Here is a 72,089-nt window from a genome sequence, read left to right as displayed (position 1 = left end):
GAACCAGCAAGTCAAATATTGCTGCCTTGACGAAGGCAGCAGAATTTCTCCCATTCATGCCAATATAAGAGGAGCAAGCGGTTCTGGCTTGCGTCCCCCGCCCAGGCACAGGCCAGCTCTGGGATGTGCAGGATGGGACAAGGTGTCCCAGAGGATTCCCCGTGCGCTGACCAGTGCGGCACATGCTGCATTGCCAGCTGGGGTGCAGGAACAGGCACTGGACTGCGGTGAGCAGGGCAACAGCACGTGGCCACAGCTCCTGTGGGTGATGTGGGCTGCAGAGCCCCTAATGAACAGCTCTACTCAGAAGACAAGATGTGGGGAAGTGGCAAACCACCACCTTTGCTCTGTCTCTCCTTCAGTTCTGCCTTATTTGCTGCTTCTACCAGGAAGCAGCTCGCAAGAGAGGCTGGCCTAGCAACTGAGCAAAAAGCAGGTTTAGAAGAGAAAAGCCAGCAATAGCTCTGAGCTCAAGCAGACAATGGAAATTCCATTTTGTCCCCATTTTAAAAATGGAGGCGTGCAAATTTCTCTGAAGAACAGTACTTGCTTATAAACTCAGAGACTATTTATAATTTCAGAGCTCACCCTCACAAACAGCCCACTTAATTCAATGTGCACCATTATGCTTTAGAAGCTGGGCCCTTAGAAGTGAAAACAAAAGAAAAAGGAAGTTCTGATGGAAGAAAAGGAATGATCCAGTTATCTAATTGGCACTAGCAATGTTTTTTTTCTTTAAGCAAATACCAAGCTTAAGTGGATTCAGAAGAAAAGACGGGCAAACCTCCTGCAGCCACTGGCTCTATGTATGAAGAGCTGCACAGTGCCAAAACTGGTTCAATGCATCAGAGAGAAACCAGGGTCTGACTCTGCTCTTGCTTACGCTGATATAGAACTGAAAAAAAAAACCAAACCAGAGACCAAGGTGGAGTCACTCTGAACTGGCACTGATGCACCTGAAAGAAAACGAGACCAGATTAAAACAACTGGTAGAAAGTGATCTCATTTCCAGCAATCATAGCAGTGTGGGTTAGGTTTGCGTGAGCTGAAAGCTGAGGTGACTTAGGTTGCTTATATCGGAGCATTTAAAAGGCCTTTTACTGCAACTGGCTAGCGTTTTGTCTCTAACAAATATGGGCACACAGCTTGAAAATGTTTAATGAATTGGTACATTAATTTAAGCTCAATAACACATTTCCATCCCTAACTGTAATACTGCTCGGTGAACACAAGTACATCGTTTATTTGCTGAATATGGTTAACTTCAGGATGGTGAGTGTGGATGTGAGAACAGGGTAGATGTTAAAATACATCTACACAACAAATGGTCCATAGATTAGAAAGATGTCAGAAGTTATCCGTTAAATAAAGCTCCACAAACATTGCAAGCTGAGGGAAAGAATGACTTTATTGACATTGAAAAAAATCTCATCACTCACTTCATTTTCTTTAAAATGAGCAGCAAGAAAAACAGATATCTTTTTTCACCCTGTTGCTTTGTCAAGATGAGTTTGAACCACCATCTTAAGGTCTCTGGACCTTTAGCTTGTGACAATAGTGATGGAAGATGCAAGTTTCCTAAAATGTCTTAACAACCACAACAGCACCTGTCCATGTAGATATTAAAGACATGGTGAAAGCAACACAAATCCACAATGAGATCACAGTCTAAACAGCTGGGAAACAACTGCCATGTTCAATCATTCAGGTGAAATCATTGCTGGCCTCTGGACTACCCATTACATTTTTTCCCTAGTTGTTTCTTTCTTATAATTAACATGTAGTATTAAGTACAAGATTGAATTCTTTTTTTTTTTTTACAAAAAGCAGTCTTCCATATGGATTGCAATTATCTTTGAAATATTTTAATATTAAGAAAACAGAAAAAAATAAAGAGTAGTTTCATTTTTAATGTTCCAGTTTAATTAAGAAAGTGTTCAAGTAATTTAAAAATGTAAGCATTAAAATACCAATTAAGCTTAAGGCAAGCTTTCCTATTAATTTTGATGACATCAATATAGGGGTGTCACATAGAGGTGACCCTTCAGAAACAGGTTATTTTGAGTATTACATTTGGCTATGCTGAGAGAAAATAAATTAATTTATGAAGAAATTCCACCTATTTGGCTAATCCCACCAGGCCGAGCATGGAGAACCACGATGCCGTTCTCACAAGGAACTTAGGAAACATAACCTCCTTTCATGGTTTTAATTACAATTTTTATTTCTCAGATGTCCACTTTGGGTGGCCATCTTGCTGAAAAGTAAAAATATTTAAACATAGTTTTAACTGTGCAGTATGGACACAACTGAAATCTATAGCTTGAAATGAAGGCTATTCTAAAGTGCAGTAATTATTTTTTAAATAGTTTACTGTTCTAATTCTGTGTTGGCAGCTAAATGATAAATGTACCATTTTAACACCTTAAAACTCATTTATTGCCTGCAACTCTAATACAGGAATACTACAAGTTTTCATGGGTGGCAGTAACATTAAGAAAGCAGAAGTCCATATATGTGATCTGAGTATTTACAATTAAAATTTTGTGTGTAGCTGGGCCCATTAAAAAGCTCAGAATAGATCACCTAGCAGAAACAGCTACTGGAAGTATCCTTACGGACCCAGAAAAACTAATTCTTAAAGCCAGCCTGGTTATGATGGATTTAAGTTTAAATTTATCTAATTTCATTTTATATCTTAAATTGGTTAATGAGGCTGAAATATGCTTTATTTCAGGGAAGTCGTACTGATCTGGACGAGGAACAGAATTTATGCTGACGTTCGAGTCAAGTGCAAATACCACCATCACTTCTTCATTACTGCGTTAACTGGTGTGATCTGTTCTGCTCAGCAGAACTCGAACAAAATGTCAGGTTCCTAAATGAAGAAGCTCCCAGCTCTCGGCGAGAAACCAGCTGATTGGTTAAAAGTACTTCAACCTTTATTTAATTCATGCCTTATAAGTGCTCTTTGGCAGGAGCTCTTGGGATCTGATCTTATGTCACACCTACTGAAACTCATTTAATTATTTGCAGCTGAAGAAGGCAGGGAGATGGTTATCGCACAGGGAAAATCTAATCCTCTTCTTTATCAACTTAAAGCCCAAACCAAGGAAGTCGGTGAGGATTCCTGTACGTACCTCAGTCCCGTCCCCTGGTAACTCGTCTGTCCGTACACGATCCGTTCCTTTTGGTAGTGGTTTTTTAGGGGAGTGACTTCTTCCAGAGATTTAGAGGGGTTTTGCAAGAACATGTCCACAGACTCTGTCCTGGAAATCTCTGGAACCCCTGGAATCTTGGAAATCCCTGCCAAACCAGGGATCATGCATTCACACTGCCACAACGGTGCAAACCAGCTGTGGCCCCGGCACGTCTGGAGCACAGGTTAATATCAAGTTTTAATCAAGACCAAACTCCTGTCATAGATTTCTATGTCTTTTTCATGGATCCTTGGTGAAAAAAAAAATAGTATGCTTTGTACTAAAGGGTGGGAAAAGGCAAAACCACACATACTCTGCCCTTGTGAGTAGAATATGAAATGGTGTTGATGGAAAGCACATGCAGAATATGGGATTCAGCCTAAGGCTAAAGATAGAGTATCAGTGACTTTTATAGCTTTAAAAATTTGCTTTACAACTATCATTAAATTAAAGCATCTCTCCTCGTGTGGGACTTTTGTTTCATCAGGGGTTGCATATCTCTTAGCACAATTAGTCACCTCCAAAGTGCTCTCATCATAAAACTTATTATTTTAAATCATAACTTAAGAAAATCAGAAACCCCCCCCCCCCCATTTTGAATGAGGATGTTCAGTAGCAGCGAGTCTTAGACCAGGCTGGTTAGATTTATGATAAATTCTTATCTATGTGATTCTTTTTTTATAAATTCCAACTCCAGCAACATATAAAATATATGGTGTAAATGTTTCCTTTGAAAACTTTTGTATGCTTCACGATTACATAGCTTAAGAAGTTTAGAAGCCTTGGGCAAGCAAGCTAACGTACAAGAGGAATGCTTAAGAATTGTTTGTATGCTTCATTTGTTTTACAGTGCATTTGGTCTTTAGTTTTGATTGGATTGTCTTACTGAAACATGAAGGGCATTTAGAAAGTAAGAAAGTGAATAGGATACATTTGCAACTCTATGCCCAAAAGCAAGATCTTAATGTCAGAAGTAAATTATAACAACTAACATTACTGATGACATACATTATAATTCAAAGCTTGGCAAACCACATCAAGGTTGTTCTTACCATGATCTGACAAAAACGTCTTTAAAGCCTTGCGTTTTTCTGGTTTACAGTAACCAAACCTTATTTATGCTAGGAATTTCATCAATAAAAAGCAAGCATTACCAAAGATAAACTTTTTTTTTTCTAAGTGCTGCTGAATCTTTGTAAAAATTAAAACATTTATGCCAATGATGGTAAGAGTAGGACGATCCCAGCCGGTAAGACATCATCTTTTACTACGGCATCTTTGGATGACCTTGAAATGTTTTTTAGGGATGGAGCTATGAAAGGATTTAGACAGTTAAGTCTAAACTTGTTCCCTATAGCTGAAGGTATCCCAAGCCTGTAATCCCTTCTGTGGGTGACATGGGATGTGCAAGCGTGTGAAGTTTTGCCTGTGAACAGCAGGGAAGCACATGAGCTTTTCACTCCCTGAGCACATGGCAACTCTCTCCCATGTGTATCTTGGAGGATTTTCCGGCTCAGCATTGCCCCACAGGAACACAATCTTGCAGGAGGACTTAGCCCAAGCTCAGGATTCACGGGGAGGTGAGCAGGACATGAAACCCTCCCTGATCCCTTATCCATGCAAAACCAGCCGTAGTGCTCTGGCAAACAGTGCATTATCGCTCACTGCCCTGCCTCTGGCAGCAACCCTGGGAAACGGCAGGAACAGAGCAGTTCTTTCCATGCAGCTCGTTACACTGGCAGGAGTATCCATACCCTCCCCTTGAACACGACTGCAGCCTCCCACAGCCTGCAGTTCCTGCACTTCCTATGCAAAGTGTGATTTCTCCATATTTCCTAATCCTTAAAGAATTTCTCTTCCATGGATTTGTTTAGTCTTCCCCAAACCCACTTAAACCTTCAACATCCACAGCCTCTTTTGGCATGGAGCTCCAAAGTTAAATCACATGTTTGGAGAGGAAAAAAAAAAAAAAAGAAAAAAAAGAGAAGAAAACAAAAATCTCCTTTTGTTTGTTCTAAACCTGCTCTTGTTTTGGAAGAGGGACTGGAAAGTCCCTGCTCACCCTCTCCCTGCCATTCATGATTTTATACATTTTTGTCATATCCCTCATCACGCTTTCTCCAAGCTGAAGAGTCCCAGCTTGCCCCCTTTGTAAAGGAAAGCCTTTCCAGCAGCTCACCTCATTCATCCCACAGGTATCTGATTCAATGCCTGATCTCTCCAGTGGGATTAAACCCCAAATCTGCCATTATGGTGGCTTGGCACCAAGTTTGTCTCCTGGGTAAAGTGAATCTCTTCCCCTGCTTCAGTTTTTATATAAACAGAAGAAAGAGAAAGCAAGAAGTGACAGCAGCCACTTTCTGCAGGCTCCTGTTGAGGCACTTACGGGAACAATGGACTTGTGTTTCAGTCCCCGCTCTGCTAAATGCTCCACTGTGTTACAGTGATCATTCAAGGCTCAGGGACCTTTCACTTTGAGGAACAAGAGTCTGGTTTAACCGCAGGGTGAATGACGACAAGGAGCAAGGTGATTGCTCCCAATTTACTCTGGTGGAAATGGCTACCACTTTAGAATCAGGCCCACTGAAAAACCAAAAATAAAAATATTCACAACCCTTAAACATAATAAGCCTGATTTGTCTTCATTTCAGCTGCAATCAGCGAGTGACAACTGCGCTGAAGTAAGCCTGAATGAAACATGTGATGGCATATTTAGGTTAACAATGGCTGAATTACTCCAGGTTTAGATTCTAGGGTAGGATTTTAGTGAAAATTGATGCATGCTGTCACTGTGTCCGGACGCTGGAACTGCGCGAGTGCCACAGCGTCGTCACACCAGCCCCCAGCAGACAGGGGTTGCGCTGGGGCTGGCTGGAGGATGGCCCCTCTGATGGGCTGGAGACACCCTGCTCTGATCGCCCACTGTCAGGGCTGCTGCTGGTTGGAATCTGCCTGCTTCCAAGCATTTCCTAACTCCTGAACTTTTCATCAAGCCCAAATTTTACCCAGTGTATAACTAAACTCCATGGGGGTTTTATTTATTCCAGAAGTATACACGTACCAAACTATGTCTATTGTCTCAGCAGAGCACAAGAGATTTTTTGTTTTAAGATCCACACAATATTATAATTTGTTTTCTGGAAATCCTAAATATCCCTGAAGAAACTCCACTAAAAGTAAATAAAGTTTAGCAAACTGAAATCTGTTAAAAATCTAACTATCTACCTTTGAAAAGAATATCGTTTTTTGTATGCCATTGTTTGCCAATTGTGTTGACTGTGAGGTAGTGTTCTGCTTCCACTCTGGTTTGTACAAACAGAATTAGGCTTGTGTGTGTGGAGCTTGTTCACAGCATAGGCACAATAACTCTGCACTGGACTCTGCTAGTCTGAATAAGAAATTGAAAGGGAGTTGTCGTATGAAAGATTAAAAAGCGGCAACAGTTAAAAAAAAAAATCTATTTAATTCATGCTGCTTATAACACCCTGAAAAGAAACTAATGAAAATGTCTGAGGAATCTTAAAACAATTCTGAACACTCATCGGTGCTATCACGATTTGCTGTGCTATTTACATGTGCTTCAACTTCTAGAAGCAGAGCCTGGACACAGTATTTCAAGGCACTAAGCTCTTAGCAACTAAGGCAAAATGTTGTTATCACTCCCTAAATTGCTTCTTTTTCTGTTTTTTTTTTTTTTTAATTGCTTCCTTTATTATGATAGTGGCAATTCATCAGTCCTGTGCTGCATGGACCAGGATCTAGTAGTCTTGCTTAAATCTGGAGCCTCAGGATACAGCCTTGAAGCTGAGGATACCAAGACAAATCTTTGTGTCACTAGAACTGTGCCCGTCTCCTTCTAGATCCACTAAGGCATCAACAAAGTAACGGGAAGGGCTGCAATGATGGGAAGAAACTCTCCAAGTATGCAGCTTGAAAATCCTGTCTGAGTTCTCCTTTTTTATTATTGCATCTGGATATATCAAGTGCACGTTTCTTAATCCAGACATTGTCCTTACATATCCTGTGAGACCGTGCTTGACCTTTTATCACGGAAAAGTCTTAATAAATAACTTAATGGAGAGCTACACTTCTCTCAGGGAAACACATTGAACATCACCATGCTTTTTTTTCAAGGAACCTAAGCAGACTATCATCCTAGGTTTGTTTTTTTTTTTTAATTCTGATCCTTAGACCAAGAATCAAGATTTTCTGGTAAATCTCTGTTAATACCTAGTTTAGCAGGTAAATACAAACAGAAAAGTATTTCTTCAATATACTATTTAAGCAGCCAAAAAACTCCTAAACCATGGATATCCCAATGATGTGATAAGCATCAACTATCTTCTCAAACAGGTTCCCATAAATCCAAGAATTAACCTGTGTGGCATGTGACAAACTTGTGATTAGAAGAAAATTAACATATTCAAACTCTATTATGCAGACATGATCTGGATCCAAAATGCTTAGTGCTCCCTCTTTAATAACGAGTCGAACTGGATACGAGTGCTTCCCTAGTTTAAGGGGTCCCAAATTCAGACAAATTTGTGCTGATAACTGAGGGTGATAACTACCAACCTTGAAAGCCAACGCATAGCAGCTCTGCACATTGGGGCTTTTGCTTCTGGAGACTCTTGGTGTCAACCTATATGGAAGTTCATTGGGAAATCTGCCTTGCCACTTGTGGATGTACACCCAAATTCAACGACGGCTCGCAATTTGCGCAGCAGGCAGCATCTCAGTCAGAGGCCCAGAACCACAGCAATAACATCTGCAGGTCAAGGACAGCTCTGCAGGCAGCTGAAATCCCACCCACCAGCACCATGCCTGGGCTGGGCACCTTTATTTTGGGAAAAAAGCACCAAATTCCTACAACAACAGAATTAAAGGGGGAAGAGCAGGCCTGGAAGTAGACTTGCAACAAGACAAGGCTTTGCATGCAGACAGGCTGTTGAAAAGAGCATGTCACAGCTTTTACTCCTCCATGGTAACAGCAAAGAGTTAATTCATTTAAATGATCCTCAGTCCCTAGGTGTCCTAGCCTGGGGATTTCGGGTGACTGGCACCCATGGCTGCTATTCAGCCAGTCAGTCTGGAAGGACCAGCTCAGCAGGAACAATCAACAGTTTTTTTCCCTCTCTACACTTCTAATTTCTTCAAAGGGGAATGCTGATTTTAAGAGACTAGGTTAGCAGCACACAGTGCCTGCAAATACCAGGAATCTCCCTTGATTGCAATTTATAGAAGAAAGCATCCAGCTCATAGAGATTACCTTTACTTGTCTATATTAGGACAGAGTTGCACAATAAACATAAGCATCTGCAAAGACCTAGTGATGACAAGAAGGTCCATTTCTGTTGGGGGTGATGAATATCAGAAGCCCTGGGATTGAAAAATTAGGGGCTTTCTAAGAGAAGCAAAATCGAGGACACCTGGTGGTGTGACAAAGATAAGGGACACCTGGTGGTGATTAGAGGAACTATGGGTATAAAAGAATGGAAACGGTAACAGTAGTTGGTTCTCTGTCCAGTAGGGTCTGAGACTATGCTCTAGCAACTGGACTACACTCTAAACAACTATGCACCAACACATTTGTAAGAGACTATGCCTATGTCCATTCTGTTCGATACCAGCATTTTCCTCAGAACCCTAAACATCTCTGCTGTCATCACACAAGGAAGAAACTTGCAAAATGCTCAGTTCCCAAATCACTTTACATAAACATTTATTTCTTAGGATGAGAATGTCTAAGTAATGCCCATTTAAAATGGAGAAACCACAGAAGCTAGTGGGTGTGAAAGTGAATGAAATGGTATAACATCAGAGCTTGGCCAACTAGGATCTGTCAAAATGTTTGCAGTAACACCTGACTGTTTAAGAGATAATTTCAGTTCAACCTGGACTGGTGACGGAGAACCCCTTGGAGTATTGTCATTTTTATTTCTGGAAAAGTTTTACATCAGTATATCAGTAGTACAGATAGGTTTAATTAAGTGCATTTAAAAACAAGTCAAAACACAGTTACATGCTCTGACTATTCCTCTAAATACACCCTACTCACAGGAAAAGTGGAAGCCATGAAGGTTCTGTGGATTTAAACAAAACTAACTGAAACCAGACTAACAAGTTTGTTGCAGAGAATCCAAATTGACAAAACTCACAGATTAAACTCTCCAAGAGCCCAAAAATGTAACAAACACTGAACTTACTAAATCAGACTAACCAGTCATTTACTACGTCGTACATTGATTAGATTATAAGCCTCAGGGTTCATTGATTCAGCAGCATTCAACAGACACTCAGAGTAGCGGTTACTTGCATGTTCATGTAATTAAACAGAATTATGGAAGGAAGAGGAGATGCCAGATGGAAATACATCATTCAACCTGTGCTTTCACTGCCAGAACTCGGGCCAACCCAAACTTTCCTCCACAGAAGATCTAGATTTGATGCCTGCCTTACCTGTCACAGGTGTGACAGCTTCCAAATCTCAAGACCTGGGATTCCAAACATCCTCTACAGCAAACATTGAAAATATATCGTCTGTCTTCTAAAGAGCAAAGGCTGTTCTAGAAAAAGCAATAGTTTTCCCACTCAACATCTGTTGATACCTGAGGAAACTATGGTTACTTGCCTCTTCCAAATGCTAAAAATACTGCAGTGTTTCAGAAAGCCCAGTGATGGGATCAAGGGCAACTACAGCTTTGTAAGCACTGCCACCTTGTCTGTTGCACAGCTGATAGTATTTATGAGCATCAGCTAATTGGGGAAAAGTAAAATGCAGTTTTGTGGCTGCTCTAAAGCAACAATGTTTTTATTTGATTTTTTTAAAAAGAAAAGAAACCTATTTCCACATTATGTTAAATCTAAAGTAAAGTTCTACTCATTCAGTGAAAATTGAAAGTCAAAAGAAAGGGAACTAATCTGGCTATCTTACTGTGGGAGAACCTGCAGCGTGAACTCAACCAAGCTATTAGACACTAGAGAAACCACATGGGAGGGAACTGCAGGAAACAAAGCTTCATAACTTCCACTGGTCACAGAATAGCTCGTTTCTTTCTTAGTTAGGATTAGCCCTTATACGAGCAAATGGAAAAGCTGTGAGAAACTCCAGCAGGTAACTAATTACACAATGCAAAATTAAACACAGCCCATCAGATATGTTCTTTACCCCTCTTTGAGTATGAAACTGTACTCCAGGGCCAAAAAACAAGACAGAAAAATTTCAAGGAATCTCAATTTTTCTATTTAGTTGCTAAAATTATTCCTTTTAAAATAATGTGGCAAGAACTGACCTTTTTTTTGTGAATATTTTAATTCTTTTTTCCAAATTGCAAACGCCACTTGCATAGAGAGGAGAGGAAGCATGAGCCAGATGCAGAAAATTGTTTCATTTGCTGGTACTGCAACTATTTATACGTTGACAAACAGTTGTGCCAAGAGCAGATGGATATTTTCTAGGATTGAAGAACTGCTAATTGTTTGCTGCTGTTCCTTTCAAGTTCATGGGGGAAAGCCACTGCAGAGCAAGGCATGAAGAAACCAGTTCAAGCCACGCATTTGGCAAAGCGGCCTAGCACCTCCTATGATGGCATGGAGGATGTCCTGGAGCACAAAGACGCTCAACCAGATGGCAGCGTAACAACTCTCAGTAAAGCATGACCACAAGGAGCAGCACTTTCCTAATCTTCTGCAAGTCCTTCATCAAGCCGTACAGCTAACACAGAAGTGTTCAGCACACAGTCTGATAACCATCATAGGCATATAAAGATCTGACAGAGCCATTTTGGCTTTGTCTCACCCACATTTTAATTATGTGGAAATATAAATGGACTTATCCTAAAATGCTGGAATGATATCTATTTAATCTGACAAGGAAAAAGCATCGTTCCTTAAATCTGTATATAAATTATCTCACCACTGCTTATTTATGTATGAGGCTGAGGTATGCACTACCCGCTTATTGACATATCGAATCACAGTAGAGTGAAATGTAAAAAAAAGTGAAGGCAGATAAACAGCAGGAAATATTTTTTTTTTTGCAAAGTGAAGTGCTCTTATCCCACTTTTGTAAAAAAAAAAAAAAAAAACAAAAACACACCAAAAAAGAAATTCAGTACCATGTGTCTTGATACTCTCATATATATCGGTACCAAAGTACAATTTTGTTAGCTTAAAAAAGTCTCAAAGCTGATTTATCTATGAGACACACTTCACAACACAAACCAATTTTGCTGTAGTAATACCATGTCAATATTTCTTGACAGAAGACAAATGTTGTTATTATTTTGCCATTTCTTACCTTTGTAAAATTTTAGAATTTTACAAACTGACTCTTCTTTACATGTCAAAATGGTAAGTTGTTGGAAAGAAAAAAATAATTGGAGTCATTCTTGTATCTATTGACAGTGATGGATTCTACAGTTAGGTTAAAAATGATTCTGGCACAATATTGATGTTTAAAAAAAGAAAAAGTAAATCATATTTTTAATGGATATGTGCATTTTTCCTATATAAACTGAGGAAGAAAAAGGAGGAAAAACATAGCTGAACTATTTTTTTTGTGCCTTGTGGTATTAAAAATGATTTATCTGTATGCTGTCTGCTGGAGCTATTCGTGCAAATCTGTGCAGACACACATTCCTCTCCATAGTGGTGATCTTCAAAAAAAAAGTAGCCTTCCTTACCTTTGTATTCATCCTTTCCTTGCCCCTTCACTTTGTTATGAGGAAGAAATGTAAAATATAATCTCTGCTTTACATTCTGTTTTAGAGATTTCTTTTAAAACTACTAAAATGGAAAGTAAAATATTTCAAGATTTTTGCTCTGTCATATTTTAAAAAGCTCTATGATGCTTAGCAAATATATTTTTGAGGAAGCATGTCTTGCACTTTCATATGGATCTCCCTCTTGTGCTAATTATACCTTGTGCTAACATAAAAGTGTTAAAAGACACGAATCAATCTTTTATCTCTGCTTTAAACGGAGAAAGAGAAAGGGGCCAACTCTGGTGTTCAGCTATGGGATTATCTAGGTGTAATTTGTACAGAGGGGAGCAGACTTTCCCAGCTGACGTCCAGAGAGGCAAGAAGCACAGCACCTAGCCCAGAAAAGAGCAGGTGAGCTTGTACAGCAGGGAAAATGCTTATTTTGATACAAACTGGTGTTAGGGTTCTAAAGTTGGTCCAATAAACCAGACTGTATAGATGAGGGTCTGAAATTTTGTTCTGCAGCACCTCTGCATGCTACTGCTCACCACAAAATGTCACATAACATAACAGTACAATAGTCATGGAGTACTTGCAGAGAGAAAAACAAATTACTTTATCCACCAAGTTAGCCACTAGTCAATCGGTACGTTACTCTGCAATAATATGTGGTAAATTTTGACCTTTGCATGAATCAATCCAATTACTTGTTAATCTAGCCAAGTTTCAAAAATATTCGTCCCGATATCAAGAATGAGCAAGTGGCAGTTTATAGATTACTTATGAACAGACCGACACTGGGGTTTGATATTTAAGCCTGAAGAGTGCTAAGCCAAGTTACTAGTGAGCTGAATGCAAAGATGCAACTTCAAATATGGATGCTGAATAACAAATATAAATATGCAGCTATATGATATCTATATTTGACTGAATTATGCAGGCCAGCTTCAAAAAGCTTTGAGTTTGTGGAACAGAAAGACCTCAAAAGCCATTATGATCAAATTTAACCAAAGTTACAGTACTTATATAAATATTCACACAGTTGTTTTCTTTTAGCACTGTAATGATTCATTTTTAATTATAAAAATCAAAGGCAAGAAAAACAGTGCACATTTTATTTCAAACTAAAGACCACAGAATGAAAGTCTAAACATTTTCACTTCTCTAAGGACCAGCTGCACTGAAATCAGTGAAATTATTTTTGTGGTTTTATTTATATTGCAATAGCTATACTGGCCTAAAAGTGACACAAAGGAAGAATTAGGCCGCATATTTAAGTTCAACACATTTTATGGTTCACTTTCATGCCGATTATTTTGATATGTTTCCAAACTCCATGCCGTGTAAGCAATTGTGGATTATTATTTTACATTGCAGCAGCTATACGAATGGTCTATCAATTCTTGTATAAAAGTAAATGTAACCTGTATTCTGAACTCTAAGAACAGTCTTTACCTTAATCCTATGCTCCACATAAGCAGAACACAAAAAATATTACCTTAAAAATAAAGTACCTGAACCTTAATCTGAAAATTGTACAATAATACAATTATAGTATTTCAAAGAATTTAGAATTTTTTTTTTTTTTGTTTCCCATCTTTGTTTCCTTCCCAGCATTTGCAGAGTGTCCCACAGAGTGCATTGCATACATTCCAAGGTATGAGCTGGGATACAGCAGGGTCAGTGAAAAGCAGGGCATATTTCAGTGCATATTCCTGTAAAATTACCATGCTTCTTTCTTTCTTTATCTTCCACCAGAGATGCTAAGCAGATGATTTTGCAAAGACTTATGGATCCATTTAGTTTGAACCATGCCACATGTTCCTCCAACTTCAACAGAATTGCTCACAAACTGAATTTAAGCACATACATAATTATTTTCTGTATTAACTCACTGTATTCTGTATTGAATTAACTGGCAGTTTTCCCTGCATCCTTGTAAGTTTTAAAAATAACCACTGAGAACTGAAACACTCATTTTTATACTAAATAAAATAAAATAAAATAAAATAAAATAAAATAAAATAAAATAAAATCTGGCAAGGAGGCTTATGTGCTACTGTAATACATGAGATATTTCTCTTTTCCTGAAGTGAACTCGATTAGATTTTGGAGCAGGGGGAGCACACTAGGAGTATGTATTGTACCTCTAAGCCTTTCCTGTATCTTTACAACTATTTTCCCACATTATTTAGAAGTACATAGAGCCATGCTATAAGATAATTTTTCTTGGGACTTTTAAAAGATATCTAATGTTCATTTTCCAAAAACTTTTCAATTATCTAGATATGAAAATATTGTTTTCTGGGCACGTAGCATGTTACTTCCATCCCTGGAAACATTCAAGGCCAGGTTGGACGGGGCTCTGAGCATCCTGATCTGGTTGGAGATGTCCCTGCTCCTTGCAGGGGGGTTGGACTGGATGGCCTTTGAAGGTCCCTTCCAACCCAAACCATTCTGTGATTCTATGACTCGGAATCAATGCTATGTGTCTGATTCCCTTCTCAGACCTGTACAAAATCACATAGAGAAATTAATTTGTGCTGCAACCTCTTGGACTGAAAATAAAGATTTGTGCACAGCAAACTGTACAGCAATTAGGCAGATGCATTTATTTGATACATAATGATTATAAGTAATTTTTGAGACAAGCATATGACATGTATGACAATTTTCCTATTGTTATGATTCCTACCAATTACTCCTCATAAAATATAACTGTGATTTTGTTTCCCTGTTCTATTTATTTGCAAAACACTTTTTGAAAAACTAAGAAGAAATGTAATTAAACTTGCATCTTCAGAACAGAAATGTAGTTGTGCTCCCCATTTGTTTTACTAGCAATCACAAACCCACGCAATCAAATAATTAAAAGTTTTCTAGAATTTGATTTCTGCATATACATAATATCATTTAATTCCTCACCATAAAAATTCCATACAATACAAACCTTCCCATGTATTTTGAATTTCAGTAAACTAATATGTATTTCTAAACCCCCCAAGTTAATGTTCTTCACTCCCCACCGATCTTAGCCTGTTGCTACATAGAAATCAGTTCTGCCTGACACAGGGAGCAATTAATTCACACTGCCAAACACAAGAGGAATGTAATGCTTTTTCAAATATCAAATCAGTCCAATTTCATTTAGACTTAAATGATTTTTCTGGTCCCTCTTCATGTAGATACCTCTGCAGTCAATTAGCATTGTCACTTTTAATCTGTAATACTCAGATACTGGTCATTTCCCATTAGAGTCCCATTAAATAGATTCTTATGGTCAGATAGAACCTTCTGCAATGTAATATCTGAGGAGAGAAAACTGACAGTCATTATGCAGCTGGCATTTACTAAAAGGTTAGATATTGCAGATAACCTTAATCACAAATCGTGCTGCACGTCAGTGAATTAGCTCACAACTTTAAAATTCTGCCTAAACAGCTACATTTCCCACCCAGACACTCTTAGACTATTACTCAGTTAAATTTAATCATCTGTATGTTTCCTAATTAAAATGTTTTTTAAGCTTTAGACCATCAGACTTTACACCAGACTTTCACATTAGCCAGAGAAACCTGTGTTGAGAGCTTTGGATTCCGCTCCCCGTAAAACCATATTCCCTAAAGCTGCAGGCACCTGCCCTGTGCTGGATCCAGCCGTGCTGCCCCACCTGCCTGATGAGAACCTGTTATCATTCAAGCTGCCCACGTTAAATGATTAATTTGGAGAAATCCCACAAGCAGCTCAGCCAGCAGGTTGAAGAGGAGAGAACTTCTGGCAGCAAGAGCCGTTACAAGCAGCTGGACAGTGACTTCTTCAGATGTGCAACTCTTTCACGGTATGAAGCTCGAAAGGAATCACTGCTTCTCAGAATGATTTTTCCTATATGCAAAGATGACTGAGCATTGGAGTCCAGTTTCACAGGGTTTTTCTAGAAAGGAACCCTCCCTGTCTTTTTAAAAAGACACTCAGTACACTCACATGTAAAGGATAAGCATAACTTTTTAATAAAATCTTGATATTTGGTGAGATTTTTTTTTTGTGACAGATGAGTTTAAAAAAGAAAGATTCTGTAAAGCATCTGAAAACTCCTTTGAGCATAAATAAATCCAAAGGAAATGGTGTGTTGGCTAAGATGTAGGTAAATGCAGAAATCAATATATCCAGCACTTGGCCTTAGATAGTGACAGTAAAAGCAGGATGCAGCAAAACCAGGTGATAAAATGCCTGATTTGATTACCTGATGTCCTTCAAACTCAATAGAAACCCATTGACTTAATGAACAACAGAGCAGGTTTGATTGACCAAAGTGTTTGAGTCACTACTGGCTAAATGGTATGAGATCATGACAAAGACTATAAAACAGCAATCCAGATATCACTGGGAATACTTGAATCATTTCCTAGGCATATGAGTAAGCATCTACTAACTATTTTGTTGTGGTATGATGCCAAGCATGGGTAGGATTGCTTAGTGGCAGGTGTAGGGAGGATATAGGTTGTGTTTTGCGGTGTGTCTTCTAAGACTGTTTACTACATGGACACCATTGTCCTCTGAAAATCTTATATGCTACATAACCAGCTAATGCGTGTCACATAACCACAACGATCTGTCTGCTGACTCTTGCTCACATCTGCACCTTGCCACACTCACAGATGTCCAGCCTTGAAGGAGATGGCCAGCACCATAGCTGCCTGCCCTGTGTTTCTCACAGAAGTGCCTAACTTGCTCCCTCCCTTGGGAGGTCTACGTTCTACCATTATTTTTATTTCTATAACGGAGGAGTGGAGCTGCTATACAGAGGAGAAACTAAATGACTCAAGGCTAAATTTGTGGCAAAATGGGGAAACTGACCATGGATCTCCATATTCTGATCCCTAGACCTTCCTCCCATTGTAACTCCAGAAAATAAATAATTTATGCAAAAGTTAACTTCTATTAATTAGTTACTGCCAATCACTGTATTCACACATCACATATTTTCATTATGCAACTTTATCAAAATATCTATTTCATCCTGAGCAGTGCATGTGCAATTTTTTTTTCTACTCTGATTTGTTTAACTGATTGCCTGCCTGATCAGTCCTACTGATTGTTTATCTCTGGTGGCATAACAGCATGCACGGAGCCGTGCTGCAAACTGACAGGCATCTCACCGTACAGAATAATTCAATGCCTCATTAAAAAAGAGAATTAGACATGGCTTCAGATATTAGTGCCAAGAGAGTTTTGCCATTTTACATTCTTGTTGATGCAAACTGTAGAGACATGTAGCGTTGATCATCAGGATATGATTCAAAAGACACCACAGAGGTCAATGCAAGCTAGGCTATGCAGGCTTTCCCATGGGCTATGGAAATATGTGTGGGTTTGTTTATTGCGGAAATCCCTTCCAAAATATCCCTGTTTACATAGTATTAAGGTGACCCAAGAGAGAAAAAATGGAACAAAAGTTGAAAGCTCAGCAGTAATGCTGCTCCTTGTGCTTACGCATCAGAATAATTTCTGTCAAGCTTTAAGACATTGTACCATCTATAGCACACGCAGTTTGGTATAGTCTTTCTTCTGTATGCTGTACAGATAAGTGTAATATACTTGAAATTTGGTTTGATTTTACGTTCCAGTCGGATCTACAAAATAAATCAAGGGCAAAAACTTTAAGCAACCTCCAGTTATCTTCCTCTCTGTCATGTAGTTTTCCTATAACTTCCTATGGATGAATAATAGCAGTTCATCTGCACACTGAAAAGTCATTGGACTAGCATGTTCACCTTTTGAGCCTATCAGGGAAAATGTTATGATAAAATATTTTCCCTGCATCCTTTCAAAGTCTCTGCTTGGACCTTGAATTGAAAGGGATCAAACTGCCTAATATCCTGCCAGCTTTCCCTTCTGGGAAGGGATATACTAAGGCAGCCTAACTTTTCCAGCTGTGGGGACTGACTCAAGTCTCTGGGAGGGACCTCTTTCTATTAGCATGTCTGCAAATACAGGACTTGAGGATGGAGATGCACTGAGAAACCCAGCTGTGTCCTTGCAGACCTCGTGGACAGCAGCCAGTCAAACCGTACAGCTCTACTCACGTAAAGCCCATTGCAGCAGAGAAAGGCCACATGCATCACCCTGTGAAACAACCCAGGACCTCTGCCTCATTGTTCTATGGAAGCTGGAGAATCTCTGCCTGACTCTCTCCAGCCTACGTGCTCATGATAACCAGAAGGCATCCCTCTGTGTGCAAGTCACGCAAATATTACACAGCTCACTACAGGGAATGAGAATAAGAGACTGAGCTCTAATACCCATTAACAAATAACCACTGTTTCATTAAGTTGTGCGGCAAGGACTGTGCAGAACAGAAAACCACAGTGATTTAATACAGATTTCTAGTTGTATCGTTATGATACCTGTAGAATACTTTAGTAAATTACTGATGTCAGTTGTATTTCTCTTTGAGACTAGGGAAATAGGTTATTGGCACAATAAAACATCTAGAGGCATTTAAAATGTCAGTCTAATAGCAAGAACCAGTAAGGCTTTTAATTACCTTCTGTGCAATTTTTTTAATTGCTTCAGTGGCTGCAGTGCTTAGTGAATTCCTGACAGAGCAGCTGCAACTGACTTAATTTAAAACGTTTTTGAAGCTCTTGGAGGAAGTATTAGAAATGCAACAGAAATCCAGGGTACACGAGAAATTTTACATGGTGCATGTGAGGAAATCTTGGGCTCAGTTTGCGATACGGGTAAGAATGTTTTGAACAGCTTGAATGGATATCCACACCAGCGTTCCCCTGGTCTGGGTAGAAGATGGTGTTGGCTGCCTTTTGTGGGATACATGCTATGGCACTTCAGTTTAAAGAAAGCAAAACCTATCCTTCTTGGCCCTGTGGCAGCTGTGGGGAAAAGGGCAGAGGCTCAATCAAAAGGCTAAGAGCCAGCAATAGTCCCAGAACCCTGGCAGATCAAAGAGAACTCACCTTTAGCTGCACTTGCAGCTCTTGAGATCAAACTCTGTTTTTTTCTTCAAGAGAGAAAACCATTCTATTAATAGGGAAGAAAGTGCATGAAAGTTTTCCCTTAATAAAAATTAATTTAGAAATAACTGGCACACTCCACCCAAGGACTATCCACAGTGATCACCAAGGTGAATTTGAAGAACACCAAATAACAAGTGAGCTCTTTTTTTTTTCCAGCAGAGACAGGAAATGGCCACTCGATCTGGAAACGCTGCCTAAAAACCAACTGCCTCAGCTGCAGCTACATGCTGCCCATGGCACGGAAGTGGCACATGGGCAATGTCATTTCTTTTTGCCTACAGGCATAGAAGGTCATGCCTGGCCAGCCCTTTGGTAGCAGATGCAGGATCAAATTGTCCTTGCTGGGAAGCAGGGTGACTCCAGCAGCATGGCAGGGTGCCCATGCACAGCCTGGGGTGGGCTGTTGCCACGAAGACCATATGCACCACCTTCCATCCTGCCCTCACACCACAACCTAGGGGACATTCCCTTGCCAGTCTGCAAAGACTCAGGTCCACTCAAAACCGTGTGCCACCTCCAGTGGAGCACTCCCACCCTCACCCTCTCCAGACTTGGATAATCAGCTTGGCTCAGTCACTTTTTCACCACCATGCCATCCAACTCATTGCTACTGCTGTAGCCTCCAAACAACAGGACCAGTGAGGTCCAGCTGTGGGTCCAACACTTCCTGGCAGAAGGAGATTGGAACTGGGAAAATCACAGCAGAACTTCAACCTATGGCTCTCCGGCAGGGCAAAACCATATGCTTTCAGGTTTATTTCATACTACACTGCACTCTGTTAATAAAATGGACTTTTAATCCATTTGAAAAACCGCACGGGGCACAGATCCATCTCACAAACTTCTCTTTCCCTCCTGGGGTTTATCTTGATTAGGCTGTAAAAATGCATCATTGAAAAGGATTAGCTAACACGTTCTAGAATTTTTTCAAAGGATGTTTCTACCCTACAAAAGCACAGCAGCAGCATATTCTGACTAGAATATGGTTAAAGAAAACTTTTTTTCCTAAAAAAAATTTCAGGGAAGGTATTCTAAACCAGCACACACAAGAAGATGTGGACCTCAGCCACACCATTGGTACACAAACTAACAGTATCTAATACTTCAATAAATGCAGTCAGGACAAATTCTGAGAGACATGATGATTACGAGGACAGATCATGGAAACTGGAAAGAATAAAATATTGCCTAATTCAGCACATTGATTCTAGTGGACATTTAGAGTAATGAAATAAGACTATTCATCAAAAATTATTGGACTTCTTGGTGTCAATTCTAACTGGAAAAGATGTGTATTTTCTAGCTATTATTTTTCTTTTCCATTGAAACTGGGAGGAAAACATAGATACTAAGTAGAAATGTACTGGCAACCTTTCTAAACTGAGGTTTTAGTTAAATACACAGAGCAGTCCTTAGAGTGAATATTTAATAGCAATTTTGAAGGTCAGCTATATCAGTAAACAGTTCTATAAATTATGTTGAAAAATTCTTTCGATGAGTCCTTGCAATAAATCCTTTTTGTGTAAACTACAACATATTCTACTGGGTCCTTTCTGATTTCATTCATGCTCACATAAATCAACAGAAAATCCATGAAGTCAATGGAGTTACACTGAAAACAGAAAATTTCCATCTGATTTTTCTAAGAAGTGTAAATTCATTGCATTAGCTTTTCAGGATTAACGTCATTTTAGGAGAACATGTGTTGGTGACAAAATCTACCAAAAGATCTAATGCTCCAGTAGTCTAAAAATTCATCTTTACCAAATATTTGTCATAATTTAAAATAATCTATTTAAAGGGGAGGGGTTGTCAGATTTGACAGAAGCTAGAGGAACTGGATCAGTATCTTTAATTTAAAGCAAAGTGAGATGACTTGATTTTAAAAGGGTTTTTTGTTGTTGTTCTAACTCAAAATATGGAAAACAAATTTTAGTTTATGACTCTGTCTTTATCCTGCCTAGCACAACACAATGAGTTTTTTGTTTGTTTAACTGCAAAGATTGTATGTTGTTAGATGTGCATACAGATAAATGCAAAGGAAAAGCCAATGTAATAATCTATGCACATCATTGTCATCAGAACCGGCTATATGTGGATTCTTATTTTGGAATTACTCAGAAAGTCTTCTTGTAACTGGGACAGTTATATGATCCTGTGTAAGCATTTCAATGTCCTATAGACAAATACCTTTTCAGAATGGTTTAGCGTCTCTTCTTTAATCAGCCGCCTATTTTCACAAAACATCTAGGAGTAACCACTGATTTCTTCGCCAGCTGTGGTTGGACAACATGTTCAAAAGTTGTTAGCAGGTGTGCACTGAAACTGTGTGACTGCATCAGCCTTTTTCTGCCAGAGAATCAGACTGAAGTATTCTTGTCTCATAGCAAACAGGGAGACACAAGGAAAGCCACCTAGATAGAAGCTTAAGGAAACACACACTTCTAGCACAGTAACATCCAAACCTGCTACACAGCTTGACAACATGCACTTAGCATCAGTGTTTTTCTGAAAAAAAAAAAAAATGCAAATCAGATACTAGTTTTATGTGTTTTAAAGCATTCTGTTTTGGTTTTTTTTTTTTGCAATTCCCTTTTCATTAAAACTTGAAGCAGTTTAGGCAAATCAAATAGTTTGGCAAATCACTCCCCAAAAATCAAACACTCCTATGAACAACTTATGAGTTTATCTATCTGGAATGAAAATACATAAGAATAGGCGTCAAAATCAAGTGAGCAAGGTACATGAGACGAAGTAGAAGAGGACAGCAACAACTTTACAATGAGCAATAACGTTTAATATTATAATTAGGGTTATGTTGTGCTGCAAAAGGATCTGTAGAATCTTTAAGAAAGGTGGGGAAAAACTCATATACTTCTCCCAGCTTTATGGTGTATTGCTTTAATTAGAGGCTCCCCTTCATGTCAGGAAAAAAGTATAGAATCATTAAATATTTAAGTACTACGCTATAAATTTATATGGTAAGAGCTCAGAGAACCCTTAAAGATAGGATAGGTTAGAATAGTTTTCCTGACTTAAATCCTGAAACTCATTCAAACACCGTAATCAGTGTATTGGAAGGCTACGTTTTTTATCTGATATCACTGCTCTCATTCATCTATCAATTTTTATTCATTACTAGCTTCATATTACACAATTTTATTGGATCATTGAATAATGTTTTCTATTTTTCTCTTTCTGATTAATGTGTTTATTCATGCAAAAAAAAACCCCCAGATATTACTTTTGGGAATAAGAAGCAATACACTGAATTGAGCTTTAATGTTGGTTTCTTTACCAAAGTGTCTAAAAATAAGGAATTAAAATATCTGCTTCCATTTATCATTTCACCTACACAAGTTCCAGTATCATATTATATGCAAGAGGTTCTGCACTTGTGGCAAGGTTTTAATTGTCATTTTGCTGCTAGGATTGTGATATATTCTCAGGCAGCTGTATTACCTGCGATCTCCTAACAGCATTTCAATGTTTTAATTTTAACCAACAATGAGACACTTCATTTTACATCTCCAGAACATTGTTAAATACACAGAACAAGAATATTTTTTTTTATTGATCTTAATGGAGGTGTGCAATGTTAACTTTCTTTCACTCTGACACTGCTTTTAATAGCTTTTATTCCTTGCAGTCTTTAGTTTGGCATAGGATAATACGATTCATCGAGGCTCTAATATGTTTAATTATGCTCAGTGGAAACATGTTTAAAATTCATTCTAGTTCTAACAGACGTATACAAGCCAAATGCTTCCATAAAAAAGAAAACTCAATAACTGGAGACTCCACAAATTTCAATTCATTCCATGTAGTGGAAAGGGAGGGTAATCTCTTTCCCATCTGCATACTTTGATGAGCTATTTTAGTTCACAAGTTCCGACATCTGAGGTTATAACTTCAAAAATGCAAACTCAGCAGTCCTGAGGCAAGTTACAATCACCAAACTATATCACCTAGTCCTCCCTTGGGCACAAAGCTAAAACAGAAAAAAAAGAAAGTAGTGGATGTCTGAAGACTTTTTTAAGGAAGAGGCCACCTGCCAGTTTAAAAGTAGAAAGGTGAATGGGTCTTAAAGTATTCTGCACTGTTTATTACACAACCAGGGGCACCAGCGCAAAGATGACGGCTGTCCTGGTGAGACAGGCTGGAACACTGCGGAACATTCATACCACAAGGCCTTTTTCCATTCATCTGCAGCCTTACCCTCACTCCTGCTCAGCTTCACCCTCTCTCACCAGCCAGCTGCGTTAGCACCTTTCTACCAAGACCGCTGTGGCATAACAAGGCTTTATGGTGGTAATGGCAGGGTCTCTGCGTACCTAATGTGAGGCACCTTGCGAGGGAGCACCAGTTCATTTTAAACCACTCTTCTGTTTACACACTCTAAGACCTCTAACTGGTTTGACAGCCAAAACTAATCACACCAGCAGCTACCCAGGTTTGTCTCTCCCAGGTGATATTTGGCAGGGTGACTTACTTTGCCCTTAACCATTTTTGTGTTGGCCTTTTTATGTATGTACTAAGTTGCTTTCTTCTTTATTAGCAGCTCAGTGACTTCCAGAATTATAAGCAAGGAAAGCTGCAGCAGGGAGCAGATCCAGCTCAACATCCATCAGTATTCTTGGTAGAACCAAGTTCAACCACGTCTAATTCCTAGTACTGTGCAAACATATGGTGTAAAGCTGGGTAATGCTATGAAGAAATCCAGAAGTAGAATTTTATATTAAAGACATAATCAGCTTTAATTTCATAAATTTCCCTGTCCTAATTTCATTCATTCATAACTCTTGCAGCATCACTATTGGAGTTTGAGACCTGAAGAGTATCAGCTCTCTAATAACGTTCATGTTGGAGTTAGCACTGTACTCATACATTGCTGCCTGGCATCCAACTCACAGCCTCACCCAGTAAGTATCCCCATCTTTGACAGGTTTCGGGCACGCATGAGAACTCCAGGTAATGCCACTTCCACTAGCTTACCACAGACTGGAATAGCACGTATCATTAAATGTGCATTTGTTTGAATGTGGAATTTTAGTGAAACATCCTCTTGGTTTTCCATTTTCCTCACCTATTTTCAGTCTCAAATTTCCTTCACTAATCAGAAGATCCTAGAATTAATTCAATTCTTCTTTGCTCTTTTCCCTTTCTCTGTCGGTAACTTGAACAGTCATTCTATTTTTCTCTGTTAATTATTAGATTAGCACTTTTCTTGTTACGAGTTGTTTTGTGATTCACCTTCTCTAGCAATTTTTCCTACTTTGATGTGAGTAGTATTATAAATAGCACTCTAGATAATGGCCAACTCCACCATATGGAGCAATAAAAATTCTTGGATCTCCTTTTGATTTATACTGCACAGGACTAGGAATTAAATTCACTCCACTACTTGATTTGTTTTTCATTGCCAGTACACATTGGGATGAATACTTTAGGGATTATTTTAATGTAGAAATAACCAGATTGCTTTATTTATCTAGATATCAGCCCATTCCTCAGTTTATAAACAGCTTTTGTTTTTATTGTTTATTCATTTACCTGGACTGAATTCATTTGTCATTGGTAGGTCCCATAATCTAGATGTCTTACCAAATGAGCTATACTGTACACACGGGGTTTTTTCTTTATGCACTCAGTTGATGTTAGCATTACCACTTGGAGGTTCAGCTTATAATTAAGGGACATATTCTGCTGATGCCAGCTGCAGCCTTCCTCTGCACAGGTCCATTATTTTAATCTGTCACAATCTGACACTAATGTAACATTTGTGTTTCAGCATAAACCTTGCTCAAAAATTTGTTATGAAGTCTGAATTAGCGACACAGAAGCACTGGAACTACTTCAGTTAACTTTAGTTTTCACCTTTGACTTAAAAATCTGTTTGGGGCTATTATGAAATGTCTTCCAAGAATCAAAATACGTTTACCTCTATAACTTCCTTAATGACCAGGAGAGCAACAGCATATTTTTCTTATTGAAATGCTAGACCAGCAGGTAGTCATCCCCAGGTACGTCTCCCTAAGAGAGACTCTCATAAGTATTTCATGGATGTGTGCATGCTTAAAATTAAATCTAGCTGTAGTTTGGTTTTTTTTTGTCAGTAGATTACAGTAACCAAGTCTATTACAGTCATTCCAATATTCACAAAAATAAGCATTTAAAATGGAAGACTTTTAAAAATACTTTTTCCCCTGCCAAAACTCCATATATATAATACAGTAAGCCTGAACAATAAAGCAATTTATTTAGCATGATCGAGAATGTTAGCGCTCATGCTGGAAATATTGATTTCTCAGATAAAAGATATGGTCTTTACAGCTTACTAGATTTTATTTAGCACTACTCTGAATCACTGGAAATGAGAACTTTCCCTGATTGAGCTGCACCATGTTTTAAGTCCCCCCTATCTTCCAAAAGGATTTAAGAGAAGAGCCATGCCATCAAAGTCAAGCCTAGCATATCTATAATATAAGTAATTCTGTAGCCTTATAAAATAAGTCTTTTTACTTAGTAAAAACAGGTAAAAAAGGTTAAGTATAAAAAGAGAAAAAAGAATGTCACACATGAACACTCAAACCTAGTAAGACATTATTCGAAGTTGGGAATCCCCTCCAGCAAGAGCGACTGGCTACTCCTTGCTTAGTATAAACATTTCCATTTGCCATCAGACTCTATAGAAGATAAATTTGGCTAAAAGTCAGTTTTTCACAGACTTCTGAATGAACATTTTGTTTGGCAAATGTTTGAAACTTCTCTAGTTTTATGCTGAGCAACTGAACACATTAATAAATTGTGAAGATTTACAGGAGCAAATAACCTCCAAATTTCAGGGGTGATTCTCTACTATTCATGCGTTTCTCTGCTGTTGGAAGGCAACAACAGTTTTTACTGCTTGAGTTGTGTCCTTTAATGGCTTTGTCTGTGGATTGCTACTATCCGAATCATTTCACACATGAGGTAGTTAAGTTCATTTAGCAATGCATCTGGTAGTGTTGCGAGCAGCGATGTTTGCTAAGGCAACTGTGTCCACACAGGGAAAAAAGTTATTTCCAGATCTCTTGAAAGGTTAGAATGACTAAATTACACTTTTCTGATGGAATAATGTTATATAAGATAGGATTCTTGAAGGAGAATATATGCCTGTATTAAACAAAAATATTAAATAATAAATATGAGCCAATTTGTGCAGTTAATTCCATAGACCTGAAGCAGGACATGGCTACCTAAATCGGACTTAGCTTGCATGTTCATAAGCTTCGTAACACAAGGAGAATCAAAGCAGAGTTTTTGCCACCGGTTTCTGAATTGAAGATGCAGCATGAAATGGCCAGGATGTAATATTCAAAATATCCAACGAAACACAAATGGAACGTAGTAAACAGATGACAATAAGCTGTGTAGTCACTCTCCATTACATGTTCCCTATGTTCTGTGCATTTTTGTGCTTATTATTATTATTTCCAGCATGACTTGCAGCTTCCAGGAGCTGAGCTTGGAATAGCCACTGAGGCTTTTTTTTTGCTGCAAAACAAACTACATGAAGAATCAGCACTGTATTATCTCTACAAACATGTACTTTTCCTTACTTATTTTGCAGTTCTCAATCTAGTGGATGTCAGGGTATTTAATACGGCCCATTCTTCATGGAGAATAGTCGTCCCATTTGCTGCTGTGAGATTGATAGCGCTGCGTGCTATCAATCCCAAAAGCTCTGATGCAGGCCATGGACCTCAACCAAAAGATTCCTTTCTGTGCTATCAATCTCGCAGCTCTGTACTCTCTCCAAGTCTTAAATCAGGCTGGTTGATATCTTTCCAGTTTCTGTATTCCTGCATCAGCAGTCTGGCTAAACACGGTCATCATTCACTACTTTCCGCAATGTACACTATTATTATTGTAATTACTATTTATTTATATTACAATAGCACCCATGATGCAATCAGTGCTTTCCAAACCTAGAGAAAACCACATACACCAGCCCCCAGAGTGGAAGAGCCATACAAGGGCTTTTTACTGTAGTAGGACTTTCAGTCTTCGACAGCACAGATAAATATAAAACACAACAGTTTTGTGTTGAATAACAGGCAACTGCAACGTTTGCTGCTTTATGGATGTTACCATCTTTAGTCGACTGAGCTCTCAGACACCACAAAGAGTTGCTGTGTGTTGGAGGCGAAAGGCACAGGTTCCCCTGCTCTGATGGAAGCACTACTGGTTACTTTGCCTAACGGTCATTAAGTGGCCTCCTTAAATACTCTCAAAGGCTTTACATGTAATGCGCTTCTGGAAAATATTTTGTGTAAATGCAAACATTAAAAAATTATTAAATCGGGTTTCATGTCTTCTTTTTTATATGCCTTGGTTCAGATTTTTTAGGCTAAGTGCATCCATAAGGTATACCTTTTACAAACAGGTACTCAATAAAATACATTTAGAATTTGGATCTTGGCAGGTAAGAGAAATCTCCAGTCAAGGCTTATGGCTAACATAAAGAAGAGTTGAAATGTCCCTCGTATTCAAGTCTTAATATAAGCTGATAATTAAACTCTCTTCCATTATTGTTGAGTGTGGATTTTAAATCCTTAAAATATGGGAATATCAAGTCACCTTTCCTACTGAGACAATTTAACAACTGAAATTTATGAGCCATACCCTTCATTATGCCTTCCATTATGTAAGGGGATCTTAATTGTAAGCCTATTCCATTTTTTTCAGTAGAAAGCTGATGAAATAGTATGAACCACAGCTTTTACAAAGCTTCCTCTGTATACCAATGATTAGATAATATCCTAAATGAGTATTTGGATCTACACAGTGTTGCTTCTGTGGATCAATGAGTTAGGTCAAACTAGGTACTTACCAACTAGCTACTTACTCTGTTCTCCACCTTGATAATACAGGGGGGAAAAAAAGAGTACAAGAACTCGGCATAAAGCCAAGGGAACTGCCCAAGGTGTACAAGCAGCAGCAAGAACAGAGGAAGTATCACTATTTCTCCCTCTGCGGCTCAGCTGGCTGAAGTGAGGGTGCACCCCTGTTTAGAGGTCAGGATACAGGAACGAGGGAGCTGTCAGTTTATCCAGCTGAACCAAACCAGATAAAGGGTAAGATAAAAAGAAGTACTGAAGTGATGGATCTTTTCTTTTTAATTTTTATTCATCCCCTTCCCTAATTAATATGCACAATAAATATTTCTGGACAAGCACCCTGTTTGGAGTGCCAAGATGAGAGAATCTGTAATTAGAATCAATAATTTAGTGGAGACTCTATTTACTATTCTATTTTTGTTGCCTATAAAGGCTGTTATGAAGACTGAGGCCCCACTATGGTACACATTGGGCAAAACAAATCCATCTGCAATGTTTAGTGTCTCCAAATACAGCAGACCATGAACAGAAAAGGAAAGGGAAAATAATGCAGATGCCCAACTGAGTGAAGAATTGGAAATGATACTCGTGACTCCTAAGAGGTGATCCACTGCTCTGACTGGGAAACGTGCTCTGCAATCTTAGGATTACAGCATTATTTGAAAAGACGTATGATTTTACTCTTAACAAGCAGACTCTATACCAGGCAGGGCAAAGCAGCAGCCTGATAATATAAAAGGAGAAAGGATGTAAGTTAGACAAAACAGGTTACAGAGAACGGGGTGATAAGAAAATAAGAAATTCCAGCTGATGAAGATGCGGAACAGTGGTATGGGCTTGTTATGAGTCCTTGAAGGTGGCAGTTGGAAAGGGACTCAAGTGTGAAGCTTGCTTCTCTTTACTGGTGGAAGAGACGACGTCGCTGTACACAGCAGGGCCCCGTGCCAGCATGCTCACCTGCCGGGGTACGGTCAGCAGAGCAATTGCTAGAGGATACTCAAGCTGCTTAGGCTAGACTGACAGCCTGAGCTCAACAACTATGTAAGCTTAACCATAAAGAAAGACAAAATATAAGTATGGAAAATCCCTGCAAAATGCAAGGCTCAAACAGAAAATTTAGCTAAACAAAATGCTCCACCACAAAAAAATAATAAGCAGGGAAAACCAAGACAAATTTTCTTTTTATTTGAGTAAGTTTTGAAAAGATTTCATCAAAACTGAGAATTTCATGTAAAAGCACACACAGGTGAAATTAAAATGCAATATTTCAATTGGCCCAAGAGCTGGGTCAAGTAGACGAAGGCAAAGACAAACCAACAAAAGGTCCTTTATTAGTTTCTGACTTACATATTGTTTTTTTCTGATTAATTTATTTATGTGAGGTCCATGGACTACTTAAAATGCAAATTTTTGTAGGCATTATCTACTGTAAATACTTAATTTCTCTCTCATCTTTCTAGGATAGATTTCTTTATTTTAAACTAAACTTCTTTTCATTCTAAAAAGGTCTCCTCTAGTCACAACTTCAGTCTGCAATGAATGTATTTAGTGAACTAATTTATTCCTTTTTCAGAATTATAATTACTCATTTTTTCCTAGAAATGATGTTTCATGCAAGAAGAACTGATTTAACTTTCGCTGCTGCTAGTGTGAGACTATAAAGACGCTTGTATGAATCTTACAGTAATATCTTTACAGAAGACAGAAATGAGGATATAAAATCCTGAAATACAGTTCACTTAGATTGCAGTTTAGTAGAAGTGCACGACATTTTATCAGTTGTGTAAGTCCTTCTAAGTAAATTATGTTACAATGATGACGCTATTAATCATGCCTACAGTATTCTCTCCATCATAAGAGATATCTCAAATATACTCAGACTCTACTAAAGAAAAATACCACATGCTCATTTATCCTCTATTAAAGAAAAAGAATAGAAGTAAGGTAATTACTAGTAACAGTGATGTAAAAGCCAAAACATGAACATATGCCAAAAACAATTGGGAAAAAATGTACAGTAAATTCTATCAATAAAACTGTTCTGTTTTTCTGCAATAAAGCAAACTATAAAGCAACTCCATAAAGCTGTTAATGTAATGTAAATCAAGGCCTCCAGAACCAAGGTCATGCAAAAATTGAACTTTCTTAAGCCAGGAAAGCAAAGGGAGGAAAAAATTCATGTTATATGGTATATACTATTCTATCTATTAAATAATGGTGGCAAATTAACTGCACAGACTTCAATATCAGCTTCAGCATTACAATACACCCTAAATATTCATGCAGAGAGCAAATAGCTAGTATTTTTTCCCCCTCTATGGCATGGGATGCTCACATGGATCACAGAGAGTTTATAAGAATCATTTAAAATGAGTTACTAAGTCCACTATGAAAGAGAAATATTTATTGTTTCTTATTGGCTTTCTTTTGGAGGGAGTTCTGCTGCACTGCAAAGAACAATCTTTAACATGATATTTTACATCTGAGTCCCCATAGCTATCAATAAACCTTCATTTATCATAAAATTCTGACTTTAACTGCAGTAATTTAAACACCTCTACACAAAAATTGAAATTGAAATTGTCCCAGAGGCTGGGACATGTGCTCTGAATAGATGCATATGCACAGTGTTGAGTGTGCCAAGGGAATACCATCAGCCCCTACACACCAAGTATATGTCACACCAGTTGATAAACAATTTACATTCCTTCCACATTTTCTTAAAATCACCTTTGAATTGGAACTTTTTCATTGATTTAAACTGTTCAAGAAGAAGTGTTCATCATGTGTCTATAGTTTCTGTCAATGCACAGCAGTGTTTTTATAAATTGTTGCACAGAGCAGTTAAAACTATTTAAGTAAACAAAATTATTTATTTTTCCCATATACCATCATCACATTAGGCTGAAAGCCTAATGTTTTTCAAAGCAAAAGAAATTCCAAGAACGACACACAGAGGCTTCATCTTGCAAACCTGTAATTGTCAAAGGAAACATAACTTTTTGGCTTTTACACAATTTATCCTGCTGCACACACTTAAACTTCAATGCCTGATAACTGCTTCTGTATCCTTGTTGAAATATTTGCATGCGGAAGCTAAATATGTGCAGGAAGAAATGCATCATTAGCTTCTGCATGCACATTACTGAAAATTGGAACAAAACAACCTGAGGAAAATATCTCATGAATTTACACTTGAAACAGTCAAAGACCAATGGCTAAAGAGCACCATTTAACCATGCAACAATATACTGTGCTTGTTGTTTGCTTTAGGCTTTTTTATACGGACTCTGACATATGTGTGGGTTTATGCATCTTCCGGGAAGAATGTGAATTAGATTAGACAAAATATATATCAGCTCAATAGGGTGCCCCAAAACACTCACCAACCAACCCATCCATTTCTGCATTTGCCATCTTAAGCAAATTCAATTTCTTTCTTTGTGATAAAATAAGCTGGTTCAAAGCAGATAACATCTCACAATAATGAGTCCCAAAGCTATAATTTAACACAAACACAGCAATTCCATTATACAAGAGATCCAGTTCATTAAAAACAACAAGCCAGCTTGTATATGATCTGTATCACCACAAATCAAATATCAGCAAACTAAGCTGCTGGGAAAAGCATGGTCCAGCTGAAAGAAAAAAAAAGTTCTAAGCAATGTAATCACCTTAGAAGACAGCTAATTTAGATTAAATGTTCAGATGAAATTATATTTAAGAGCCATTAATACTGAGATAAAAGTCGTTCTCATCCAGTAAACTTAAAAAGATCTTAACTCTACTCCATATAAATCATAGAATATTCACAGTAAACATAGTCATGTTCAATGTATTGCTTAAAATATCTTTGAGTTTATTCAGCCAAACAGCTCACAGTATCAGAGGTCTGGTTAACATGTATTAGTTTATTTACTGGAAATCTGCGTGGAAGACGAGAGAAATCCATTTACAAGACATAAATGAAATAATTTGGACTCAGTCCTTCCTTTGATGAGCTGCTGGACACCTGGCAACTCTCATTACTTTTAATGAGAATCTCCCAAACCTTTTCAAAATATGAATACTGTGCACAATGGGAGCCCAGCTGAAGCACCTTATACATTTTAGCATTCACACCACTACAATGCTACTAGCTGTGCTGCATTATACTTGCTTCACTCTGTTTAATGGAAAGAATCTATCAGGTTTAATGGTAATGAAATATTTTTAAAATTCCTCTAGGCTTAATAAAAGACAAGAGATGTGGCCGACACATACTGCTCAAGTGGTCAATTCCAGTTTTAAAGAAACAATGTGTAACTCTTTCTTACAGGTTTACCCTTTTAATTGCTCTCTAATCTAATTTTACACCAATAGACCATCCAGAGTGCTTTGGAAATAGCGTACACATTACTGCAGCAATTTGGTTACTGCTTTACTATCCACCTACTGAATTACTCACCATGTATTTACTGCAACAGCATCTGAACAACTCACAAGACAAGACCTGGGGAACAGGGTGGTGGTGCGTGGTCAGGGACTGAGTTCAGATCCCATTTGGGGATTCACATAAACCACACTGACCACAGCAGAAATACATCTGGAAGTGCAAAGCGAGGCAGAGAATGCCCCCTCATCCCCAGTCAGGCTCTGTGCCTCCATAATGCACATGTGCAAAAGGGAGATTTCTGGCTGTTAAGATGTGCAGTTCACATGGCCATTCCCCCCATCTCCTGCAAACAAAAAGCAATAACTGAGTTTTTTTGGTTTTCACATATAGGAAACACAGGTTCCTATAACAAACACAGAAACACAGAAGATATGCCACAGGCTATGTTTTCTCATGGGATAAGGACATCACAAAGAGTGGAAAGTATGACCAGTAGAAGTCACAGCCACTGACAGAAAAGGCCAAATCTACCTACCAATGAATCTTAGTCTTAATTGTATCATCAGGCAAAAGGACATTTCTTGCAATAATCAAGGCTACATTACATTAGCTTAATACTCTAAATTGCCTTATCATGCTTCTGCAATGGCTGAAGAGGGACCAGTGCTCTCGCTGGACATTAGGATGTCTCTAACACCTGGCTACTCGGTGTGACTTCTGCTGTTGTGTGCCCCGATGTTTTGAGAGCAAAGCAGGCCAGAGTTATGTGCCTTGCTCATAGTGGTGGTTACTGATACACAGGTGGGAGAAGAAAGCCCTGCACTATTTTCAGTGCTTCTTGCGGTCACTATCTTAGGATTTGCCTATTTACTATAGAACAGATTTAAGAAAGTCCTGACAGAGTCTTGGGTGGGCATATGCATGAAGTGCATGCTTGACTACAACATTCAATTCTATACAAATAATGGCAGCACCAGTAGAAAGGCAATATGTTGATTAATGTCTAAGTGACTTGCAGGAAACATAGTACGACACTTTCGGCAAAGCCTGAGAAATGCCTCTGCTGTGACACTGCCTCCAGAGACTCCCTGGCTTCAGGAGAAAGAAGCAGCAACTCACTTTGCGTGAGGAAGAGGAGTGAGATGCACCGTGCGTATATCCAGCTTGGCCTCACTGCAAAAAGGTTAATACAAGGCTATGAAGAAGCCTTACTGAGCGTCCCCTACATCCTGACACACAAATCCCACCAAAGGAGACCGTAAGAGCTACCAAACTCCTGGGAGACCAAGTCAAATGATTTCCAAGTAGCTAAAGATCAACCACTGTGCCACAGACATTATAAACTCAGTAACAGTTCATTAGGCAATTTCTACAGCGAGATCCATGGTATTCCTAAAACTGAGATCACTAGGCAAGAGATTACTTTAAAGATTTGTTATCTTTTCATGGGAAATTCTGAACATTAGATTCATACTCATCTGCACACAACAATTGACCCAGAGGAGAGGTAGCATTAAGACTAAAATTGTTTGATGAAGGTGAAACTTAAGACACGTTTTGTTAAGATACTCTCTCTCAGTTTTCAGAGCCTTAAAGCGCTGACTGGCTATATCCTGTTTCAGAAGTGACCAGGGTACAGAAAGACAGATTTTTCTAGTATGTACAACTTCTCCTATCTGGGCTTGAACAACTGCTTCTAGGTGTTAACAGTATAATGAGAGAGGGCTATCTTGTCTATGTAAAACACATATAGGAACAATTATTGTATAGACTAAAGATAGCTAGAGAAGGGGAATGTTGAGTATTTCTTCCTGTATAAATTTGGAAAAAAAAATTATAAAAGAAATTAAAAATCTAAAATTTCATTTTGCAGACATAAAAATCTTACTCTGTTTCGGTGTTTCTACACGTTTTCAAGAGCCTTCAAATTCTTCAAATCCTCACCAGTGAACCAGAAATGTGAGGCTTCCCAAAATACTCCAGGATCAGGGAAGATGTTAGTCCTGGGTCATTCCCTAGGGGCCCCATAACAGAAATTCGCCTGACAGGCTCCAGCTATGCCAAGAAGCCAGGAAGCTTGCATGTGCTGCCAGTCCAACAGGGAGGGTGAACTGGGAGCACTCTCTGTTACATTTTCAGCTGTGACGCTTTACTTTTATGGGCAAGTGAATTTCCTCCTGGCAAATGACTGTGATGGCAAGTTCCCAGATCTCAGTGCTGCTTTTATCTGAAATGCTTCCTTGAACAGGACGGACAGTGAGCAAAATCCTGGAGGCTTGGATCACTCAGGCTGATACAGACACATTCTGCAGCAAGGGATTGACTTCCATGGACCAGAAAACATCACAAAATAGACTAAAACATGTCAGCTGCCAGGCACTAAAGAAACACGGACACTGTCCCCTAGGGGTGTGTGGGGTGCCAGTGCAGCTACTAAATCAGGTTTCAAAGATGTGAACGGTGTTTAACAGCCACCGCCTGCTGCCTCACATATTGTGTGCAGAAGGTTTCACGTAACGTTGCACCTTGCGGGGTTGCTGACTGGATTCTGAGATGTTCGGTTTGCAGCAAGGAAGTTTGTGGATTAATATCTTATTACTATGTTCAAAGAAGTGGATTAATATCTTATTATCATGTGCAAAGAAGAGCAGTTAAACTGGTGAAGGGTCTGGTGAACAAGTCTTATGAGGAGCGGCTGAGGGAACTGGGGTTGTTTAGTCTGGAGAAGAGGAGGCTGAGAGGAGACCTCATTGCTCTCTACAACTACCTGGAAGGAGGTTGTAGGGAGGTGGGTGTTGGTCTCTTCTCCCAAGTAACTAGTGATAGGACGAGAGGTAACAGCCTCAAGTTGCGCCAGGGGAGGTTTTGATTGGATATTAGGAAAAATTTCTTCACTGAAAGGACCTTCAAGCACTGGAACAGGCTGCCCAGGGAGGTGATGGAGTCACGGTCCCTGGAGGTATTTAAAAGTCTTGTAGATGTGGAGCTTAGGGACATGGTTTAGTGGTGGACTTGGCAGTGTTAGGTTAACAGTTGGACTTGATGATCTTAAGGGTCTTTTCCAACCTAAATGATTCTATGATTCTATCACAAATACATACATAATTCATCAGTTTACTTGATTTTGACCAGGATCCCAAGTCTGGCACATTATACAAAACCTGGCTTAGGCCAAAACAACTACAGATTTCCAAGTGAGCTTGCAGTTGCTGGAGGGGGGATGAGAAGGGTGACAAAAACCTGTTCTAATAAAATGGACTTCTGTTGCCAATGGACATCTCTTGTCTCTAACCAGTGGTTAAGAGGAGCTAAACAGAGGTGCTGATCAACACTTCATGCACACAGTACATATAAACACTTTTCCACAAACAATTAGTTAGAAATGTTTTCCTGGGTGTCATTTCTGATTCACAAAGGACTTATGTTCAGCAGATCTTCAGGTCAGCATGTGGTAAGTTTGCAAGATTTCAGGATCATTGCACCTATCAGCTGTTACGGCAAACCCAGAGCAATCTTGGAACTCAGTTAATCTTTTTAACCCCTTATTTCACAAGTTTATCTGTATGTTTCACTCTTTAATTGTAAAGATCTTCCTTATGAAGCATTCCAGCTTAACACAGCCCATGTCTTGAACAGCACCACTTTAGCTTACTTTGACATAGACATCTATTAGATGGCGTCAATACCATGTATCACACCAGTTACTGTTATCTGCGGCAACTGGTAGTTTTAAGTTTGCTGCCAAAGTGACAAAGTGAGAAAATTTTGTGCAGATATTCATTTTAGATCTTATGTTTCACTGACTTATAAAAAAGTGAACTGTGTAACTGTGGATTTGCATAGATACCATTTACACCGCTCTGTGCTTACATTTTTTATCTGGAAAACAGTAAGTTATTGCTCTTTTGGCAAAGCTACATAATGAGGTGACCAAGAATTACACAGTTGTTTTGGAAATGTAATGTGTATTTGCCTTATCTGAGACAGGACACAGAAGCAAGGCAAGCCTTTAGATACAAAACATACCATATACCACTTTCAACAGAAGTCAACAGCACTATTCTTTCAGCATAGTAAATTATGCTGAAAATGAAATGAGAAATCACTTGTTTTCCAGATTCTATACATTGAGAAGTGATATATAGTATGAAATATTGCTTCTCAGGTAAACAGCAGCCCTCGCCTCCAACTCTGTACTACAACAGTCACCAATGAAATATAATTGCTGGCAAGAGAGAAGTAAAAAATGAAGCAGTGGATTAAGCATGAAACTGCCAGTAGGCAGGCAGGCAGGGAACCAAAGGGAAGCAGTCTTTTCACATGGGTTAGCTTGTTTCTCTCTCCTAACTTACCACAATTAATACTATATACATCAACAACTTGAAATATAAAATAAAGAGAAGGTAAATAATTTTGGTAGGCTACTGACTTTAATTGGAGCAAAGTATGTAATATCAATACAACGCTCAGACACTGTAATTGAAGTAAATGTTAAGTTCCTCATATTCATTATGCTTTCAATATCTTTTTTTTTTCATAACTCCTGTTTCTGAATAAGGTTGCAGTGTTAGAACACAACACTCAGTTATTTTACATTATCACTGTGAATTCCCAGCATCTGCTTAGTTCTGTTTCCTGAGGAATTTCTTTGTGTTTTCTTACTTTCAAGACATCAACAACTTAAAAATTGTGGCAGATACCTATGCCTGACGGCAGATGATGTTGCTGTGACCCAGTGCATAGCTTAGACTCATGCCAAGGTGAAGTTGCAGCCTGGTACGAAGAGGGAGGTGTGTGAGGCAACAGCAGATCATCCAGGCCAGCTTTCACCCTTCTCACCAACGCCGGGCTGCAATTTCCACTTGCAGTGTGCAGTCGCATGAGGCTGATAGGACAAGTCCAGAAGTGGCTTAAAACGGTAAAAGCAAATGATACAGCTGTCTGTGCAGCTGTCCTCCACCAAACAACTCAGTGAATCTTGTACGTCCAGATTCTGATCTCTTTAATTGTACAGTTGAGGATTTCCCATGCTGTACACCACATCTCCTCAGCTACATAAGAGTATATGGAAAAGCACTTTTCACATACAGAAGCACTTTCTTTTTTCCTTTAATTCTTTCTCCAAGTTTGTCTTTCAGAGCTATCTCTCCAGCTTCTAGTTGATCTTTGCTATGACTTGATTCACTGTGTAGCTGAAAAATAAGACTAAAATTCTGGCTATCCCTACATTTGCAGCTGGCTTTGGCCCTAGATGCTAGCCTTTGGGAGTGTCTGGAGCCCCAGGCAGGAGCTGACATTCCTCAGATCAAACCTATAGATTCTGAACTCACACAGATTAAAAATCCAGTTGTCGAATGCAATTTTTAGATCCTATCTCTGAAAGCTAATTGCCAGATGAAAACCTGGTCAGGACACGAAGACTAGATAGTACTGTCTATCTCAGGTCATTACTACTCTCAGCATCTCAGACTGCTCTGTACAATTAGCAAGTTGGTTAATCTGCACCTTGCAGGTGGTCTGTGTATGGCTTGGGATAGGCCTGAGCAGAAAGCAGTGATTTGCAATTAATATTTTATTCAGAATTATTTTTAGCCCAGCTTTTACCTGAAAGTTTACATATTAAACCAAATTAAAGATGCACATTGTCCTTTAAAAACAAAACTCAATATCAGTCACTCTCCTTCTTTTATCTCTTCAGTGCAGTGGTACTGCTAGAGAGAGAAGTAATTAATGAAGAGAATCAAAAAGTTCCCAAAGTGTTTCCTCTTCCCAGTATAATCATAATTATATTAATGTAGTTTTTTTATTAAATGAAAATCAAAATAACCTAGGCCTGTAAATGTTACTTCACAGGCAAAGAAATCCTTATTAGCATTCCCCAGCTGCTGCTGCAATTCTTTCAGAGAAGTTTTATTGCTGCAATATATATTCTTTGCCTGCTACTAGATTTCTGTCTTGTTTATGGAATTTAAATGGTGTATTAGACTAAATTCTTCACTCTGCCTCTTTCCAGAAACAGAGATCGTAGACAGATGAGTTGATGAAAAGAAAACCAAACAGAAATAAAAACCCCAACACTTTTGAATTAGAATTCAGTAAACAGCCACATTCCTATCAGATACTAAATTCTCTGCTGACCTCTGCTGAAGCTGTTGTGGGAGCAAGAGCAAGGAAAACGTGGTCAGGCAGCTGCAAGCGCCACGTGTTACCTCGAGTCTCAAACTCAGAACCCTTATGCTCTGAGGATGAAGCACCAGACCTGGAGCTCTGCAAACTTCAGAGTACCTCCACCCCCTCCTTAGCTCTCCTGAAGGAGGATCCCTGAGTCTTAGTTACACCCAAGCTGTGATCTGCATTCCCACAGCCACCACTCCCAGTGACTGGTCCTCAGCACTGAAGGAAAGGCACACAGGGGCAACTACCGTCTGCTGTGAAGAGGAGGAATGGGCAAGCTTGCTGAACTTGCTGCCCTGAGACCTGGAGGCAGGGGCAGGGTAATGGCTTTTCCAGCACCTGCTTGTTATCTGCAGTAATGAGCAGGGTCCCTGCTGAAGTCATCATCTGGAGGGTAGGAAATCCCTGCCCGTCACATCACTTTGTCCTGGGGAGGCAATAAGGACTCTGAAGAGCTGGTGCCATGATATTTGCCTCATTTTTAGGAAGGCAAAATCCAGTTTTGCTTCCATAGTTGTGCAGCCTTGAGTCCACAGAGCCTTTTAAACTCACTGGTGCAAACTCTACCTTTTCTCCTCAGTACACCTCCCTGGTTTCCGCAGCAACAACTGAGCCCTTTCAGCAGCCTTGCACTAGGCAGAAGAGCACACTCACCTTCCATCTTCTTCATGGTTTTAGGACTCCTTTAACAGGCGTGTTACAGCAACGAGAGACAGCACAAACATATCAGGTCATAAAGCTAACAAATGGAACAGGTTCAAACCCTCTCTGAATACTAGTATCACTGATGACCCATCCTTAGTGTCCTCGAAAGGCAGTGCCAGCTTACACAAACTCCGAGGCTGTATATGAAACAGGGGGAATATTTAGAGATGAGGAAAAATCAGCTCTGGGACCCACTGTAAGACTACATCTCCATGAATAAAAACCAGCACTGTAATGAACATGTTAACCCTACACCATCCTCTAAAACTGACAATATCCAGTAGGTGAGCATCCCTTCCTCCTCCCTCCCTTGTCTGCTGGCTCCTAGTGCAGGGGCTGGTGCAGCCCCAGCGAGCCCTTCTTGTTTCAGGCCAGCTCTCAGACTCCACACTCTAACAAAGCTGAGATCTCACACGGTTTCAATGTATGGAGCAGCTAAAGGGCAGGACCTAACTCTGCTGCTGCTCTTTCCAGTCAAGAAGTCCTTCTAATGAAAAAGGGTCCTCAGCACAGACCCAGGAATGCATGGACTCACTGAGTAAAACCATGTCAAGGGGATTCGGTCCATCTGGTCTGAAACGTCATTCCTCTCTTAGACAGTTTATTCCCACTAAGCAAACAATTCTGAAATGCCGATAGTGACTCCTAGGGTGCCACAGGAAGAAATTAGGTAGATGCTTTTATCAAATGGAGCCTTCTCCCATGTCCTACATTTCAGGAGGGATGGGGGCAGGGAGTGCCTGCCTTTCCCCAGGGTTTCTCTCCATCTGGTAGACAGTTTATGTAAACAAAGTCACGCTGTGGCCTTCCCTTTGTTCAAATGGGAGCAAGCAGCTTCTTTCCCTGCAGCTTTTGGGCCCCAGGGCTTACATTTAAAGCCAGAATAACTTTACTGAGTTCAGTGGAGTTACACTAACATTAAAATGGAGGAGTCAGAATCTTTGAATCCTTAGCACTCCAGCCTAGCTAGCATTATTTTATTTATTCAGCTCGTCTTTCCAGAAAACATCCAATTTAGATATTAGCTAGTGGGAGAAGCAATCCTCTTTAGAGATCAGCAGTTATATGATTGTTGTTATATGATTTCTTAACAACTATTTTCTCAGCAGCAAACAAATCTGCTACTGAAATGGCACTTTTGCAGCATGTGAGAGTACAGCTTCCAGAACTACTTAGGCCTATTAAAGTTGAGAAAAAACCCAAAAGATTCATAAAGCAAGATTAAATAATTTGTAACAACTGCATAGTTTATTTGGCCTCTTTTTCTCTTGGTTAGATGGTGCTTTTTGACCACAAAAGGCCAGGAGACATCATGCACTGACCTACCCCCTATCTAAAAGAAGGGCTGAGAAAAGCTTTTCATGTAATAATTTACTACTGGTTACGCTGGAGTGCTTGGCGCGAGGCTGTGGCATTGTTTGTACATAACATGGCTGCTGGCACACAGGTCCTAGCAATCCTTACACTTCTGCCTACCAACAGCACTGCCGTGCGTGACATAACTCATTGTCTGGATGCCAACATAACATTTTTACGATTAGAACAATTTTACAATTTCTTCTTTCTGTCAGATTTGTTTAGACTGTACTATTTTAATTAAAATCTGCAATTAACATAACATCACTACATTCCTTAAAAATACCTAAAAAAGAACATAGATTATCAAATTAAAACCAAAAGAAATATTTTACGTTATTACAAATTTTCCAATAAAAATCAGGAAAGGACTCAAACTAAACCTTTCTGAATAACATTTATAAGAAACTCTGGCATTTCTCATTAGCTACTTCGTCATTAATACACTTCTCTAATTTGGTGGGCCTAAACCAAAGCTTACTTTTTGACAGCAGACATAAAAGCTTAGAAATGTGCAAGAAACCTCTGTAGACCAAGCTATCCAACCACATGAGGTCAGTTTTGAGGGTCTGCCTGCGTCTGCTGCTCGTACAGATCCAAGACTTCTCCAGAACTTTATCTGAAGACCAGCTCTGGCTGCTGCCCACATTTAGGGTCACAATAGAAACATCTCAGACAAAGGAATAATGCTTCCTGGTTTTGACTCAGCGTTTTAACAAGAACCTTCAGTTTGGAGGCTGCCAAGTGCAGATAATAAATCTATTGCCCACATTTATTAGTTCTGTTTGTTGTATACAGTATTGATACCCTTCCTTTTTAGGATTCTTTTTTAAATCACTGTCAAATACTTCTTAAGAGTCTTCATTGTATTTTATCTTCCTGTTGCACACACAAAACAATTTCCTACTGACAGCTAATAAAATACCAGCCAGCCTTCACTGCTCATACTGGTGCTGTGTATCACGACACTTGACGCAGTCGCACAGGACAGGAGGCAATGATATGCTGTAATTGACAGCAAGAGGAGTGCGTTCCTCTGTGTATCATAGTCATCCCTACGCTGCTGAATACAAAAAGCATCTTTTGCAGATTACTCTCAGTCCTCCATAGCCATTCAGCTCTGGCAGATCTTTCAGAGCAGAGGAAATCTACCCTTTACAGTTAGCACTCTGCTAATTTATCCACTTTCTTGTCCTAAGCTCATACTATCATTCCTTATTCTTAACAGTGGAGTAGCTCATATAGACTAGGACACGTTCTGCTAGACAGTATAATTAATATAGAGATGGTTGTTCTTCAAAAGAGCTTACAGTTCAGAAGAAGGAAGTTATTTTCAACAGAAAATAAATCTAACTAAATCTAAATCTAATCTAAAATACATCTTGTTCAGAAAAGATGTTATATTCTCTAAATGGGTTTTTATCTTCCTTTTTTTTTTTTAAGATTTGCCATTTATAGACTGAGCTCTATGTTCATAATCCCAGCTCTTCAAAGGTCTGTGAAGGAGACTGAGGCAGCCCTACCTACATTACTCTAAGTTAGTTCCTGCAGATCTTCCTGATGTACCCTGTTATATACTGGCTGTAGCTCCTGAATCAATTGGTTGTATCTCCCACCCTACTGCAAGGTTCATATAGCTGACAGTTTGTAGCAGACTTACTTCAGTGTCAAACGGGTTAAGGTAAGAATGGGTAGGTACCAGTGATTAAGGCATTAGTCTGGGGACTCAGATGTCTCAAGCCTTGTGTGATTTTAGTGTACCCATCTGTAAAATGGAAATAATAGCACTTTCCTGTTTTATTCAAATGCTACTGAGATGTTACAGAGATAGGAGACAATCAACAACTCTTGTAATAGTGAGGCCACACGATTATCTTGGCCAAGAATAAGGTGTTTTTCTCACAGGATATTTATGCCTAGGTGAGCACAAACTGGAAGAAATGCTCTAGGTTTGCAAAATGTTAATTAGATCGCAGGAGGGAAATCGAAAGGGTGAAAATCAACGCCAATTTAACTACCCTACTCTTCCAACTAACTCCTCTCTTCAGAAGGCAGGGTACTTAGCAGTAACAATTAGGAGATTATTTCATCTGGAGAATTAGTCAGCAAAGTAAAAATGAAATTAGATCCATTAAAAGATGCCAAGTATACACAGCAAAGCCACCATTCAGGACCTAGACAAGCTGGAGGAACATGCCGACAGGAACTTTATGAAATTCAACACAGACAAATGCAAATAATCCCCAGAAACAATACAGGCTGGGAACCAGCACTGCCAGAAAGGACCTAGGAGTCTTGGTCAACGGCTGAATCAAAACCTGAGCAGATCGATCTGCTCTCAGAGCTGATCCTGCCCTCAGAGCAGGAGTTTGGACTGGAGACCTCCCGAGGCCTCTTCCAACCTGAATTACCCTAAATTAGTTCTACGAAACACTCAAAAAAAGAAAATCTAGTCAGCAAGTTGTTATCTATTTATACAGTCTCCTTGGCCTGGCACAATACCAATAAATGCTGGAAGATACTATCTTGGGGAATGCTACAGAGCTTGCTGATAATTCAAACCATCACATTAACTGTATGCGCAATACATTTAGGGTACCTTATACCTTCAAAAAGAACTACAAGAAATTTCTGAAGATTTCAAATTACTGGAATCATAGCAGCAGAGTGCTGGTTTTGAGCAAACACAGCGGGTCACACTCATTCTCAGGGACTTTGGGATAAAATCAACATTAGGAAACAACTGCTAATTTCCATTGTCTAGTTCCCCTGTCTTGCATTTCTGGGGCATGCACAGCCTCAAAGAAAACTTATACAGACAAAGAACAACAATCTCTGTGCTGCTACTCTCTTTGTAGAGAAAATAGTTATCATTTTAGTACTTTTCTTAGTGGCAAAGTTTGAGCTAATTTAAAGAGAGGGCAGGTTTGTTATTATTCAACAGACAATTTTTTTCCCCTCAAATCTGTGCAACACTTGTCACAATCACACTTTCAATAAGAAAGGCCTTTACCATCAATGAAGTCACCATTAAGCACTGAGCTATACCTTCTTCAGTTGTAGCATCAGATGCACACAAATATCAAATGCTATTTGCATTATATCCCTCATTAGCAAAGGTTAGTTACAGCTCTTGCACTTCTAAGGTTCTTAGCTCTTATCTCTAATTACGCGCTAGCTTGCCCAGCTGCACAGGGAAATTGCACTGATAAAATCTTTAGAACTCACTTAGACCTTTGAGAGCAGGTTTGATTTAAATTACACAGATATCACCGACTCTACCTCAGGAACCCTGAGATCAGAATTTGCTGTCTATTATTAATAATAAGAGAATTCAGAACAGATTTGTCACGGAATGTGAAGCAGGGCAAACTGTGCCTCTTGAGGTGTGATCTCTGAGTAACAGATTTACTCCAGCATATTATCTGAATAAAGGCCTCATACAAAACCCACTGAAGTCACCGGAAAGATGCTCAGGGGACCAGACTAGCAGATCCAGAATTAGAGTGCTACATACTGCATTAGCTCTCCTACGGCTGTACCTTTCCTGGAGCACAGCTACCAAGCAAGAGGTTTGTAGAGGTTAGGTAAATGGCTAAGTCGAGAGAGATCCTGAGGCTTTGGGGAACAGCTGGGGAAAGGATGAAGTCCAAGGACTACAGAGATAGCTACCTCACTCATCAGCCTCAGGGATCCTAAAAACAGGTAACAGTGAGGCTCATAAGTCAGAGCCAGTTATCCATACAGCTACTACTAGTAGCTACTAGTACATACAACTAGTCCTAGCTGGTTGTAGTAAGGAAGCTAATGGGTTGAGTGAATTGCATGTGGTTGTAGTTTGAGCACACAGCAGATAGGTGAATCAAGATGACAGGGACATCACTTGCTTTCTGGGCTGGGATTGTTTGGAAGGCAAGGATCAAGCTCTCCTTCACCTTTACTGGACAAGGCTCTGGTGAAGGAACTGGGGCTCCTGGGAAGAATATGAAAATGCTTCTTCAACTTCCGTGACCACCACCTGCCATGCCATCTGCTGCTGCTGCCAGCGCCACCTGGGCAAATCACCGCTTGGATGGAGCACCAGGGACAGTAACCACAGGAAGGGCAGAAATGACATCCCATCAGCCTGAACCACAGTGGTCTCTAGAAACTGCAGGCAGAATTGTTCCCGCTCCGACCAGGTGTACTGCAGCCATCAGACACACTGCAGTCACCAGAGATGAGTGAGTGACATTTGACAGCCCTGACATATGCTATATCTCTGCATAATTGTATTTTTCATATGCCAGGTGAGATGGCATGAGTTCAGATATTGACTTTGATTCTCTGGCTATTAAAAAACCCTCTATTTTCACGTATTTCATTTAACTGTCTGCATTTTGAGAATATTTTTAATTCAACAAGAAATACTACAGATGAAAGTTCTCTGAACCAGTTTGTTTGTCTATACTCCTTGTTCACTTACATCAAAGACTTCATCAATTTCAATGCTAACCACAAACAATTGCTAAACACCTGTATTTTTAAATAAGCTTAGATTACATTCTAAAATTACTACAATGAATATACTGTCCAATATTGTCTGGCATATATAGAACCGATTTAAGTAATCTCAAAGGGAAACTTACATGCCTTATGATCTTTCTCTGGACACGATTTGCTTGATTTTGCAGAAGCACAAAATGGAATTATACTGCTTGCAAACTTCCTAACATGGTTTTTGAGGCTAGAAAACGACGGTTAGCTTTGCAGCAGAAAAAACAGACCTTAGATTTATCAGATTTAGCTGTGGCTAAATGCTTGTGTGTACAGAGCAGGTGAGATAGATAGTAAGTTTGACCACAAAATTGCTTTTAACCACCTCTGCAACATCACTTCAAGATACTGTATTTATTTACAGAACACGCAGCTTGGATGAACAGCAATACTGTAGCTTGGTTACCATGTATGGGTATTGTTAAGTTGTAGTGAAGTAAAGTACCTTAAACTTTTACAGGAGGAAGAGTCTCTGACATGGCTCTTTAAAGCTCAAGGAACTCGAGCTCACAGGAGAAATCTACTCCAAGACCCAAGTATATCTCGTTTCCAGGCAACTCGCTCAAAGCGACATGCTTTCTGCTGTATTACAATTTATGGCCTAGTAGAGGAAGAAAAAATATTTGGGTACCACATGCATCAAGGCATCTGATTCATAAACAGGAGCCATAAACAGTAAGCTGCTGCAAAAGATAAAATACAAATGATCTAAACGTTGTAAATAGTGCTAGTGAAAGGTCAAATTTTTGGATTAAGAAAAATTTCAGACACTAACCTCAGTAAGAGCCAGACTGCTCTTGACAATATCAAAATATTATTGATAAAAAGGAGTAACTTACAGTTGCACAAAAGTTACTGTGGGTTTTTGAACAGAGCTGTGTTATAATCCCTCCCTGAAAAACAGCCAGAGTCTTCTGGTTTCCTACAGGCCCAACACTTGTAGACTTGCCAGGTTACCACACGGGAAACCAGTTCATGAAACCTAAAACTGAAAAGGAACCAAGCCAAATGCCATATGGACAAACTGCCAGTTCAAATGCTTTTACAAGTTTTGATGTCCTTTTGGAAGTCTGGGTTGAGTGAATTCTTCCTCCTGATCAAATACTATGTCAGACATCTTCAAGGTCAAGCCTTGGGAGAACTTTTCAAGTTAGAAAGGATGTCTTTGACCTTAATTCATTTGGTTTTTAGCACAACAAGTTCAGTGCTTACCAGAATTACATCAGACATACTCAACTATTACATGTTTATAATACAGTAGCCTCAGGGGAAACTAGGAAAAGGTAAATAACATAAAGATGTGATGCAATGAAACGCAGTTGTCTACAAGAGCAGAAGCATAGTGATTTACACAGCTTGATACCGAGAGGTGCTTCTGGGCATTCTTCCAAAAGACAATATTAATTAGCGAGTATATATAGGTCCCGATTAAACAGTCCTCCAGTAATCTTCAGACTCGCAAGAGATTGCAGCAACCTTGTCAGCTATTACGTAAGATTCACATTTCACAAAGAAAGCTGTCCGTCGTGCTTCCCAACTGAAAGGAATCATAAACCTCAAGAACTTTCTTTTCCTGTCTCATTTCATTAGTTTTGACTTCCAGTGATCACCCCCATAAGACTTCAACATGTGCTGAACAATGGCTGCATGGACTCTCCAACCAGTTCTGAGTGATACATATCTGGCAGAGAGTCCAGATTAGAAGGCATCACATGTATCAGAGCGTCTGCATTAATAGCAGTTTAATAATAAACAAATAGTAATTTAATCTAACTGGCTATTTTCCCTCTTTTTTATCTTATTAAACAGATCAAGTAGTGTATATATTGAAAATGCTCTGTTCCATTGTGGTTTCTTTATAAATATGTTTCTATTTCAGTAAGGTTACAAAGCACATAAAATTTTCATATAACTGAAATGAGCTGTGTAGGGTAAAAGTAAATGCCAGCAGGCATCTAAATATTGTAGCATCTGTTATATTTTACACTCTATGATCACAAATCTTGTAAGGCTTCACTGCATTTTAGTGGTATTCTTCACAAACTATTGAAGATTGATGGCTAGTGTAATTCCCATATCTGATATGCTATCACTTTTAATATACTGAACTACTGCAACTGCCCCTTTCTTTGAATATCAACCTATGTCTATTTTATGTTTCCATAAAGAGCATATTGTACCAGTATCCAGCTATATTACTATCAACTAATATTTTCACACATTGTAGTGTTATCTTAATTTTCACTGCAATACAGTGTTATATGTAAGTACAGACAATACCTGACAATATGCAGCAAGATAAAATATGACCTTTCCTTTTATAACCAGCTAATTCTACATATTTCAAAGGTATTGTATTTTTTTCTCTTTCTTGTTCATTATTATCTATACTTTCAATATAAGAGTGGGCCAAAATGGGTAAGGCCGATGAAAATGGACTTCTCAATTTAATACGCATTTGCACAGCAGATTACCCAGAAAGAACAGCAGTGCCTATGCATATGCAAATTTCTAACCAAATTGGAAGTTGCTAAAGTAAAAACACAAACTGGAGTTAGAAGGAGATTAAGAATTCCAACAAAATACAGTTACATGCATAATGAATATCTATTCAGAAGCACAAACAACTACCTCACCACCTTTCCATCCATCCTGCTGACAAATGATGTGCATGATTTGAAGAAGAAATTAGTCTTAAGGAGTTGTTGATCAATTCAACAGAAAGCTCACCAAAGAGAAGCAGATAAAGTACATTTCCCTGGCTAACCAATTAGAGCTCTTATTTGTCATCCCTAGCTGGGCCCACTACTCCAGACTGCATTTCAAGTGCATACAACTCTCTTGTCTTTGATTTCTAAATAAATACAGCATTTCTGCTAGTGACGAGAGCACAGTGTCAGTCAGAACTGTCTGTTGACTTCACCACTAAGAGAAAGCTTTCCATTTACAACAGCATCCAGTTTAGCAGTCAGTTAGGAGTTCTAACTCAAAGATATCAGAGGTTTAAACTAAGAAACACAACGTGCCCTTTCATAGTTATCTGTGGATACAGGGTATACTAACTTTCGTAAACACTTACAGTAATTTAAGTCAAAGCTGGCAGTGAGAACTTGCGCTTGAACCCTTCTTCACACAAAAGGCACAGCTGGCTACAGCTGAATTCCCCGTGGGACTAATGATTTCTCAGTTTGCAAAAACATGCTCAACAGAGCTCTCCTGAGAGCAAAAATTTCTATACATCATTTAAACTCACTCATCTTATTCTTAAAGGTCTTGCAAATGTGTATTAGCACTTACAGGTAGAATACATTCAGAGGAAAGGTGTAAGTCTTTGAGTAACAAGCCTACCTCTTTTGCATCTTTAATAAATGCCTTCGCGAACAGTACAAAGTCACACATTTCTCATTAGCTGAAAAAATGAGAATGCTTCAGAACAGCTAAAGAAATATTAAAACACTGAACATCTGCAGAGATATGGTTTAATGAGCAAAGACTATTGAAGGCATTCACTGTTCTAATTTCCACTAAGTTGACAGACAATGCCCCAAAACTGCCTTTCAGATCCAACATTAACTAATAAGCTAATCAGAGCAGAACAAACCATTTGCATATGACTTTAAAATAAAGAATGGCAAGTATAGTTCTGCAACATATGTAGTGTTTTGTTTTTGTTTTTAAACAAAAGAATGATTTGTTTTGCTAAAAATGCACACACTTATGCTGAGTAGTCTGTTCAGTATAAAAAATGCCCAGATTTGTCTGAAATTACTGTACATTTTGTATGAGCTGCAATAAACTGTACAATTGTGAACTCTGGCCAAAATTCCTTCCAAAGCTCATAAGGTGTAGCTTGCCATAGCTCTGCCATTTGGCCACCAACTTTATTTTCTATGGTGAACCTCAGTGTACCCATCAGTCTGGCATCAATAGGTGCCTTGCAAAAATGTCCCTTTAAAATGCTTCACAGTACCATTCAGTACATTTTCTGCAGTGGCTAAGCTTTATTTGATAGAAAAATTCTGTGTCTGGTTAAAATGTCTACTGCATGACTCAGTAGAAATATATTAGAAATAGATGGCCATAATACAGATATAAAAGAAAGGAGGTTTAGTCTGAACTTATTTTCTGAACCCAGAACTGAATTTGCAGCCATGACATTTCATGCCCACTATGCCTTACAACTTGGAAAGTGTCCTAAAAATATGTTTGAGGAGATACTTTGAAGTCTGCCTTTCTATGGTCCTTTGCTTGAATCTTCTATCTTTCCCTTCTCATTTAAAATGCCAGTTCCTTGGGACAAAGGCTGCCATCTTCTTAGTGCCATAAGGATCTTGCACAGTGGATTTCAAGACCAGTGTTAGGACCAGTCATAGTGTGATTTGTGACTTCAGCAATACCATGATTTAGTACAAATCACACACCAACTAAACAGGAACAATTCTGAATTATATTAATTATTGCGGTAATTATTTTTTACTAGGAGCCATCATGAAAATATATTGACAAGCATCCATTTAACCTTTAGCTGATTCACCACAGTTTTATCTAGGCAGTGAAATTATAGAAGACTAAAGATAATGAACTCAAAATTATATTGATGGCAACTGAAACATATCCAATTATATTAAACTAGAACCCATTAAAAAAAGGTTACATCACTAAATACTCTAATCAAGCACATTTTTGTTTTTTAAATATACAGCTCAATCTTGTATCTCACTTCATTTCTGAATGGTAAGCTGGCTAAAGAACTCTTAAACCAAAGACACCACATATCCCTTCTCTTCAGTGATCTGGGCTTCCTAGACAGAGAACATACCAGGAACGTGAACCATGATCATGTACTGCACACTGTTCTTCTATCATAAGAAACACAGCTCAAGCAGGGAGCTCTGCTCACAGAGGATAAGACAGCATTAAGCACTGAATTAAATTACAATGGATCTCTGGAAAGTGGATGAGATTATAATTAGATGTGCAGAGATCTTGTGGGGGGAGGGCAGGGGGGATTGTTTGTGTTTTTTGAGGGTTTTTTTTGCTATGACAATTCCCCAGTCCAGTTCACTGTGGAGCTGCCAAAGCAGCCATGCTGAATCAGGGGAAGGGCTGTATTTTTAGCAATAGTACTGGTTTACAGCAGCTTAAGGTTCTCTAGAAACTACTGCTCCAAATGAAAAAGCCAAGTTTGTACCAGAAAGAAAGACACTGAAGTGAACAACTTCAGCTCTGAGATTAATTTAAACAATAGTGCTTACCTGCAAATAGGTGGTTGAGAGGCCCAGAGGCACAAAGACAATGGCTTATCTTATCAAGATGAGGTATTTATGGGAGAAATTGAAAGTTCATATTTGCATTGCTGACTCAGTTGTAAGGTATGCAGAAACGCTGATCTTTGTATTGCTTGTTTTCTGCAGAGAGCCTAAAAACACACTAATGTTTCAGTGAAAAATGAATCAAATGTGCAGATAAAAAGTTTATATTGTACAGCTTATGGCCTGTCATTTGTTGTTGTTTGAACAGACCAAACTAAGCCTGCTGATCACTGAGAAGAGGGATGAAAAGTGTCCCTCTGGCCACTGAAGGATAACTCCTTACCCCGGGGGAAGGGAGTACTAGGAACCGAATATGAACCTTAGATTCTTGAGCTGCTCCTAAGTCAATACGGGTGCAAATGCCATCAAAACATGAAGGTCGCATCTCAGTACGCCAGAGGACTGAACCTGAGACAGGCACCTAGGAAAACTTAAGATCTCGGGTCAAAGATTTAAATTCTCTCAGGTCTCTCTCCCCACTTCCTCTCCTATATCATGGAATGAACAATTTTATTGTTTCTTCAAAGTGGAACAATGAAAATTATTTGAATTAGTGTTTGCAATATGTTTTAACAACAGGAAGCAATGTGTGAGCGCTAAGTGCTCTTGCAATTATTGATAAGCCTCAAAATCCACACAGATTGCAGATTCTCTCTCAAGAGATAGAAGTGTTTTTAAAAAGACATAGATCTTGTTAGAATATATTGAGGAAACAAAGCAGAGTATGTAAAGGTCTTATCTGCACTGCCATGTCAATAAGACTTTATTTACACAGTCCCATCATTCTGCTGACAGATTCAGCAGCTGTAATATCTAATGCAAGAATGATTATCTGTCAGCAATGATACTCCATGACATTGGTGGAAACCAAAGCAGGAAGAGCACTGAGAATCATGTTAACAGAAGAAAAAACATGGAGAGAAACAGTGGAGCAGGAGATTCTTCTTCTTCTTCTAAGACACCAGGAGCAGCGCTACGTTAATAGTCCCACTGGGAATGAAGTGTGTCTGACCACTTGATGTCAGACTTGATGCACATTTCAGTCAGCTTCCAGGTCAACAGAAGCTTCAGATGAATTTGATACAAATCTTACTACACTTGAAAGACGTATTTTGAAAGATATTCCTTTGGAAAACAAGTTGTGGAAGGTCAAATATAGGGAATAACATGAAAAATGGTATTTAAATCTTGACATGCTCAAAGGAGCTGAATAAACCTCCTAACAGCAAGAAACTCACATGGTGCTCAAATCTTAATTATATTGAAAACCCTAGACCCAAACACATCTTCAGTTTGTAGGGAAGCTTGCAAAGGCCACATCTCAGGCCTGCACCTAGCACAGCCCTCCAGAAGTCAACCAGCCAGAAATCTGGCATCCAACAGTTCCTCAGCCTCTTGGAAATACAAAATACAAATCCACTCTGAGCTCCAAAACCACCAACTGTCTTGAATAGTTTGTAATAAAGTATTTTATTACTCTTTGTAAGGCAGAACACTTTGAAGTTATGATCCTGCATCATCTCCCAGATGTAGCTGTGCAGGCTGTACTGATCCCAGCCTGCACCAACACTGCTCACCATCGCCTCCCTGTCTGGGTAGTCACCTTCTGAGCTTCTTGCTTGAACATGCACCACATGTTCAAGAGATAAGCATTCTTTCTGTTTTCAAAATATGGTTTAACAAAATGTAAGAAAACTACTCATTATCTTCCAATTTGGGCAACATAAGACAAGTCCCATAACAAATAGGTATGTTTAAACACTTTTAAAAGCTTTACTGCCTTCATTTCAACCAAACCAAGTGAATTAACCAGCTCTTAAACTGGTTAACAAAATCAGGTGCCTTGGACATAAACTAGATAAAAAAAATGCACATGAACACTCACCCAATGGTTGGTGGTAAACAGCAGCAGAGGAAGTAGTGTGCCACCAGGCACCAGAGATGGTAAACAACGCAAGTAACTCCCAGCAGACATGTACTCATAACCTAAATCCCCAGATCAAGAAAACATTAACCAATATTGCTTAACTTAATTGTGTGCTTAAAGTTGCACTGAGTTCAATGAGACGGAAGCATTTGCTAAAAAACACTGGTGCTTAAATGACTGTTGAAAGAACGAAAAAAAATGTGCTGAAATACCTCCCTGAATGACGTTTAGGTCTTCACAGAGGCTTGGATATCAAGAACCTTAGTATGAGTCATATGAAGAAGTAAAATGACAGCAGAGAAAGCACAGGGCAGCAAGAACAAAATGGAAAACAAAGTGTAAATTTAAGCATCTCCTGTTGGCTTCTAAAGTCATTTATTCAAAAAGTCACCAACCCAAGAAAACATTCATGCATTTCAGTTATGCATGAGTGTAGATTTCAGTGGCATTAGTGGGTTTAAGCACTTCTTTTTGCTAGTGTCAAGGTTTTAGTCATCTAAACCAATACGTCCGTTAAGATCAGGACTCTCCTTACTTTTCTCAAACAAGCAAGAAAAAAAAAAAAGAGAAAAGCAGTAGCTGCTTCTTTCTTGCCACTACACGGGAATACGTGATGATCTGGGTATCCTGCAGCAGTGATGTTATCTTTATCAGAGCATTCAAACCACCAACATTCATTACCATAGCCTCAGTGACTGAAATTACTGTTTTGAAATATGCAGTGCCATTTTCTACTCTGTATACCGATTTTCAGCAATCATAAAAGAGACCTTCCTGAGATCGAATGAAGCAATACAATAACCTATATTCCCTGTGTAGAAGTAGAAAAAAACACAATTGAAACAGTATAGTATCAGCAGAGCATGACACAACAAGCATTAAAAATAAATGAATGTTAGATAACTAATAATAACCACAGGAGTATTACTGTCTAAACAATTAGATTTCAAACTAAAAGGTATTAAAAACAAATGCAGGAACAGGTGGCCAAGCAGTTAAAAACTGAAGTGATGTGATATTTTTTTTGTTGTTATTAATTGCTACCTGTTATTTTTTTCTTGTTTTCTTCTTCAAAGTAATCTTTTATCTTACTAGAAATAACAGAAGAAGGTAAATATATAATTTCCCAGCTTCCCATGAAATTTAGCAAGGCAGAAAGCATAATGATTTCATATCTCCTAAAAAGGAGCCATCACATCTCCCTGAATTTAGATGACCACAGCAGAGAAACGGCCCACACTACTGCAACAGAGCATTTATCCTTTTACTTCTCAGTTCTGCCTCTGAGTAGAATTCTTCTACATTTTAAAGGGAGATGTAAAACTATCATACACCTTTTAGAATCTTATTAAATGATGAGTGGAAGTAAAATAAGTGATTTTTTTTTTCTAACTTCTCTGATGATCCAGGTTTTATCCTGAAGCCTGAAGATGAAAAGGATCCTTACTAGAACTGCTGTCCTCCTAAGGTGCTTAGCCTGACAAGTAATAGCCTTTGGAAATTTTTGATACAAATCCACTGGTGTTAACAGTGGCTACGTAAGACATGCAAATTCTTCTCATTCCCTCACAAGCTCTTTCATTGTGTATCTGTAGTTTATCTGCTACTGCACTAAAGTTCAGCACAATTACAGAGATTTCTTAATAATCAGCACCAATGCCACTACAACTGGTGCGATTACAAATCTATAACCACCTGCAAGCTCCTCTTCCAGACAATAGGAAAAGATGAGATGATTCCTGAATGGCATTCCAGGCAAACCTTACACAAGGGGTTTATTTAAGAATAGCTGTATTTATCCATTTATGTATATATTTACATATTTCAAATTCAGCACTCCTGCAGTTGTCTAACAAGAACTGTCACGTATGCCTAGGCCTTTGTAAGGGAACAAACTTGCTGTGCCATTTAAAAACTACAAGCCTCATTCATGATAGACTGTCTCAGGAAAGTTTCATCAAGCCTAACAAAACAAAAGGGCAAACCTGCCTTAGATCCAGTCATCCAAGATTTGGGAAAATTGGTCATATTTTTTTTGTGGATTGACCACAGGTAGAAGTCTTTAGAAATTTCAACCTCCAATATGTTGGTGCTCTTGGTGTTTCAGTGCTCTGGGGTCAAGGCTAAAAAAGCTTTTGATCTCTTAAGCTCCCCTTGAGTTCAGAGCTTAAGTTTTCATCTCAAATTTATATCCTCCCTTACTCTGCTCCTATTTAACTGTGGTAAAACACAGAAAAAGATCCCATAACTAGCTAAGACTTGTCTCTACTTCTAAAGTACAAGAGAAAGCATGGAAGAGGGTCCACCGTAATTGATCTGACTGTTCCTTACCGATGCAAGGTTTCTCTAAAAGCTCTTGGACAGCTGGCCTCGTTCGTTTGACTGCAGAAGTTTGACTGTAGGTATAGATGATTTAATGTCTGCTGCTTTTGCATGATTCAGAGTGATCATGTAGCTATCAGTGCAGCACAGGAACTAATTAGTGATGGTTGGCTAGTTTCTAAGAGAGCGATTTGCTGTTGGAAACCTGAAGGTATTCCCCTCCACTGTGTGGGATGCTGAGCTGTTATTTTTTATCACAACTGATACCTCCTGTCAGTATTTTCATGCTGGATAGTACAAGCTTCTCTCTTGAATGTCCAATGTGTAGATGTCAGATGGTACATTTTGGCTACAAAGAGAAAAATTATACTTGATCTGAGCTACTGTCAGACAGGCTTGGAAGAGTTTTCCATAACACAGAGTAGAAATCCTCACAGTGTCTAAGACCAATGAGCCGAAGTGCATGTAGCATCTGGATCAGTGCACTTATTTCCTTACCATGCCTTTGATCAGCTTATGACTTTTTGATGCATGAGGCATTTCATAATTTCTTCTAGTTTTCAAAGTCATCCCTGTGCCTACGTGGAAAAAGTATGGAACAGACCAGCAAGAGATCAGGTCATAACTTGTTTTGCTTAGATTTTTTTTCTCAGAATCTCTGACAACAAATGAAGTGCAGGCTTGCATGAAGGTGGCCTGGGGTCAGTGGGATGGGGAGGGAGGAGATTCTTTCAAGAATACTAATAAATGTTACTGACTGGGACAATGAATCATTTGTAGGTCATGTGGGCTCTATGAGGTTGAATTTGTAGCTCTTTTGTAGAGGTGGCTGAACAGATTAGAAGCAAGCTAAGTCATGCCTTAGAAAGGTCAGAATGATCACAAAACTCAATTCCTTCACAGCAAAACATAAACTCACTTTTCCAGCTAAGCCTTCCCATACTAAAAGGAAGGAAAGTAGTTATATAGATGGGATTAATTCAATTTGAGAGTTGTCTAATTTGGGCAAGTTCCTAACATTTTTAGAGTTTTGCATATGCTTAAATTCTTTTCTGGATTAAAACTCAAATCTGAGGCACCTTTGCAGTCCATATGATTAGGCAGCATAAATTCACTGTGAAAGAAAAGAGTCAGACCCACCAGCTTCTCCTTCAGAAGAGTGAGGAGAGAAACGGAGCAGTTTGAGCTGAGAAGGGAATAGTTGTTGCATGTGTCCTCCAGTGTAAGATGTAGGGAAGATCAGATGAAAGCAGCAGGTGTTAGACTGAGACAACCAGAGATGCTACCTCCTATAATTAAATAAAGCTTTGGAGCTCTATGTTAAAAAAATGAATTAAATAGATTCCTGGAGGGGGAGAGGACAGATGGACAAAATCAGTGTCTGCTGACAGAGGAAGTTATCACTGATCACAAACGTAGTGTGACCTTACTGTCACTTGGTTGCTGCATTCTTTCATTCACGTCAACTATCAGTGATGGTTAACAAGACACAGTACTGGCGGAGCCCTTCCTGCTGTTGAAGACTGCTGTTCTCGTAGTCATAAGTGGTTCAGTTACCAGTGACACACTTCTTGCTACAACTGTCCTACAGGGACACAGTCCTACAGGGTCTGACCATGGTGCCAGAGCCAGGAGCTGGTCATAGTGTCCATCAACAACCCCAGACAAGGCAAGTGATAAACCAAACCCAGGGTCCATCCAGGGAGCCCAGTCAGGGATGAAAGGGGACAGGGCCAGGGACAGGACTGGAGGCAAGGCTACAACATGGGTCCAGAGTCCAAAGGGCCAAAGACAAGGCTGGGGACAAGCTATACTATACATCTGAGGCATCCATCCACAAGACAAGCTGCCTATAGCATGGGTCCAAGGTCCATCCAGAAGGCAGGACTGGAAACAGACACACTCAAACCATAGCTCAGGCAAGGACGGAGCTTAACTGGAGCCGCTGGCCCCAGGGGCAGGGCCAGGGGTGAGATCCCAGGAGAGACAGTCCATTAAGATCTACAAGTGCCCTCAGGGCCCTGACAAGCATCTACACATTCCTTTCATCTAACCTATGATCTTTGAGGAGCCCTGGCCAATTGAGAATGGCCAGTCTGCACGAATTTGTGACCCAGTGACACTTCACACTTGCTTTCCACATTGGCAACTGTCCACAGGAGGAGTGAAGCACTCTCACTCAGTTCGTTTTACACAGCTTGTTCCAAAATACATGAAGGCATTTCAGTAAGAAAATATACAAAACTGAGAAGCAATAGGACCACTGATTATTTTCCTCAAATATATCTGTTGTTTTTATGAATACATCAAAGAGTTTGCAGGAATAATTTTTGGACCATGGCTCATTTGCTAGTCACCAAAGTCACTATAGCATTGGTGTTCATCTATTTGTCTAACTGACTCATTTGTTGGGAAAATAATCAAGAAAGTGCAAGGAAACAGAAGACTTCAAATACACAGTTTTGGAAGCACAAGGGTCTGTGCTGAAAATCAGAGATCTTGAGGATGAAATAACAATTTTTGAGTTTAGAAATAGATGGTTCTAACATTCTCATGCCCTATGAGAATGTTACCAATGTGTACCATGTGTACCAATGAATAGCTGAGGAAAAAGGCGTGCTAACTTGTTCTTTCCAAATAAAGTAAGTTAAAACAACTATACTTTAGTAAGTAAAATCTTTTATGTAAAAGACCATTTTATTATAGAACACAAGTGGAATATTAGCTATTTTTTTGTGGCACTAAATTTTTTATAACCTTTGACTGAGAACATCCTACTAAAAGCCTCCTTTCAAAAGCATGAAATGCCTGAAGATCTGTCTATATTATTTAAACCAGCAATTAGTACCAGATGTTACTGCACTTTATATTTAGACACTAAATTTCAGTATCTTAAACAGAAAGAACACTCTTGAAGGACAGAAGGAATAATTTCCAAATGTAATTACAGCATATTGTTTTGATTCTCTCTCATTAATTTACCTGATTGCAAAGTAAAATTAAATGAAGTTATATTTAAATTTAAAATTGGACCTGTGAGTAATGTAACATCTTATTATCCTGCTGCATGGGAAAAAATAGTTTTAGCGTATATTTCGCATTTCATTAAGCAGCCCATATCCTGCATAAAGCTGCTAAAGGATATGGAGAATATAAAAATGTCATAATGTTAAAAGTACACAGCATATCACAGTTCTTTTGTAACAAAACCTCCCAAAACATCAACTATTTTTTTTCTAAATTTGTGGAAAAAAAATGTTCTTAAGAAAAAGTATGTGATGTAAGTAGTTGTCACTAAATGCAGTTGATTGATAATCACACTGAAAAGTTCACTGGACTTGCCCAGTGTCACAAAGAATTTGTTTCAGTGCTGAGAACTGAAAGTCCATGTCAACATCCCAGTTCCAAGGGGAAAGCGAACAGCAGCAGTCTGGTCCCCCTAAGCCTGACGCACAACAGGCTGATTCACTGGTAGATCTCTGGGATCACACACACACTTGCTCTTTGGAGCTAGCTCCAGACAAAACGCCTGCCAAGGAGGCAAGGGAGCTTCACTAAATAGTAGGAGCCTAACTCATCCGCTTGTTGACAGCACTTGGCTGGGAAATACAACCACTTTAAGTAAACAAAAGCATCAGTGTAAACGGTCCAATTCTTGGCAGTGTCAACAAAGAAGAGAAGATAGTAAGACAGCCCTTCAGGGGTGAGTGGAAGCCAAATGTCAAAATACTGCATTTCACTTGCAAGTAGACATCTGTCAAATACTTCAGTTTCCACAGCTACCAAGAGTAGTAAAGGGAGCTTATGGTTTGCAAAAAATTAAATATTTATAGTGGTGCTTTCATGTAGTAAAATATATGCTACAAAAATATTTAGACACCTTTAGTTTCATTTAAAGTCACATCTTTCTGGATGTGATTGGAGAATTCCCTCATGATAGTTGATCTATTCTTGTTCTGCAGATGTTACTGTACAAATCCAGACAACCAGACCAAAAAAAAGAGACATAAAGCTGCAAACACCTACCCAACATTTTTCTTCCATAAATAAGAGATTACCACTTTGCTTTTTTTTAATAGGGCATCTTAACATCACTTTCAATCTTTAACAACCTCCCTCTATTTTCAGAAAAAAAAGTCTGTCCCATTACCAATAAAATAAACGGCAACAGGTTCCAAGTCTATGAGACTGCTGTGAAGACATATGCAAGCATTCCAAGCATCCCATGCCAATTCACTGTCACCACAGCTATTTGTGCAAAATGCTCAGTGCATACAGCACAGTCCAGTGTTTTAATGTCCAGGGCTGAACCATAATTCTAATATGAGTGCTAAAATGTTTCTTTAGCTGCATTTAAACCCTCAGGATAAATAATGCAGTCAGTAATTCAAATAAAACTTTCACCAGCTTGAGAGGAAAAGCTCGAAAACAATTAAGGAAGTCTGTTGGGATAATTCCTGCAGCCCTTTATTCATGAGCTTATCTGTCCCATTGAAGTGAATGGGATATATCGCATCAGCAAGAGTTAACAGAATTAGCGTGGGCTCCTCTCACGTAAATTCACTACAGAGTAATACTTTTGATTTTCTTATATTCACTCTAAATTTACTTTAATAGATGCAAAACATCAGTGTGTAGATCTTTGATATTAGCTCATTAAATTAAGATCTAAAATATCTTTATGTTCTTAATGCCAAAAACTGTCCTTTAAAAAATATTCAATCTCTGTTACACATTTTACTCAAAACATTCTTCTATATTTTCTCCTAACATTTATTCATACTACTGGCATTTCTGTCATCACTCATGGTAGGATTTGTATGTCACCAGTATGTCGCTGTATTTATCCAGCAGTACCTTTGGTGAAAAGGTAAGACAGCCAACCATCCCATTTGCTGAAGGAATATAGGGAAATCTGACTGTACTGGTTCTAACAGAAACTCTGAGGTGGCACACATCACTACCTCTACACGTCCTCCTATACCTTTTCAGATCACCTTCCTCTACTCACCACCAAATTAACTTCATTTGAAAAAAAGCTCAGAGCTGGACCAAGGAAAGAGGTATAGCAGCAGTATGGATGGAGCTGCATCATTCTGTATGGAAAAGGTGTCCATGCATACTGACTCCCCCTCCTTTTTGTTGCAGGAGGATGCTCAGGCTCACTGTAAATCAACAGAGAAGGTAACCTGAGCAAAGTGCACGTCTGGGAACAAACAAAATCTAATACTTCTAGTCAGCTGAAGGTATTTGTATAAACCTACCAGTGCAGTATTATCTGAGAGACTAAACTGAATAAATTATATTCAAGTGATCAGAAGTGCCATGTACATTTAAATTCATTCTGGTCTTCAGGTTCAGTATTCTGGACAATTTTCCCTATTAGATCTCAAAACAAAAGCTCGAATCTAATTTATTTTTAAAAGAGCAACCCATAGAAAGAAATCCAGGTGCTTATACTGGCAACACTTACAGCTGTAATGAATTTAGAACCCAATATTTTGTTGTAAATTTTATATATTATTGTCTCCTTTGAGAGACAGGTCAATTTTTTTTAGGTATCTGAGCGCAAAACTCTGCCTCCAGGAAATTGCAATCTGAAGTGTTCAGCTGACAGAGAAATGTTTGTATGTGTCTATTGCATGGGGGTTTCTTCATCAGTATGTAGCAAATTTAAGGACTAACACTTGATTCATTATTTATTCCTTTAAAAAATAAGATTAAGAATTTTAATAATCCCTTCTACACATTTATAGTCAGTTCCTCAAATATTTCTCAGGTGAGCTGATATAAAGTTATTTCCATTTCAATCGCATACATAAAGCTCTGTCTGCCTCTGTTTGAAAATCTGCTTACATTTTTTTCCCTAATATTAATCCAAGATCTCTTGTTTTAAGTTTGTGTATGACCATAACAGCCATATTTTAGCATTGACCCGTTCCCATTTGTTCAGGATCTTGCATACTTGCATATGAATCCTCCCTTAATCTCCCTTTCCTCAACTACAGAGGAGAAATATGTCCAAACTTTCCTCATAAATCATGTCTTGGTTACTAAATAATCTTGGATTGCCCCCTGCCACACTTTTTCAATGTCTTCCAGTAATGAAGTGGCTAAAACTGAGCACTGTTTTCTAATGAGACTAGTGGCATGCCAGAATAATTCTGCAGCTTTATACGCCACACTGCCAAAGCCATACTTCAGAAACTTGTTTGCTCTTTTTCATTTTTGTTATTGTTACCAGGAAATAGTGCTAATGGTTTACTCTATTATCTGCAGTTCCTTCTAGGTTCTTTTCTTAATATGAATTCCATGTTGTGTTCCTATTTAGACTGCAATCTTCATGCTTATTCTTCTAGTAATTGGCCACATTACTTCACATTATGTTGCACTGAATTTTATGAACCACTTATCCACCCAAAGGCCAATATGCTTGTGTTATAAATATTACATTTCTGCTCATTCCAAGCAATGTTGCTAGCACCTGTGTTTAAATCCTTAATCCATTCCACTCTCGAAACACCTCTGAGAAGGGTGAGCAGCTGCAGTTAAATGGAATAACTGCTATGCAGTGTCTCATAAAAGAAAAAGAAAAATACAATTGAGAATAAAAAAAAACCCACAACAAAAAAACAACCCATATCATCTGTGTAAGGTCAACTTCTCTCAATTGAGTCATTTAAACATCAATGGAGCATAAGTTACCACACCTCATGAAATCTTGCCCTCCAAAAACATCCATCACTGCCTTCTGTTCATGCAGTGAGTCTTTAAAGTGTTGTTCTTCTTGAGAGTCCAGCTTCTTCAAGGGGTTTCCCTAACATTCAGCCTTGGTCCCTTTTTCCTTCTCTCTGAGTAATTATATCTGTGAGCAAAATTCAGATGAGCTCTTTATATGGACTGCCATCCACGTAGCACAGATATCCACCTCTCCAGTTTGCACTTGTGTCTACCAGCCCATAACAGTATCTTGGCCTTTCTCCCTGACATTTCCTCACAAATGTTTAGCTATCATGTTACACTGAGGATGACTGAAATGTTGCTGTGAGCCTCCTTACTCCACTAGATGTGACCCTGCTATTCCTTTTCTTGACCCCTGTGATGCTTTTTGCCTGTCACTCAGATATTGAAAAGGGGAGCCTAAGATGTGTCAAAGCCTTGCTGATTCTTTCACTGTAAGAACTGAAAAACTGCCTTTTCTTTCTAATAACATGCTGAAAATCATGCAGACTTACAGCTTTCAGCAATTTTTTTTTTTTTTTGGTCTTGCAAGTGTCTTACCTCATTTGTATCTACACAACGAGTCTTCATGCTTCTTGCTCTGACTCTGCTACTTCTCTCTTTTTTGTCCCTTCACAGGTCCCACTACTTGGTCACATTAAATACAAGTTACTTGTTCTCATTTTCATGTCCTTCACAGCCTGCCTCTCACTGGAAATGATAACTCCTGGCTCCACTGTCTGTTAGCAGGGTTTCCAGATAAACTATTCCCTGCTGCCATCCCCACTTGGGATGGTTTTTCCCCAACCATCCACAGAGCTATGCCATTATCCTTCAAAATCATTCTTATACCATTCCTTGGCTTGACATCTCTAATGGACAAATGTTAGGCAGCTGGTATGCTGATATCGTTTGCTTTCATGCTTATCAACTGTTCAGTAGTTTCTTTGCACTTCACCATCTGTCCATCTCCATCTGTTGTCTCCTGTCTTATACTTTGCATGTAAGCTCTGGTAGTGGTGATCATCTTCTGATATTTTTTTTCTTTTGTTAACAAAGCAGCTAGCACAGGGGGTTCTGGTCCATGACCGCCATTTGCTAGGTACTGTGTAAAACAAATTATTTAGTCAGCATGCCAGTGGACTATTGTCTCTGCAGTTGCATACTGAGGGAGTTCATGGACATCATATCCTTTTGAATTTCTGCAACTAGCAATCATTCCCTTCTCCTGTTGCTTTCTATCTCTCTGTTAACATGGAAGAAGATGAAGTGGAGAAAAGGTAAACAAAGTTACTCAATATTTATCAGTTGCCTTACTCCTTTCCTTCCTCTGTTTTTTCAAGAGTCTCTAGGAAAGCAAGCTCAGAAATTATTTCTTCAGCCCCTCATGAAAGAAATGGAGGAGATGAATTGAAACGGTGTGACAGCAATGACCCCAAAAATCATGCCTGGGAAAGTATTCCTGGTATTGATGGAGGATGACGAAGTTCTGGAAGAAGTTAAATGACTAGCAGTAGCACAATGGTCAGAGCATCATGACAAGAGACATCCAGAGGTAAAAGGGCAGGGAGAAGAGCGGTGAAGAAGTATGGTGTTCAGAATGCATGACTGCGAGAAGCAGTGATCTGCACAGCACAGAAGATAGTGCCCTCAGGTACACAGGCAAGCAAAGAGGCAAAAGACCACACTAAAGGTGTAAGTAGGTCAGGGATATGAAGGGAAGACTATGACTTATGACACCATGGAAAGAAACATTTTTCTTCCTAGACCTCTGAAATTCCTCCAGAACATCATTACTGTTTTTACAGTAGAAATCTACCATATTTTCTTAACCTCTAACTCATGTTACAAATAAAAAAAAATCTGCTTATAATTGTGAACACAACTATTGTTCTGCTCATGCAATGTAGAGATCCTGAGAAACACCAAGCATCTGCTCTAAGGTACCAGGAAATCTTTAATGCCTCTGAAAGGAGTAAGACATTTACTTAGCACCTTTGAAAAAGTGTTTAGTTCTCTGCAGAAGAACTTCTTTTAAGCCTGGTGGTAGAAAAGAAATCCTAAACACAACATCAGACGTGATTCTAGCAACTCAGTTTTTACCCTAAAATAAATTTAGGCCCTTCAGGTGGTGCATTTCACTTAAAAAAAAAGAATATTTTTAGACACAGATTTTATATGAGCCACGAAATGACAAATGGCAACAGTACACCTTTCTAATGAAGTGTTTATCTATGTTTGCCTTTTCAAAGACTTTATTTTCCTAAAACTTATGAGCTTGTATGAAAAGTTAAAGAAAATTCAGGATTAATGTATTTTAAGCCAATAAGGGAGATTTAGCTGAGTGGTGTTTAGAAAGATTTATGATACATCTCATATATTGATCAGCACGGATAATTTCAGTGCAATCTATCTGGTGGCTTAGTACTTGAAAAGACAGATCAAAGCAAACCATTTAAACCAGCTGTTGTTGGAAGTCTTGGGGACAGTCCTCAGCCTGCAGAAATCAGCACAGCCCTGGCAATTTCAATGAATCTATACTGATTTACACAACAGAGAATCTTGTGCTCCATTTTCGCAAAAGCTATTAAAATGCAAGCAGTAGATTGACCGTAATGCTGCTAATCCAGCTGCCCTTGGTCTCTCTATTTTCTCTATTTAGACTTTGGAGATACTGTGTAGGTAAGCAGCATTAAACTAAAAATTCTTCAAAGAACTGGGCAGAATTGATTGGCAGGTGTTTTAAAGCCCTTCCTGTAAGTACTGTGCTCTGTTAGCAATAGTTTCAGCCTAATGCATTCTAGCCCAAACTCAGTGTAGCTCTCCTCATGCTAGTTAAATGGTGAGGCTATTCAGCAGCAGAAGGCAAGTTTCCTGTGAGGGTAGGACCTGCTTTTCAGGAATTAGAGCCCAGCTTTTACTTCAGTCGGTTTCTCATGAGATACTTTACCAGAGGCAGTGAAGCAAATAAAAACTTGAAGAATTATTTTGCTTTGTGGAATCCATTGTAAAAGTAGATGTCAGATCCTGTTCATAACTTAGTACCCAAACTCTTATCTGCATAGATCTGCAAAGCACTGTCAGTTCCAGGCTGTATTAAAAGCAGACCCCAATGTTCTTCATCACACTTTCGTCCTCCAGTGTTTTCCTTTTGTTACATTTTCATAGGAAAAGAGAATGTACAGTTTTACACAGTAGGCTCTTTGGGGCAGGGACTGCTGCTTTCTGTATTGTGATATAGCACAATGGGATCTCTTCCAAGCACTGCAACGGTTCCTAAGGATTTTTATTATATATTAAGTCAGAGATCTTGGTGGAGGTGTAGGGCATTCAGATATATCTCACTCATATGACAATTTGTGATCTTTATATCTGAAACCAAAGCTCCTGAGACACCAGGAGTACCAAAAGAACATGGACATGTGCAAATACACACACTACAAAACTTTTCTGGTTTTCTGCAGGGACCTTTCTTGCCCCTGCTAATATGTGCTAGGCAGTGAGAGGGAAAGAAGCCTAAGGGACTGGAGGAAGGTCACATTGTCTCACTTTCTTAAGAATGTTCTGAGAAGGTCTCTTTTCACCATGTGATACAGATTCCTGTATCCTGAGGAACAACATAAACATGTAAAAAAAATACACACTGTGACATGTAGGGGAGTGATTTCAGCTGACTTATCTCCAAGTCCTAGAAAACTTCCAGTTTTCTTCTAGAGAAAAATGACCTATGGCATTAAGAATACTAGAACTTGCTACTTGTCTCAGCTCTTGATTAGGAAATTAGTGCTGCCCCCTCCCTTCTTCTTCCCAAATTACAGCAATTGTACCTGTGAACAGGTGCTATAAGAAACTAGCATCCATTAGTGTATTTTCTGGTTTCATGATTAGCTGATACAAAACTGAAATGTAATCAAGTAAGGATTCATTCGTTTGATTAGCTATTGAAATTATTCTGTGCCTAATCAGGTGCCTGGCTAGTTTGTCAGCCTCCTTTATGGAGTCTTTATCTCTAATAGATGGTCCAAATGCATTTGCAAAAGTGGATCTGATTTAAGTATATGTGTGGGTGTCCTCTGACTTATCTTTGAGAGTCAAAATAGACAGATGAAAGAACAGCTTTGATGTGAGCTTATTTCATTCCTCACATACAAAAAAAAAAAAAAGCGATTTTGAATTGCAAAGACTTGTACAACAGAACAAAAGTAGAGACATTAACAGAGAGAATGATTTATTGGAATAAGTTCTCTGTGCAAGCTTAGCTATGAAAACTGAGATCTGCAACAAAACAGACCCAGGCTTAAAAGATACCCTATCCTAAGTCATTGCAGATAGGCTTCTCACTCATAGATAGCAAAGTTTTTGTATTCTCAATTCTTATATTACCTACCTTTGGTAAGTTTTCTGTATAGTATCAAGGAAGGGTTTCCCTAAGACCAAACAATTTCAAAAAATGAGCATTTCTTTCAGGACCTTACTAGAACTCATGATCTGACTATAAAAAGAGAGAGACAAGAGAAGAGGTAGCATATGCAGTCTGTTTTGTAAAAAGGTTGTTTCCCAGTTTGTAACTTTCCTAAGTCAGTGTGCTCTTGGTAGTTTCAAAATCAATCAACAAGCTAGTCTTTGTGAAGCATTTTTTTTTCTCTGGGATTCTTAGAAGAGCAGAAGAAAATGAGTGAATGAATATTCCTGCTCCAAGGCTCCTCCCCTCCCCAGCCTTCTCCAGGAGAGGAGACTACTGTAGAGGGATGCAGATCTTAGTCATGGTAGCACATGGGCTGCCTGATTTGGGGACCAAAAAGGTCATTCATTTTGGGTATCCAGAGCTAGTCAGGGAGAAGCATGCTCAGAGGACCTATCCTTCTACCACTGTTGAGCCAAAGCAAGTAAGGCCTAGAGCAAAATCCATTTTCCCAGCCTAAAGCTTTGATTTTCTGCCTCAGGCAGCTGTCTAGTTTACCTATATCCAAAGTCAAATCTGCTCAAATCAATAGTAAATTTTCTATCTAGCTAATTCTTCAAGTTATTCTATGACTACTCCACGAAATAAATTTCTTTACTTACCTTGCTCCCTCCTCACATACTCTTGGGTTGTTACAATGCAACATCTGTTTAAAAGAAAACTGTTTCAGATGCAAGGTTACAGAAAAGTTTTTGTATCTGATTTAAAACACTGAGGTCAAAAATTTACCAAAAAGGAAGATGAAACTGGCTGTATTTTTAACATTGCTACAAGACTAAAAATTCTTTTAAATGTAGTTTTACCTCATTTCCACAGAAATTATTTGAGCACAGAGTTAACTCTGTTTGCTTCAATATATTTTTCCAAATATTCTTTAAAAAATATCACTGGGTAAAATTACCATATCTCCCAGGTTCTCCTTTTACTGCTATTAAAACAGCCTCCATCAATCACAAGTCATAGTGGAGGTACATTACAAGCCACAAACTTCACCTTAAATTGAAATGCTGCTGATCAGTGACAAAAATGCTGCTCTTTAAAGCTAAGAAAAAGGCAAAATGCCACTACACCATCTCAAATAATTTCTGAACTTACAAGGAATAGAACTGTTTGGGCGTTCAAGTTCAGAAATAGATAAATATTATAAATATAGCAAATATGATGTTTATATATTAGAAAGCACTTTATTAGAGAAGCCTGAATGCAATAATTTAATTGTGATTTTCAGCTTTTTAAACACAAATTCAATTTAAAAATTAAAGATTAAACTTTGTTTACACTATAGTCCAAGACCTGACAGAATCAAACACCAGAGTGAACACCAGAGTTGACGTCTGCTGTCATTGAATACAATATGCATTCAAGTTCAGATGCTAGAGGAAAAAGAGTATATCAACTATTTCAGCAGTCACTCTGTTTATAAAGAAAAGTGGTTTTCCAGCCTCAGGTAATTAACAATTGAGTTCTATACCAGGTGTTGAACTGTTGTTACTATTTCAGAGTGGAAGGAAAGAATACAAGAGTACCGTCAGGCTAAGGAAGTAGTCCTTAGGAAACTGATAACTAGACTTGCCTTTAAAGTGGGATCTATTCAGCTCCACTTGCTTAGTTTGTACTAAGAACATGTCTTCAGATGAGGCAACTCTCTTTTCCCTCATCCCTTAACAAAATCCAGCTCTCTTGAGTAGTATTTTAGAAAGCTTTAATACAGCTCACAGTTTAAATTAGGAAGGATTCAAGGTTAAGATATTTCTCAAAAAAGATCCGTTATCCAGGATGGAAAGGATAAAAGTCAGGGTTAGTGTATTGACTCTTTTACTATTTTCAGTACAAGAATGAGTTAAGCTTTTTACTGCTATTGCAAGAACTTCTCACTGCCACAAGCCTTTCATTCCCACTTCACCCACAGTTGAAGGTTTCTGCCCTCCATTGTTAGAACAGGCCCATGTAAACAGCCAGGGACAGGACCTTCCAAAACAGATCTGAAAGAACGGAAACCTGGCAGAAGCAGATCAGCTGTCCAAGTTTCCCATCTTTACCACTTACCCCTCTTTCCCTTTCTCTCCTAGATGTGTCAAATCATATGGCCATCTCTAATTGAGAAGAATTTGGATTGGACCCAAGAACGCTACTAATTTTCCCCATAATCAATTACAAGATAAAACAAAGGATCCTAGTTAGAATCCCAGTTAACACTCTGTAGTTATATATTTGAAGGCTGATTTCGATTTTTCACCTCTGCAAGCTAAATCCCAAGAAAATTGATTTAATACTTCTGAAATGAATGATCTGTTATTGACATCAGTAGACTCATTCATGACTTTAGAAACTGATTAAATAATAACAGTAGCTGATTTAGTACCAACCATCTTCAAACACCATTTAAAGAGTTCTTGTATTGTCTTGACACCTGGTGTAGGTGAAGCACTATTAAAGAAGAAGGAGGCGGCCTTTTGTGCTTTTCTCAAGGGAGCTGGAACTCCCTCTGCTGCTATCTGTTATTTGTACTACTTCTATGTTGCCTCTGATCTATTGCTGCCCCAGCGATGCACAGGATGAAGATTTCAGAGTAACTGTGAACATAATGGGATGAAAAGAAGTATACAATCTCTGAATCAGGGTAGAATAAGCTAAAGGGTTCACAAATGTCACATCCAACCCAGAGGAACAGCTGCTGGAAATCAAATAGAAACCTCAACCTGAGAAGACCATAGAGGACAAAGACCACTTGTACAACCATGATATGCATCTGAAGAGAAAGATGAGACATCCGAATGCAGTATCTGCTTTGGGAACATCCAGCAGGATGGGTGGAAGAGAACTGGAAGCGCAAAAAGTGAGGAAACTTGTGGGTTGAGATAAAGACAGTCTAATAAGTAAAGCAAAGGCCGCACATGCAAGCAAAGCAAAACAAGGAATTCATTCACTACTTCCCATCGGCAGACAGCTCTTCAGCCATTTCCAGGAGAACAGGGCTCCATCACTCCATCACATGTAACGGTTACCTGGGAAGACAAACTTCATAACTCAGACATCCTCCTCTTCCTTTTTCTTCCCTCAGCTTTATATGCTGAGCATGATGTCGTATGGTATGGAATATCCCTTTGGGCAGTTGGTGTCAGCTGTCTCAGCTGTGTTCCCTCCCAACTTCTTGTGCATCCCCAGCCTGCTCACTGGTGGGGTGGTGTCAGAAGCAGAAAAGGCCTTGACTCTGTGTGAGCACCGCTCAGCAGTAACTAAAGCATCCCTGTGTTATCAACACTGTTTTTAGCACAAATCCAAAACATAGCCCAAGAGTAGCTACTATGAATAAAATTAACACTATCCGAGACAAAACCAGCACACACTTACAAAGAGAAAGGTAGCTCTCAAGATACTAGAAAAAAAAAAAAAAACAAACCTGAAATGAAGTCAGTGACATTTAAAAGAAAACTAGAGAATCTTGTTTTGCAAAAAAAACCCAAACCAAGCTCGGTTTTGCAGTCCAGCAGCTTGGAAATGATGGCTTATGAGATGTTCTGCAACATAAACAAATGTACCCTCTGGGCACAATATATATTATTGATCCTCAAATAAAAAGAAAGGAGATATTGAAAAACACAGACTAGAGAAAACCTCTAAGAAAACCTCAATTTCAAGTTTTATAATAAATGCAATTGCAGATGTATACTTGGGAAAAGTGCTTCATATCTTCTGACACAGCACCTTCATAACCACTGCAGTTCAACATGACATTGTAATTCACAGAGAATTCTCTCAGGCTTCAGCTGATGTAGACACTAATTGGAAGTTCAGTGAACAATGGAAACTATAAAGAAGTTACATTTCAACATACAAAAGAGTGTCCTCAGGAAAAAAAAAAAGATTCCTATAGAACAATAGTATGATGTAAGCTCTTCAAAAAGCTCACCATCCTGCAAGGAAACTCAGAGGAATTAATGTACAGTGTTAAACAGACAATGCAAGCATAGATAAACACTTCAGTTTGAACTCTGAAACAAAATGAACTGAACAGAATCGTCGCCAACCCTCCTGGTGGCCTCTCAGTCCAAAGAGTCAAAAGACAGCAAAAGGTTATGGAAACAAATTCTGAAACTGTATTTACTAGATTTGTCCCAAATTACATAATTCTGTATCTAACTTTAATTAATTAATTGCAACGGTTCATAGGATAGTGTGAGAATGTGTTTATGCATACCTTGTCTTTTGTATAAAAAACAAAAGCAGCTCCCCCCCCCAGACAAACTCACACCTTTGGATAATTCATTTCTAGCTTAGTACTGCCCTCAGAAAAGACAGTTCTTAAATGCTGGGTGAGGAAAGACGAAAAATTTTAGTGCAGGCATGTAAACTTTGTTTTACTCAATGCTCCATTCTTTAACTCTTCCATTAACTGCATCCTATGTAACTGAGAAAATTTAGATATTAAAAAGCAACATGTATATTGTTTTAATCAAATGTTAAAGTTTTCCATTAAATTATTGTCCTAACTGGATATGCACTGCCCCTTTAAAAATATCTCTGCCTGTAGAAATCTGCACCAAGGACCTAGGACCCATTCTCAGAAATAGTTTTTTTTAAATGCAATTCTTCTGTGATAGTGAGAAACAGAGACTAAAAATAGTCTCCTACTCACAATTAATAGCATTCATGACTTTAATTGTCTTTCCATTAATGATTTCAAAGGTACTCCAACTGGAGTTACATTAAAATTAAAAATTAAATGTACTTATCAAACATTATGTAAATTTGTTATGATTGCTTAGTTACAGAATTGTTTATTTGAGAATCTTTTATCAATATTGTTAAAATAGGCTATCAAGTTGCAGATGCTAAAGCTATGAATACTTATTGTCAAACTGAACAGCGAATTACTAGTTATTACACATCTTACATCACAGAGATGTTGTACAGTTTATATTTGGCTCTAGAACACTGCCAGAATTGATGCTAACCAGAAAATTGATGAGATTTCAGACAACGGAGTAATAAACAAGATAACAAAACACACATTTTAAGTAACTGTATGGATAAAGTCACACTTTTCAAACACAAAATGTGTCTAAAATTAGCATTTTACGTTCATATTTTGGAACCTAATTAGAAATCAACTGACCTGAAAAGGTACCAAAAATGTACTGGTCTAGCAGGAGCTGGTATTTTCCAGTATCATCAGAACACCGGCCTGCTCTGTTTAGATTACCATCAGCATTTCACACTGTCAAAATCTGAAAACCTGCCTACAAGTTCATATTCAGCATCTCTTGCCCAACTTCACTGCGTTTTTATGGAGCCTGACATTTGCCTTTTTGTTTTTCAAAGCTTCCTTCCTTTACAGGTTTTTAGATTGAAGACATTTCCTGCTTCAAGAAATTTTCTTTTTGTGTTTTCTACACTGACAGCACACTGTTAAGGCTCCAGAAATCAGCTGTGTTATTAAATGATTATTTATGTATGAGGTCATGGTAATTACCATTCCTAATGCCTTGCATACCCTAATACCTTCAGGCTGGTAATCTTTAGCATGTCTTCCTCCAGCAAGTGTTAAGAAGCTTATGCTTGAGAATTTCAAACAACTTGAAGAACAAGACACAATCCTGTTGCATTTCCAGCCTCACTTTTAACTGGCATGCCTTTCCAGTCTCAGTTCTCACATGCGTTATCATTCTTTCATATATACCCAATCTTTACAGTAAGTCCGCAGGGTTCCATCAATTCTCAGACACTCTTTCCATACTGAGTAACACACTTGTTTAAATTCCAAAAAGACCCTACCATCCTATCATTTCCATACTCCCAGCCCTATTTGTTTATTCGTCTCAGCAAGATCATCTGAAAAGCAGAAGCATCCTCTTCTGAAGCGAGATACACTTTCCCGCAGCTTGTAAGAGCTGTAAGAGTGCCCAGGAGGCATACTGAATAGATAAATGTTCTTGGAATACATATACAGATTTTTGCTCCCCTTTTTGAGCAACAAGAGAATTGCTACTACTTCACTCATCTTTCCTCATTACATGTACATTTGATTTGTCTACACTAACTTATGGCATTATGTTAAGTAATACTATTTCATATACCTCCATACATACAATTCCAACTCACATTTCTCAGATTTACCACTTGTTCTCTTTTCTTTAATTCCACATCTTTTTATTGGTCTCTTGCTTTCCTGGAATAGTTCTTTTTAGCTTATTATAAATACCTACTGGTTCCAGTCTCTCTGCTTCACCTCAAAACCAAAGCTGGACCCTTCTGCAGGTTTCCAACTCATCTCACTAACTTGCCATTCTAAACCAGGAATTTTCAGTATCCACTAACCCTTCTCAGCCCTGAAAATGACACTTGAGAGATGCCAGCAGGTCATTCACACAAGCGTTGC

Source organism: Chlamydotis macqueenii, chromosome 6 (genome assembly GCF_036417535.1).
Source record: "Chlamydotis macqueenii isolate bChlMac1 chromosome 6, bChlMac1.mat, whole genome shotgun sequence".
In the NCBI taxonomy this organism is placed as follows: Eukaryota; Metazoa; Chordata; class Aves; order Otidiformes; family Otididae; genus Chlamydotis; species Chlamydotis macqueenii.
The sequence above is the reverse complement of the archived record's forward strand: the minus strand, read 5'-3'. Positions refer to the sequence as shown.